We start from the raw sequence: 67,316 nt of genomic DNA, 5'->3' as shown, positions 1-67,316 counted from the left end.
TTACCTCCTCAGCAGTGGTCTCCAGCCAAGCATGGTCACTTTTCCTGTTTTGCAGACTTCACCTTTCTGGGAGAAAAAGTGGGAGTGGGGTGGCCTGTTTTCTAAAAGGTACTTATAAAAGATGCTGCATGTTCTTCATTCAACAAGAATTTATTGTGTGCTCAGCATGTGCCAGGAGCTGTTCTAGTCCTGGGGTCACAGGAAGGAACAGTACAAAGATCCCTGTCTCCTTGGGGCTTATATTCTCGTGAGGAGATGGAGAAGAAAGAAGATGTATAAAATTAAGAGTATGGTGGACATGGTGGTCGTGTTCAAAGGCGAAAAAGTAGAGCAGGGAAAGAGGTAGGTTTGTGGCATGGGGGGAGTTTGGGTGAGGACTAGAGGAGGCCTCAACAAGGAGGTGACATTTGAATAAAAGGTCTGAAAGAAGGGAGGGAGTTAACTTGCTAGATGTCTGGGAAGGAGCTTTCCAGGGCCCTGGGTGGGAGGACACCTGACTCTTGGTGAGGAATGAGGTGGGGGCGAGGTGGAGAGTCCCAGGGATGAGGTCTGGTTGGCAAGGGGTGGGCAGGTGGTGAAGGGTATAGTAAGGCACGTAGTTGGGTGGCAGGGGGGGGACAAACAGTTGGCAAACTGCACCGTTGGAGGGCACAGTCCCCAAAAGACTGCCCTCATTTCAGACACCAGCTGCAGGTTCTGGGTCCCCATGACCATCAGTGGGTTATTTGCTAGAGAGGTTCACAGAATGCAGGAAAGCACTAAGATTATGGTTTTATTATAGAGAAAGGATACACATTCAAAAACCAAGGACGGAAGCACAGGACCCATCTGGGATTGGGAGGGGTCCCAGCGTGAAGCGTCTCATGGTCCTTTCCCAGTGGAGTGGAATCCTGTTACAGACCTCCTGACTATAACCCACAGAGTGTGGCCAAGCAGGGAAGCTTGCCTAAGCCTTTGGTGTCCAGAGTTTTTCTTGGGGCTTAATCACATATGCCCACGTGGCTAACGTTTATTCTCCAGCCCCTCCCGAGGTTCCGGCTAATAGCTTTAGTCTCCAGCCCCTCCAGTTGCCCCATGTCCCAACGCCCTCATCATAAATCACATCATTAGGGACTTCTGTGGTGGCAGTGGTTAAGAATCCGCCTGCCAAAGCAGGGGACGTGGGTTCGAGCCCTGGTCCAGGAAGATCCTACATGCCGCGGAGCAGCTAAGCCCATGCGCCACAACTACTGAGCCTGCGCTCTAGAGCCCGCGTGCCTAGAGCCCGTGCTCCGCAACAAGAGAAGCTACTGCAGTGAGAAGCCCACGCGCCGCGATGAAGAGTAACCCACACTCACCGCAACTAGAGAAAGCCCGCGTGCAGCAACAAAGACCTGACGCAGCCAAAAATAAATAAATAAATACATTAATTTAAAAAAAAATAATAAATCACATCATTAGACTGTCTGATGTTTGAAGGCCCCAGACTAACAAAGACTCTCCTATCAGGCAGGACATTCCAGGGGCCTAGATATCACCTCCCAGTAACTGAGGGCAAAGGCCAGACTTTGGTGGTGGTAAGAAGTGTTGGGATCCTGCATTTGTTTTGCAGGTAGATCCACAGGATTTGCAGTCATAATGATTTTTAGGTTGGCCTCACAGCCTCAGGTTGAGCTTGGCCCTCTTAGGGAAAAGAACACTCGTTCCTGTAGGATGGGGCTTGGGTCGGGACTGGGTGTCTTAAGGGTGTCTTGATGTAAGGGACAGATCAGAGGATTAGATGCCCCGAATTAAGGTCCAGTCCTTGTCTGCTGACCTTTGGCCTGAGGGCTGTGAGGGAAGGCATGCACAGGGCATGTGCTCTGAGACTTCAGTTCCTGAGAAGACACTCTGCAGCCTGCCAGCTGGACCTCAGCTCTCTTCTGCCTGGGATTTGCCTTCCCCTCCTCACGGCCCCCCCCCCTTCTGGCCCACGTCTAATCTGGGCCTCTCCTCTTGCTGAGGCTCCCCACTCCTTCCCTCCTTGGTCCGTTCCCAGGGTCCCAGCTCCAGCCCTCCCTTTCCCCCTCTCCCTCGGCCTCCTGGCCTCCCCTCTGATCCACAGTTTGTATCATGGGGTCGCTACAGTTGGAGCCTCCTCATGATTGTGTGCTTTGCAACTTACTGTGGACTTAACACTTAAAAAAAATTGTGGTAAAATATACATAGCATAAAATGTACCATTTTAACCATTTTCAGGCATACAGTTCAGTGGCGTAAAGTACTTCACAGTGTTGTGCAACCATCGCCACCATCCATCTGCAGAACTTCTTCATCACGCCAAACTGAGACTGTCCATTAAACAATAACTCCCCCCATATTCTTTTTTAAAAATAAAATGAATAAACCAAAAATTAAATGAAGACATTCACATTTCCAGCGGTGCTGAGTAATCCTGGTAATACTCTGACCTCTGTGCTGTGGAGGAACAAGTGAGAACATGAACTTGCAGGCCCTCTGAGATCTGCAAGAACTGTACCATTACGTATTTCTCCCTGGCTGCCCACGTTAAGGACGGAAGGAAATAGAGCCAGATGCAGTCGTAGAAACTATCTAGTCAGCCCTGCAGCTACCCTATGACGAAGGATTTCTCACCCTTATTATCACAGATGAGGAAAGTGGCCAGAATGCCTCACCCCGGGGTAGTCGGAGCTGACAGCAAGACTCACCTGAAATGGGGGCAGAGGGCCAAGGGCAGGTGGCTTCCACAGAAAGGCACCTCTGCTATTCATTCACTCAACAAACAGTTTTTGAGTTACTGCTCTGTTCCTGGTACCATCCTCATTTCCGGATTCAGGGTGAACAAGACCCTGCCTGAATACGGTTTCCGATCTCCAGAGGACCACATGCTTGGCCTCCTAAGCACTGGAGACCACCTCTTAAGGGTTAAGCACACTTGTGTTTAAATGAGATAATCGGTTAAATAAGATTTCATTTTTTTTTTTTCCTTCTTGAGTCATTGTGATACATCTCTGAGGATTGTGGGGACCTTGTTTATAGGGTAAGGGACCTCCGCTCTTGGACACAGCAGTGGAGCTGCCATGTAGACCCAGGCCTTAACCCCGTAGTCAAGCCCCCGTGCCACCAGACTCGGTCTCTCCCCAGGGCCTCTAGCCAGTTACCTGCGGGTCTGGGAGGGAACTGACATTTTCCATTGGTCTCAGTACCAATCAGTGTGCTATGTGTTGGAGCATAAAGGGGACTAAAGGACTGCCACTGTTCTGGGCTTCACCGATTGGAGTGGAAGCAGATGTGCAAATAATCGCAGTTCTGAGGTAAAGGCTGTGGGGCAGCCGTAAACTGGGCCCCGTGGAGTACAAAGTGTTTAACCAAGGAGAGATCAGGGAAAGCCTCTTGGAGCCGTCATTTGAGCTGAGACTGAGGCACGAGCAGGCATTCATGTGATGCACGTAGAGGACAGGGCCACCTGGCTAGAGGGGACATTATGTACGAGTCACTCAGTTGAGACACCACGGTGAGTGTGGTTTTGGACCACGCTGGCTTGGGAGAGTGGTGACAGCCAACCGGAGGCTGAAGCACCAAGGGCTTTAACAGCCATGCTCAAATTAGCTATACTTTGCCTGTTTGTAGATTAGTGCTTCCCACCCTGGTTATGCAGAAACCTCTGGAAAAGTCTCTCCCATTCAACATTCACTGCATTGGAAGCTCCAAGTGAGTGAGCCTAGGAGGCTATTTTTAATTAACTTTCTGAAATGATTCCCACAGCAGTTTGGGAATTACTAGTGCAACGTTTGCCTTGCTTAGTTATGCCCAAGGATGATGATTAGAAAGAAAAGTCCTGGTTTTTCTCCTGAATATTCTGTTTCAGAAGGTCTGGGATAAAACACGAGAGTCTATAAGAAGCTCAGATAAGAATGAGAAAGGAAACCGCTGAGATGTGCTTGGTAGGGAGTGACGCGGTCAGGACTGAGTTCTAGGAAGCTCGCTCTGGCTCGGCTGCCGTGGAAGAAGCTGAGGGTGGTCAGGACTGGACGCCGTTTAGGAGGCTGGTGGAAGCTCTGGAAGAGAGAGGCAGAGGCTGCGGGGTTGCAGAGGAGGGGATGGCTTGGACAGGTGTTTCGAGAGAAGCAGCTCCAGGATTTCATGATAGCCTAGGAGGGATGGACTTGATGTGAGGGGAGAAGGTTGCTGCGTGGTGACTCCTGAGTTTCTAGCTTTAGGAGACTGGAGGAGCAGGCTGGGGCCATGGAGCTAAGCGGGGGAGGCAGGAAGAGAAGCAGCTGTGGGCGGGAAGGTGATCAACTCCATGCACATGTGCTGGGTTTAGGTGCCCTTGGACTTGCAGGTGGAGGTTTCCAGCGGAGGAGGGTCTACAGCTCAGCAGAGCGGTAGAGGTGGGGGCACCTACGGTGGGTGTGAATGAGGTGGTGGTGAGTGTGTGGGGTGAGAAGGGCAGAAGGGGGAGGCTGGAGCCCTGAGAACTGGAAACATTCACAGGACAGTGGAAGAGGGACCCGCGGAGGAGGAGGAAGAGAAGAGAACAGAGCCCTGGGGTGGGGGGATGGGAAGGCAGGAGAAAGAGGCCAGGTCAGGGTCAGAGCAGAGCTGTCCCTGGTGGCCTGCAGTTTGGTGACAAGGAGATCACTGGTGGTCTTCTCCAGAGCCCTTCCAACGGAGGGTGGAGAAACAGATTTTTCTAATGTTAAGGGTGGGAGGTATTGGTAAAAGTTTCGAGATAGTATCTGTCAGAGTTCCTGGTTTTCTTAAGCAGCAAAAGGACCCATTGAAAGGTTGTCCGGACCTGCCAGGAGGAGGCAGGACCAGATTTGGAAAATGGGCAGGAAGTGGGCGCCAAGCAGCAGGAAGTACAATTGTCCTCTAACTGGAACTGCCTGGGAGGCTGCCACTGGGGACGCGCTGCCAGTGCGTGTGCGGTTGGGCACAGAGCCACCGGACGCGGGCGTTGCTGAAGGGCAGAACGTGCTCCACCTGCAGTGGTCCTGAGCCCGGGATTCAGGGGGATCACCTTCTCCTTCTCACAAAGGGCTCCGTCTGGTTGCCAAGTCACCCATGTGGTCCTGCGTCTGCATTGAAGGGCCGCCCTCTTCTAGTTCACATAAGGGTGCTGGTGAGCCTGGGGGCGGGGGGCGCCCTAGCTATAGAAGAGTCAAGGATGCTTTTAAGGTTTCCGGCCTGAGGAGCTAGAAGATTGGATTTGCCACTTATTGAGGTGGGGAAGATGGCCGGAGAAATGGGATTAAAAAGGGAACTGGCAGCTCAGTTTGGGCCCTGATGCTTTTGGGATCTAGCAGACATCTAAATGGAAGTGTCAAGATGTTAGTCAGACATGCTGCTCCGGTGTTCATGGCGTTCTGGGCTGGAGATGGGGATTTGGGAGTCATGCGCACGGCTGGCATTTAAAGCCACGAGATGACAGGAGATGACCAGGGCAGTGAGTGTAGGAAGGGAAGAGAAGAGGACCAAGGACTGAGGGCCAAGCCCTTCAGAGGGGAGAGAGGAGGAGGAGCCAGCAACAGGGGCTGAAAAAGAGGGGCAGTGAGGTAGGTAGGAGAGTGTGGCCTCGGGACAAAGCAAGGAGGAAATGTCAAATGCTTCCGGGGACCAAGTAAGAGGACAGAGCCTTGGCCATGGTGTTGATCAGCGTGAGGTCTTTGGTGACCTTGACAAGAGCAGTTTTGGTTGAGGTTAGGGCAAAAGCCAACTGGAAGGGGTTTAGGAGGATTAGAGGAGGGAGTTTGGAGTCAGTGACTAGACAGTGTAGCTGTTAAGGAAGAGAGAGAAATGAGGCACTAGCTGGAGGAAGAAGAGGGCCAAAGGCTTTTAAAAATTATTATTATATTCATTTCACTATTTAATTTTTTTTAACATCTTTATTGGAGTATAACTGCTTTACAATGGTGTGTTAGTTTCTGCTTTATACCAGAGTGAATCAGTTATACATATACATATATCCCCATATCTCTTCCCTCTTGCATCTCCCTCCGTCCCACCCTCCCTATCCCACCTCTCTAGCTGGTCACAAAGCACCCAGCTGATCTCCCTGTGCTATGTGGCTGCTTCCCACTAGTCATCTATTTTACATTTGGTAGTGTATATATGTCCATGCCACTCTCCCACTTTGCCCCATCTTACCCTTCCCCCTCCCTGTATCCTCAAGTCCGTTCTCTAGTAGGTCTGTGTCTTTATTCCCGTCTTGCCCCTAGGTTCTTCATGACCATTTTTTTTGTTTGTTTCTTAGATTCCATATATATGTGTTAGCATACGATATTTGTTTTTCTCTTTCTGACTTACTTCACTCTGTATGACAGACTCTAGGTCCATCCACCTCACTACAAATAAATCAATTTCATTTCTTTTTATGGCTGAGTAATATTCCATTGTATATATGTGCCACATCTTCTTTATCCATTCATCCGATGATGGACACTTAGGTTGCTTCCATGTCCTGGCTATTGTAAATAGAGCTGCAATGAACATTGTGGTACATGACTCTTTTTGAATTATGGTTCTCTCAGGGTATATGCCCAGTAGTGGGATTGTTGGGTCATATGGTAGTTCTATTTTTAGTTTTTTAAGGAACCTCCATACTGTTCTCCATAGTGGCTGTATCAATTTACATTCCCACCAACAGTGCAAGAGGGTTCCCTTTACTCCACACCCTCTCCAGCATTTATTTATTTACTTATTTATTTATTTTTTTATTTATTTATGGCTGTGTTGGGTCTTCATTTCTGTGCAAGGGCTTTCTCTAGTTGCGGCAAGCGGGGGCCACTCTTCATTCCGGTGCGTGGACCTCTCACTATTGTGGCCTCTCTTGTTGCGGAGCACAGGCTCCAGATGCGCAGGCTCAGTAGTTGTGGCTCACGGGCCTAGTTGCTCCGCGGCATGTGGGATCTTCCCAGACCAGGGCTCGAACCTGTGTCCTCTGCATTAGCAGGCAGATTCTCAACCACTGCGCCACCAGGGAAGCCCCTCCAGCATTTATTGTTTGTAGATTTTTTGATGATGGCCATTCTGACTGGTGTGAGATGATATCTCATTGTAGTTTTGATTTGCATTTCTCTAATGATTAATGATGTTGAGCATTCTTTCATGTGTTTGTTGGCAATCTGTATATCTTCTTTGGAGAAATGTCTATTTAGGTCTTCTGCCCATTTTTGGATTGGGCTGTTTGTTTTTTTGATATTGAGCTGCATGAGCTACTTGTAAATTTTGGAGATTAATCCTTTGTCAGTTGCTTCATTTGCAAATATTTTCTCCCATTCTGAGGGTTGTCTTTTGGTCTTGTTTATGGTTTCCTTTGCTGTGCAAAAGCTTTTAAGTTTCATTAGGTCTCATTTGTTTATTTTTGTTTTTATTTCCATTTCTCTAGGAGGTGGGTCAAAAAGGATCTTGCTGTAATTTGTGTCATAGAGTGTTCTGTTTGTGTTTTCCTCTAAGAGGTTTTTTTTTTTTTTAAAAAAAATATTTATTTATTTATTTATTTATTTATGGCTGTGTTGGGTCTTCGTTTCTGTGCGAGGGCTTTCTCCAGTTGCGGCAAGCGGGGGCCACTCTTCATCGCGGTGCGCGGGCCTCTCACTATCACCGCCTCTCTTGTTGCGGAGCACAGGCTCCAGACGCGCAGGCTCAGCAATTGTGGCTCACGGGCTTAGTCGCTCCGCGGCATGTGGGATCTTCCCAGACCAGGGCTCGAACCCGTGTCCCCTGCATTGGCAGGCAGATTCTCAACCACTGCGCCACCAGGGAAGCCCCTCCTCTAAGAGTTTTATAGTGTCTGGCCTTACATTTAGGTCTTTAATCCATTTTGAGTTTATTCTTGTGTATGGTGTGAGGGAGTGTTCTAATTTCATTCTTTTACATGTAGCTGTCCAGTTTCCCCAGCACCAATTATTGAAGAGGCTGTCTTTTCTCCATTGTATACTCTTGCCTCCTTTATCAAAGATAAGGTGACCATATGTGCTTATTTTTACTTTATCTTTTAATTGAGATATAATTGACATAAAACTTACCAATTTGATATTTTTTGTATATATTGGGCAGTGATCACCACAATTAGTCTAGTTAACATCTCTCATCATACATAGTTAAGAGTTTATTTTTTCTTGATGAGAACTTTTAAGATGTACTTTATTAGCAACTCTCAAATATGCAACACAAAGCTTTTTATTTATTTATTTAAGATGGGTGCAGGGCTTCCCTGGTGGCACAGTGGTTAAGAATCCGCCTGCCAATGCAAGGGACACGGGTTTGAGCCCTGGTCCGGGAAGATCCACATGCCACAGAGCAACTAAGCCCGTGCGCCACAACTACTGAGCTTGCGCTCTACAGCCCGCGAGCCACAACTACTGGGCCCACGTGCCACAACTATTGAAGCCCGCACGCCTAGAGCCCGTGCTCCACAACAAGAGAAGCCACCACAATGAGAAGCCCGCGCACCACAACGAAGAGTAGCCGCTGTTCATGGCAACAAAGACCCAATGCAGCCAAAAATAAATAAATAAATTTATTAAAAAAAAAAAAGATGGGTGCAATCACAGCATATGTGCTTCAGTGGAGAGGGGAAAATGCTGGAGAGAGGAGCCTTGCTGGATGGATGCCTTTGAGGTCCGGAGAGCGGGTGGGATCTAGTGTGGGGATGGGGTGGGGCTGGCCTTTACTGGGAGCTGGTCACAGAGAAGGCGGAGTAGCGAGTTTAGAGTTGGTGGGTAGATGGGGGAGGGGTGGGGTGAGGGGTGGAGTTTGTGGAATTCCACCGCACATTGCTTTTATTTTCTCAGCCAAACAGGAAACACGGTCAATAGCTGAGAGTTCAGACTGGGGCCTCCTAAGTGTTGGAGATTTGAGGAGTAGGAGGAAGTATGAATAAATATCCAGGACACTATTCACAGTGTCTGTTTGGGACTAAGTACATCATCTACTTGTTGGAAATGCAGAATCTCAGGCCCACCCCAGACCTCTTTTTTTTTTTTTTTTTGGCCACACCGTTCGGCTTGTGGCATCTCAGTTCCCTGGCCAGGGATTGAACCCAGGCCACGGCAGTGAAAGCCTGGGATCCTAACCACTACACCATCAGACAACTCCCCCACCCCAGACCTCTTGAATCGGAATCTGAATCTGCATTTTAGTGCCAGATGACTCATGCACACTGGAGTTGGACCAGCCCTGATGGAGTGGAATGGTAGGGCCACCGTCTGAGGGAAATGTAGATGGATTGCCAGGCAGTGTGAACAGTCTGCTTCAGACCTGACTTTGTTCTCTTGGTGCTAACTAAGGAATTTCAGCACTTGGCCTTGAAAACTCCAGGCCCCTTAACATGGTGGCAAAAAAAAAAAAAAGAAAAGAAAAGAAAAGAAAAAAAATCTCAGTATGATAAGGAGAAGATGTTCTTCTGTCTTCTTCTGAAGCAGCAGAAATAAAAGTAGATTCTTTTCTGAATCATAAGACCATCCTTGCAAATGTTATTTCTAACAATGGAGTCTTGTCAAACAATCAGATTTAAGAGGCTGTTGCTTTGTCCTGTGAAAGTAACCTTTAACTTTTAAAAAGCTTGTAATTCTGATTGCTTGTCTTCCTTAATAATGTGTTGCCCTGGCAATAATATTTAAATTCACATCTCTGTTTTGTAAAAGGTATAAATTACCTGTGAGTTTTTTGTGAAGCCAGAAGGGGGGCACTGGCACATGCCTATTCTCCCACGTGCGGGAGGTAAAATAATTGCTGCAGTGACTGCAAGATTTCTTAAACAGAGTTTGAGTCTTAGCTCATTTAAATGAACACAAGGGAGGCAAGGTCACTTGTGAGCACGGAGGGTAGGGAAAGAGGAGAGGAGAACGAGGAGAGAAGGGGAAAGCTGAGAACACCTTTGGGAATAAGGCAAGGGAGCTGACTGAGGACAAGTACCAGGGTGGTTAGATGGCATCATGAGGCCCATTGGCTGAAGTCAGGAACCCTGCATTGATTCTGGTGCCAATCTGCAAGGTGGCAGGACTTTTTTCCCAGCAGTGCTTGACTGCCCCTGTGTAGGACCAGGGAAGATGGATGGCTGGTGGGGTTGGTCTGGGGTGGTGAGTTTGCAGTGGAAGCAAGGGGCTGGGGGATCGTGGATATTTGTGGTGTGGATGAAATAGGGCACGGTTCAAGGAAAAGCCATGGCAGGGGAGAGGGTTGAAGGACTGGGAGAAAAAGGACAGGGCCTGGCGGGGGCGGGGAGCAGGAGTGAGGACGTTGGAGGTTAAGCTCTGGAAGAGGGGGCAGCTGAGGACTGGGTGTGGATGACGTGGAGTGGAGAGTGAGGTCCCTGGGGCTGAAGAGAGCATGCCAGCAGCACTGATAAGTTGAGTGAGTCACCCAGGTAGGGTAGCAGTCAGGGTTAAGAGGAGGAGAGCATGGGTTTGAAGATCATCTGGGGGATGGACTCCTTGCTCTATCCAGATGAAACATCTTAACCTCAGTTTCCTCATTTGTGATATAGTCTGAACTGTTTTTACACAACACTTCTGACACCACGCGCGTGTGTTTGTGTGTGTTTATGTGTTGTTTTTTCCCCCCTCACTCCAACCAATTCTCTGGACACTAACTGGGGGTCCTACAATTCAATTCAACTCTGACACTATCTACCAGGAGTTAGCACAGACACCACGAGTTAAGGGCTTGTTCCCCCAAGACTTGTCCCCATTTGAGGTGCCAGTTGCAAGTCCCAGGTTGTCACGGGTACTATAAATTCAGAGTGTTCCCACAACTCCCTCCTCAGGTCCAGTTATTCTTTAGGACAACTAGAGACAACCAGGACCACTCAACTCAGGAAAGTGCTTTACTTAGTACTACTAGTTTATTAGAAAGGATACAACTCAGGAACAGCCAAACAGAAGAGATGCACGGGGCAAGGTATGGGGGAGGGAAGGTGTGCGGAGCTTCTATGCCCTCCCTGTGCGAGTCACCCTCCCAGCACCTTGCTGTGTACACCGACCTGGAAGCTCTCTGAACTCTGCTGTTCAGTGGCTTTTACCGAGGTTCCATTGCACAGGCGTGATTGAAGACGTCATTGCCCATTAGTGATCAACTCAGTCTCCCCGGAGGTCAGTGGTGGGGCTGAAAATTCCAACCCTCTATTCACATAGTGGATTCTTCTGGTAACCAGCCCCCATCCTGAAGCTATCTAGCCCCCCCCCCCCACCACACACACACACAGAGTGCCCTCATTAGCACAAACTCAGGTAAGGTTGAAACGGGCTCATTGTGAATAACCAAAGACACTCCTCTCACCTCTATCGCTCAGGAAATTCCAAGGGTTTTAGAAGCTCTGTGTCAGGAACTGGGGACAAAGACCACATACATATTCCTCATTATGTCACAGACAGGGGTGGGGGTGGGGACGACACGGGACAATAACATCCATCTCGAGGGATTTTTAAGATTCAATAAGAGGGACTTCCCTGGTGGTCCAGTGGTTAAGAATCCGCCTTCCAATGCCAGGGATGCAGGTTCGATCCCTGGTTGGGGAACTAAGATCCCACGTGTCGCGGAGCAACTAAGCCTGTGTGCCACAACAAAGACCCAGGGCAGCAAAAAAAAAAAAAAAAAAAAAAAAAAGATTCAAAAAGAGAGTTTGTTCACATGTCAGAGGGGAAGAATGCTAATAGGAGTCAGAGAAACCTATGGGCTTCCTGTCTGGTTCCCAGTTGTCTAAGGCAAGATATAATAATAAGCAGAAATATAATATACTAATGATCATTTATTGTCTACTATGTCACAGACAATGTGTCCAGTACTTTACTGATCCTGAGGGGCTGTGGTGTAACGTGTGTCCCCCCGCTGCCCCGCACCCCCCCTCCCCCGCCCCCCCCCCCCCCCCCCCCCCCCCCCCCGCCACTTGGCTGGGCAGAGGCAGAGGAGCATGAGAAAGGGAAAGTGAAATGCTTTTACCCACTGCAGGCGGTGGGGAGAAAGCCAGTGCTTCCTGAGTGTTTCATATGCGACAGGCCCAGCATGACTATATGTCTTTTACAGATGAGGAAACTGGGGATTGGAATAATAAAGCGATTTGTCCAAGTTCACAAACTCTGGCTCCCAAACTCTTGCCTTGTAATTTCCTGAGTGATGGGGGTGCTAAGAGCATCTTTTGTTCTAGTATTTGGTTTTCGATCCTGGTTCCTGACACAGAGCTCCTAAATCCCTTAGAGCTTCCTGGGTGATAAGGAGGAGTGTCTTTTGTTCTATTGAGGGGACTCTAGACAAGTCCTGGATGGCTCTAGGAAGGGGCCTGCTCATCAGAAAGACCAAGCCGTGATTAGATGCTTGGAACTTTCAGCCCCACGCCTCATCCTCCAGGGAGGGGAGGGGGGCTAGAGATTGAGTTAATTAACAATTGATCACACCTACATGGTGAAGCCTCCATAAAAATCCCTAAAATTTGGGGTTTGTAGAGCTTCTGGGTTGGTGAACACATCCATGTGCTGGGAGGGTGGTGCATCCCAACTCCACAGATACAAATGCTCCCACACTTGGGACCCTCTGGATCTCGCCCTTTGTAACTCTTCATCTGGCTGTTCATCTGTATCCTTTATCATATCCTTTATTATATAACTGGTAAATGTAAGTGTTTCCCTGAGTTCTGTGAACAGCACAGCAAATTATGAAACCTGAAGTGGGGTCATGGAACCTCCGATTTATAGCCAAAGCAGAGAGAAGTGTGGGTAACCTTGGGACCCACTACTTGGGACTGGCGTCTGAAGCGTGGGCTGTCTTGTGGGACTGAGTCCTTAACTTGTAGGATCTGATGTAAATTTCAGTTAGACATTTTCGGAATTGAATTGTAGGACACCCCCGGCTCATGCTGGAGAATTGGTTGGTGTGGGAAAAAACCCCCCCACATATTTAGTGTCAGAAGGTTTGTGAGTAGAGTGTAAAGGAAACAGAACTTTTTCCTTTTTAGGGTGAGAATACTCCAAGCAGAGGAGTAAACACATGGAATGAGCTTGAGGCCTGTGTGAGGACCAGGAGAATTTCAGAGGCTGGGAGTAGGGTCTGTGGGGTGAGGTGTCACAGACAGAAGCGGCTAAAGAAGGAAGCAGGTCTTAATGTGAAGGTTGTTGGAGGCTAAGGAGCTTGCTTTTTAATCTCAAGCTGTTGGGACTTCCCTGGTGGCACAGCGGTTAAGAATCTGCCTGCCAATGGAGGGGACATGGGTTCGAGCTCTGGTCCGGGAAGATCCCACATGCCGCGGAGCAACTAAGCCCATGCACCACAACTACTGAGTCTGCGCTCTAGAGCCTGTGAGCCACAACTGCTGAGCCCGTGTGCCACAACTACTGAAGCCCACATGCCTAGAGCCCGTGCTCCGCAACAAGAGAAGCCACCACATGAAAAGCACACACAACGCAACGAAGAGTAGCCCCCGCTGGCTGCAACTAGAGAAAGCCCAAGCCCATGCGCAGCAACGAAGACCCAACGAAGCCAAAAAAAAAAGAAATCTCAAGCTGTTATTGGCTAGCTGTTTGACAGTGTCAGATCTGTGTGTTGGCAAAAGCCCTTTGGCTGAAGCATGGCGAATGGATGGGGGTGGGACTGATTTAGGCAGGGGTGGGCAAACTGTGGCCAGTGGGTCTGTATCCCCTGTGAGCTAAGAATGGATTTTGCATTTTTTTTTTTTTTTACGTATTTCATTTTCTGTTAGCTTTTTTTTTTATTTTTTTCTATTTTTATTTTTATTTTTTATTTTATTTATTTATTTTTTTTTACAATTTTTATTTATTTATTTATTTATTTATTTATTTATGGCTGTGTTGGGTCTTCGTTTCTGTGCGCGGGCTTTCTCCAGTTGCGGCAAGCGGGGGCCACTCTTCATCGCGGTGCGCGGGCCTCTCACTATCGCCGCCTCTCTTGTTGCGGAGCACAGGCTCCAGATGCGCAGGCTCAGTAATTGTGGCTCACGGGCCCAGTTGCTCCGCGGCATGTGGGATCCTCCCAGACCAGGGCTTGAACCCGTGTCCCCCGCATTGGCAGGCAGATTCTCAACCACTGCGCCACCAGGGCCCCGGATTTTGCATTTTTAAATAGCTGAAAAGCAATTCAAAAGGAGAGTAATATTTTGTATCATAGGAAAACTATATGAAATTCAAATCTCAGTGAAATTCAAATCAAGTTTTACTGGAACACAGCCATGTTCATTTACTTATGTGTTGTTCATGGCTGCTTTTGACCCTAATGGCAGAGTTGTGACAGAGACTGTATAATATACAAGTACCTAAAAAAATATCCTTCATTTTGCCTCTTGGCTCACAGAGCCTCAAATACTTACTATCTGGCCTTTTATGGAAAAAATTTGCTCACCCCTGAATTAAGTGATTATTAGCATTTCAGGCAAGAGGCATGCGTTAGGACAGTGACAGAGGGGAGAGGGCGGATGGAGAAAACTGAATGAATTTGGGAAATATTCAGATTTCTGGGTTGAGCGCTGCATGAATGGTGGTGCTAGTCAGGCCAGAAATACCAAGATGAATAGTGGAACTGGGGGGCAGGGGAAGTACAGGGGCCAGGAGGGAAGAGTGAGAACAGTTTTCAGACCTACTTTGTGTGAGAGTCTGATTCGTGGAGTTACACAGTTTGTGTGTGTCACCAAAGATGCTAAGAACAAAGGCATCACCTCAAACTCTTTAGAGACTGGAGGCTGGTGTGGGGCACCTGGCATTCAAAAGGCTTTTGTGCTATGAAGGTGAGCAGGGGACTTCCCTGGTGGTGCAGTGGTTAAGAATCCGCCTGCCAGGGCTTCCCTGGTGGCGCAGTGGTTGAGAGTCTGCCTGCCAATGCAGGGGATGCGGGTTCGAGCCCTGGTCTGGGAAGATTCCACATGCCGCGGAGCAACTAGGCCCGTGAGCCACAACTGCTGAGCCTGCGCGTCTGGAGCCTGTGCTCCGCAACAAGAGAGGCCACGATAGTGAGAGGCCCGCGTACCGCGATGAAGAGTGGCCCCCACTTGCCGCAACTAGAGAAAGCCCTCGCACAGAAACGAGGACCCAGCACAGCCAAAAATAAATAAATTAATTAATTAAAAACAAAAAAAAAGAGAAAGATCCAACATGTAGTCAGATTTGGCTCTTCCCTGTAAAAAAAAAAAAAAAAAAAAAAGAATCTGACTGCCAGTGCAGGGGACATGGGTTCAAGCCCTGGTCCGGGAAGATCCCACATGCCACGGAGCAACTAAGCCCGTGCACCACAACTACAGAGCCTGAGCTCTAGAGCCCATGAGCCACAACTACTGAGCCCGCACGCCACAACTACTGAAGTCCACGTGCCTAGAGCCCATGCTCCACAGCAAGAGAAGCCACCGCAATGAGAAGCCTGTGCACTGCAACGAAGAGTAGCCCCCGCTCTCCACAACTAGAGAAAACCCGTGCGTAGCAACGAAGACCCAATGCAGCCAAAAATAATTAAAAAAAAAAAAAAAAAAAGGTGAGCAGCTACCTGGGAGAATTTACAATTTGATCAGCACCAGTTCTGGGAGAGGCCCAGGAGAATATGGCATTGTCCGTAGATGCCAGTCTTCCCTCATCCATCTCCTAGTTGTCTGGTGAGGTTGGCATACTGGACAGAGGTAGGGCCTGCCTCAGAGTAGTATCAGCCAAGTGAGCTGATCCTTCGGGGACCTAGGGTTCCTGCTGAGGTGTGGAGGTAGGAGCTGAGGTGGCCAAGACGATCTACTCTATCATTTGTCCTGTTGTCCTTCCTATTCTCTGGGAAGCAGTCCAGGCCGGTTCTAAGTGCCTCCTTTCTTGGCAGGGCTATTCCTTTGATTGCCTGCAGATGGCGCTAAAGCGACACGATGGGAATGGAGGGGTGGGGGCCGGCGGGAGGAGAAATACTCCTAACTCGCCCGCTTCTCTAGGTCTGCTCCAACCCGGTAGCGGGAGGAGGTGGCATTCACAAAACCACCCTATTCTTTCCCTACTGCCTGCTCTGGCACAAAACGCCCTTGTTTCTGGGGCAGAGAAGTATTCCCTCAAGGCGGGAGGGGGTGCAGTGTTTGGGGTGGACGATGCCATGTCCAGCCATCCTCTCCTGTCGGGCTCCAGCCATCTCCTCCAACTTCTGGCCGCTGGCTCTGCAGGAATCTTGCTTCAGAGGCTTTCAGGGCACAGACCCCATCTCTGGGAAGCCTTCTGGGATTGCACACTCTCCCCCACCCCTATTCCTTTCTCCAAGCCCTGTTTCTTCTCCCTGGGCTGGGGCGATGGGACTCTGGACTCTTTTAGAAACCCATGCTGGAGAAGAAGGGAAAGGTGTGGGCCTGAAAATGGACTTGGTGTCTGGCCTTCACCTGCGAGCAGCCTGGTCCTATGGTAAAAGCCACTGAGGTGCTTTTCCTACAGTCTGTCTCATCCTCTTAAGGCTCCTGGAGGGCTCCTTCCCCTTTCAGGGCTGAAGACCCTGAAAGTAAGAGACATGCTTGAGGGGAGGGGGCACGGGCCTGTGCCTGGGACAAGGGACACATGTGACCTGCTAGCCCCATTCCTCACCCGAATACCAGCTTTGACCGCCCCCTCCCCCCCCCAACTCCTGGCCTCCAGTAGAGGTCAAGCCAGTCTGATTCCAACACCCCCGTTCTCCCAATACTGCTTGGCTTCCTCAGTCTCCCCTGCAACCCCTCACCCACGTCCCAGGACCAATGCCTTCAACACAGGGCAGGGCATTGAACACGAAAGGGGGCTCAGGGCTCAGCGGTGGCCAGGGAGGGACCCTCTCAAGGTCTTGATCTGACAACCCAGGAAGCTGTGCTGTGGGACAGGGGGATGGGCTTTGTATCCTACAGTCATTCTCCACAGGGCTGTGCACCTGGCAGCCCTGGGCTGGGCTGTCCTGTCCACCTCTTGAGTGGCTTGCCCCTGCCCATAGCTTCGGAAACTTCCTTTTCAAAGGGTTCTGGGAGTCCTGACAGCTGTGTGTGGGGTGAATCTTCACTCTCTCTCTCTATAAGGGTTTAGCCCCACCTGGGACCTCATTCCTCTAGGCCAGAATTTCTCAAACTTTAGCCTGCATCACAATCACCTGGATGGCTTGCTGAAACAGATGGCTCGGATCCACCCCTAGAGTTTCTGATTCAGTAAATCTGGGGTGACCCTGAGAACTTATACGTCTAATAAGTTCCCAGGTGATACTGATGCTACCGGACAGGAGTGCTGTGCACTGAAGGATTAACTCAGCAGGTCTGGGTTGTCCAGAGGCCGCACATTCCAAAGAAAGGTTTGGCCCTTGCCTGGCTCCTGGGAGACAGCCCCTAAACCCTTGGAATATCTTGCCTGATAAGAGTGTCTTTGCTTATCTGGGGGCCATGGGCCTCTCGGTATCAGTTTAGCCTCTGGTAAGGTCAGCTATGTGAGTGGTCAGGAACCTCCATTAAACACTGGACACCAAGACTTGGCCCAGCTTTGCTGCTTGGCAATACTTCATGCAGCTGGAAACTGTGTTTCCTGGTTGGTGACTCACTGTTGCTGGGAGAATTAAGTGCTGTCTCCATAACTCCACTGGGAGAGGACAGTAGAAGCTCGCAGCTGCTCTCTCCTGGACTCTGCCTGTGCACCTTCATCCTTCGCTGACTCTAATTTGCATCTTTCACTGTAGTAAAATATAACCACTCAGCAACTTTGCTTCCGGGAGACAGCTCTGCCCACTACAGCCCTACTCACCTGAGCCGGGGACCCTAGGTGCTGGGCCCACAGGTTTCAGTAGATCCAGCCATTCTGTGCTGCCCCTCCTGAGACCACTCTCAGGGCAGTGGCCCATTTCTTATGGTGCTTGGACTCTCCCTGCCCCCTCCTGCCCTGGCTTAAGACCAGGTCCTCGAGGGAATTCCCTGGTGGTCCAGTGGTTAGGACTCCTCGCTTCCACTGCAGGGGGCATGAGTTCCATCCCCGGGGGGAACTAAGATCCCGCAAGCTTCGAGGTGCGGCCAAATTAAAAAAAAAAAAAAAAAAAGAGCCAACACAGGGAAGAAGGCCCCTTAGCGCCCACTGGTTATGTGCCTTTATTCACAGACTCAGCACTTGCTGAGGTCAGGAGGAAAGAACATTTGGGACCAGGCTGGGCCTGGAGATAAGGGTGGCTGGGAGGCCATGCATGGGTCGGATTGGGGAGCTCACAGGAGAGAACCTGTTGGCTGGGCCAGGCCGGTTGGGATGGGGCCGGAGGCAGGCAGCATGCGGGAGGCCTGGCTAGATCTGATGGAACAGATCTATCCAGGTGGCGTCTGTGAGCCAGGGAGGGCGGGACTGAGGGTTTCTCTGGGGCAGGGGGTATAGGTGTGGGGCTGGACAGCAGGCACCCCTGCCCCTCACTCCCAGGGAAACGACATAGTGGGACAGTGGGGACACCTGGCGCCTGGTCCTGCTGCTGCCTCGGGACTTGGACGGGGTGACTAACCATGCTGGTCCCCGCTGGTGTCATTGTCCTGCTGATGCTTGGACATTTGCCTTGGGGGTGACCCACCTAGGGACACTCTGGGGACATGTGTAGGGAGGCTGGATAATCCCAGAGAGTGTGCCTAGGGCCCAGCAGAGTGAGCTGTGCCTGGGGAGGGAGGGGGTCCCCGGGGAGGGCGGGGGATGCTCCCTTTGGGCCCAGCTTCTGACTCGGTGGTTGGTGTCAGTTCCCTGCTGGCAGGGGGTGCCGCCTCCCACTCAATCCAGGCCAGCCCCTGGGCCAAGGATGACTGCACGGTTAAACCTCCTTTCTCCTGGCCGGCACTGCTGGTCCAGGACAGACTTCCTGTCTAAACACAAACAAGGAAGCCAAAGCCCGGATCCTCCTCCTGGGCCTTCTTCCTGGTGAACAGCCCATTCCCACCCCGCAGGGAACAGAAAAACCAGTTCCCCGGGTGCCCCTCCCTGCCTGGGAACAGCAAAATTTGGAAAGTTGGCAGGGTCTCCCTGGGCTGTGCAGGAAGGTGACCTAGGGGCCTGGGAAAGCCGGTGGGGCCTGAGCAGGGCCCTGGGTCTGAGGTCACAGCGCCTGCCCGCTTTCCACCGGGGCCTGGGGTGGAGGGACACAGGCGAGGGGCCATCAGCATTGGCGGGAGGGGGTGCGGTGCACAGAGCCGGGGCGCTTGGGGATCTTGCGCCAGCGACGCTTGTCCCAGCGGCAGAGCAGCAGCAGGCGGAAGGTGTCCCGGAAGGCTTTGTTGCAGAGCGCATAGCACATGGGGTTGATGGTGCTGTTGACGTAGCACAGCCAGTAGCCCAGCTCCCACAGGGTCTCGGGAACACAGTCCTTGCAGAAAGTGGACACCAGCACCATGATGTTGTACGGTGTCCAGGTGAGGATGAAGGCCAGCAGGATGGCGCTCAGGGTCCGAGCCGCCTTCTTCTCCTTGACCAGCGAGAAGGTCTTCCGCTTGGCCAGCTGCTCCTTCCCGCGGGGCTTCTGGCCCTTGCCCGCTCGCTCACGCCCCTTCCGGGTCGGCCTCTTGACCGTATTCGGGGAGCTCCGGGGCGGCTGCTTGGCGGGGGCCTGCGCCTCGGGGTCCACCATGGGCATCTTGATCACCACCTCGGAGCCGGGCTCCTCACCCTCCGAGGACGTGAGGGACTCCATGGAGCCTTCGTCGTCCTCCTCCTCCTCCTTCCAGCTGTAGGCCTGGAGTAGCCGGGGCGCTCGGCAGCAGCGGCAGCAGCGCCCTGGAGGGGTCTCCGGGGAGCCCTCAGCCCCTGGCTGGGACCTCTCTGAGCTGCTGCTGCTGCCGCCCCCCTTCCCCGGCGTCTCGGAGCCCTGCAGGGCCGCCAGCTCCCGGGCCCGGTTCTCTGTCTCCCGGTAGATGCGCCAGTAGAGCGTGCACATGACCGTGACAGGGAGGTAGAAGGCAGCCATGGCTGTGCCAAAGGTGATGATGGGCTGGGAGAGGAACTGGATGTAGCACTGCCCGGCCAGCACCGTCCGCTCCCCTACCAGGTACTGCCAGAAGAGGATGGCTGGGGCCCAGAGGACGAAAGAAACCAGCCAGGCCAGGCCAATCATCAGGGCCGCCCGGCGGGGTGTGCGCTTGGCGCGGTAGCTCAGCGGCCGGGTCACGGAGAAGTAGCGGTCAAAGCTGATGAGCAGCAGGTTCATGACCGAGGCGTTGCTGGCCACGTAGTCCAGGGCCAGCCAGAGGTCGCAGGCCAGCGTGCCCAGAGCCCAGTGGCCCATGAGCAGATACGTGGTGTAGAGGTTCATGGAGAAGGTGCCAATGATGAGGTCGGCACAGGCCAGGCTCAGCAGGAAGTAGTTGTTGACCGTCTTGAGCTCCGTGTTGACCTTGAAGGAGATGAGTACCAGCAGGTTGCCCGTCACCGTGGCCAGTGACAGGAGGCCTGTGGTGATCCCAATGAAGGCCACTTGCCAGGGACCCTTTCCCGGTGCCAGGACGGTGATGTTGGGGCTGACGGCGGGTGGGGCTGAGGTATTCATGGTGGCTGGGTGGGGTCGATGGGGGGCAGCCCCTTCCTCTAGTCACAGTACAGGCCTTCCTTGGGGGCGGTCATCACCTGAAAAGAGAGGACACGGGCTTGGGTTGGGCTGCTGGACGTCTCCCAGAGTCCAGAGTGGAAGGTGCTGGGAGCAAAGCCTCTGCCCTCTCAGAGCTGCAGGCCAGACAGCGTCACACCCCCCTTACTGGTGCCCACACCCCGTCACTTATAATGCACTTTCCCAGGCTTTAATGGATTTACCAGCAGCACGGGGCGGGGGGCGGGGATGGCTTTGGAATCCAGAGATCTGAGCCCTCATTCCCACTTCACCATTCAGACCCCGAGCCTCAATTTTCTCATCGGGAAATTGCTACTAATGCTTGTCTTGCTCATGTGGCAGGAGTGGGGGAGACTCGCTTTGTATACGGGACTGCCAAATTTTCAAAGCGTTTCACTCAATTTTATTAAAGCTCTCATTTACTGAGTAGTTACTACATGCCAGACACAGTGTTAAGCACTTAACTGAATTACCTAATTTAATTGTTGAACATTTGTAGGAGGAAGGTCTCTCATGGACCCCATTTCACTGAGGCAACCGTGGCTCTGAGCAGCTCCAAGACCTGCCCGTGGCGACACAGGTGGTGAGTGTGATCAGAGCCCACTTCCCTCGCTCACTCTCGGAGCACGTGAAGATCCGCTGGGATTCTTCCATCAAATAAGGAGAGATGGGAAGGCAGGGGAGGGCTCCAGAGAAGACAGGGGAAAGAGATGGGAGCAGAGGGGTGCTGTGTGTGTGCACCTGCGTGTGTGTGCTTGTGCGCGGTTTGGGGCTGGATCGGACCCTCTGTGAGGGCAGCAGGGGATGTTGTGCTGGGCCCGGACACTTGCCAGTGGCTGACAATCCGGAGTAAAAGCAGGCAGCAGGGGCGAGGGCCTCAGCTCCCAGATAAGCGGGGGTCTGGCCCCAGACGAGGCATGGGAGGACTCCTCCACCTCCCCACTCGGCTCCTGGGCCCCAGCTGAGTGGAGGGCAGCAAGGGGAACCAGAAGATGCCCCAGACTTTTCCTGAAGCTGGAGTCCAGCTCAGGCACTAAGGGTGGGAAGAGAGAAAAGCCACAGCTCTTAGTGACTACTGGCCGGGCAGGGGCCTCCACCGCTCAGCCATGGCCTTGCTGCTGTATGTTTTGGCTGCTTCCTTCCTGTTCTGGGCTTCAGGCATCCTTCTGTTTGTTGAAGAGACTGGGGTCTCCTCCTACCTGCAGCTGTGGCTTCAGGGGCTGTATTGTTGCAAAAATTCCAAGGGAGAGACGTTGGGCAGGGACCCAGCAAACCCTGGTGTTTCTTGGGACCTGGTCTGTGACAGAGAGACTAGAGTCTGTGAGGGGGTCGCTGCATGATGGATGCCTCGGTGGTGTATGACCTGGGGTGTACTGTCAGTGCGTGTGACAGCGACTCTCAGCATGAGTTCGGAGTGTGACAGAACAAGCAAGAAAAGCCGTGGCTGTCAGTGCTTGTGTGTCTGGGACAATTTGCACGTGAGGGGGCACAGGTGACATCCCGGTTGAAGGACCCAGACTCTGGAGTCAGACTGTCCGCATTTGAATCCACGCTACACCACGTACTGGGTGTATGGTCTCCGCTAGCGATGTAACCGCTGTGTGCCTCGGCTTCCTCAACTGACAAACGGGGATAATGTTAGTCCCTAGCTAATACATGGAGGAATTATCGCGAGGCTTAAAGAGTCAATAGATATAAAGTACTTAGAACAGCCCTGGTCCGTGGTAAACACTAAGTTCCCATTGACTCTCAGCACGGGTAGTAACAAGGGCTCCCTCCTACCTAGAAGTGTCTGCTTCTTTGATTAAAAATTTCTAATACTATGGGGAATTCCCTGGCGGTCCAGTGGTTAGGGCTCTGAACTTCCACTGCAGGGAGCATGGGTTTGATCTCCGGTCGGGGAACTAAGATCCTGCATGCCGAGTGGCACGGCCAAAAGAAAAAAAAATTCTAATACTGGGACAACAGTAACTAATAATAACAGTCATTGCTGTTATTTAGCGTCCCTGAGGGCCAGTCGCTGCTCAGAGTACTTATGTGCCCTATCTCACTTAACCTTAATGGGGAACCTATGACCTAGGGGTTGTTTTTCTCTCCATCTTACAGATGAAGAAACTGAGGCTGAGAAAAGCACGAGAATATGCACGAGATCACACAGCTAAGGTAGGAACCAGGATTGGAGCCCAAGCAGTACGTTCCAATGAAACTTTATTTATAAAAACTGATGGTTGGCCTGGGGGCCATAGTTTGCCAATTTGAACTAAGAAATATTACATTAAAATATGATTTATCTTGCTTACTGAGTTTTGTTGCATCCTCCTCCGTTAACCAAAGTCAGGCGCTGGGCGGGAGGCTGAGATCAGACTGCGGGCACTGGGGCTTTTCCCTGTGAGGCCGCTGGTGGAAACCACCCTTGACAAGGTGACCCTGAACAACTCTTGTCCCTTTGATCTTCTGGACTCAGTGCTGTTTGTGCCCATTGCAGAAATCAAGCAACTGAGGCCCAGAGAAAAAAGGGAAGAAGGCGTTGTGTAGCCCAAGGTCTCCCGACTCCTAGACTGGGTGCTGCCTCACCCCCCCCCCCCCAACCCCTGGGTGCCCTGGAGCAGCTCTGTAGCCCCCAGCGGCTCCCTGGGCCAAGATGTGCAAAGGCTGGGTCAGAAGAGGAGCTTGAGGGCGTGAGAGGCTGTACCCTCCACAGCTGTAGGGGCCTCCCGTCTGTCTGGGCACGTTGCGGCCAAGCATTCTGCCATTGTACTTGGTCCTTACGCCACAGCAGGCCTAGGACTAGGGCGGGGGGAGTGAGGCACTTGCCTTGGGTGCAAAATTTAAGGAGATGCCCCAAACTCAGTCAATCAAGAAAATAACATTTTAATGCAATATTTAAAGAATAGAAATCAATGCAAAACATCCATCATGAACACAATTTTAAACCACGACAGGATCCAGCCCCGCACTTGCACAAACACCCCTATCACCCATGCCTCGCACTAATCCTGGCCCTGGTTCTGACAAAACTTGATTTACAAAAGCAGACCGCCTGTGCGCTGTAGTTTGCTATTTGATTTTTAAAAATATTACATTAGGGCTTCCCTGGTGGCGCAGTGGTTGAGAATCTGCCTGCTAATGCAGGGGACACGGGTTCGAGCCCTGTTCTGGGAAGATCGCACATGCCGCAGAGCAACTGGGCCCGTGAGCCACAACTACTGAGCCTGCGCATCTGGAGCCTGTGCTCCGCAACAAGAGAGGCCGCGACAGTGAGAGGCCTGCGCACCGCGATGAAGAGTGGCCCCCGCTTGCCGCAACTAGAGGAAGCCCTCGCACAGAAACGAAGACCCAACACAGCCAAATAAATAAATAAATAAATAAATAATAATTAAAGGTGCTATTAAAAAAATATTACATTACAATATTATTTATCTTGACTAGTGAGGTATTTTTGTGAGCCCCCCACCTTGAAATTTTGCTCCAAGGCGAGTACCTCACTTGCCTCACCCTAATTCCTGCGTTGCGGACCACAGCCCTAGGTTTGAATCTCCAAGCTGTCCCTTCCTAGCTGTGTGATCATCGGCAACGACGTAACCTTTCCTTCCCTGCAGCATTGCATCCCTGAGCTGATGGGGATAATAGTATCCAAAGTGCCTGGCACTGAAATGACACTCAGTCAAAGGCCTCTGTTATTAGTCCCATCTCCTCATTCCGACCCACTGCTCAGCGAACCCTCACCTGCCCCTTCCCCTCCAGACCCCAGGCACAGCCCCTCTCTGGTCCCCAGACTGCTCATTTGTACAGTGGAGGAGTTGGACCGGGCTGACATCTGGGGAGATTTTACAGGCTCCCGAAACCAAGATCTCAAGATGGCTCGAGAGCACCAAGATCTCAAAATAGCTTGAAAAATAGCCAAGAATACCCTCATCTGTGAAGTGGAACCATGTCCCAGAGGTGAGGTTGCAGAGGCTGAAGGCTCACTTAGCTTCTCTCAGCCCGGGACCTGCAGGCTCCAATGCCTGCGCTCTTTCCGCTTGGTGGACCCTCTCTGCCCCACCTATGGGCTCCCATCGGGGACAGCTCGGGGAAGGAGAAGGGCAGAAGTTCTGGGGAACTGGACCCTGGTTCTTGCCACCCCCTGGACCTTCTGAGCCCCTGGGATTCAGCCCAAGAACAGGGCTGTCAATGACTCTGCCCTTCCTCCACCATCAGAAGTGGGGGTCCTCCCCCAAATCCCTCTTGGACAGTAATTTGCTCCAGAGAAGGTTCCTGCTCTGGTCCTTGCTGTGTGACCTTGGGCGAGTCTCCTTAACTCCTTATTGGGGGCAATCCTCTGCCTCTTCAAGGCTACTGAAGGGTCAGCGAGTTGATGGCTGAGAAGGAACATGGCTTCCAGTGATTGCGGCTGATTCCCCTGCGGGGACGAGCTCTGGGCTGAAAGTCAGGGTGCCAGGGTTCAGCCGCAGCTCCAGAATTTCTACAAAGGAGGGGCTTAGGGTTAGCCGTCTGGTTGAAAGGGGGGCTGGAAGCTGTATTTGCATAGCATATTCTGTGAAAACATCCATGGGGTTGGGGGAGTTGGTAAATGAGGATTGCAGGGCCTGGGGGGGAGACTCCTCAAGGAAGTCCTTGCACTGCCTCTGCTTCAAGCCCTGTCTCTGCTCTTGTCTTGCTGTGTGACCTTGGGCAAGTGACTGTCCCGACCTGGTCACCCTCCTGTAGGATGAGTGTTTGTATGTGAGGGTGTGTGCATTGCTGAGTGAGAATAAGAAATGATAAGGGTGAGTCTTTGTGAGGATGGGTTGGGACTCATCCTCTGAGGGTGTCTGGGGTACAGGAAGGTGGAAAGGAAGCAGGAGGTGCTTTTCTGCCCAGGGCTGTGGCTTCCTGATGAAGGTTGTTGGGAGCTTTTAATAATATTATTAATATTATCACAGCAACTAATATTTACAGACTGCTTACTATAACCAGACATGGCTCTAAGCATTACATACATGATTTAATTGACCTGTTACAAACCCTTGGGAAGTAGGTTCTATTATCTTCAACTTGCAAAAGGGTCAATGAGGCTTTCAGATCTTAAGGACCTGCGAGCTCATCAGTGATGCAGTCAGGATTTGGACCCAGGTAGTCTGCCTCTGGGGCTAACCTCTTGGGCCCCTACTCTAAACTGCTGTGGGGATTGGGGGGTGCTCAATGGCCTCCTTGCCCACTTTGACCAGCTAGATTGGCCAAACCCTAATTTGAATCAGCCAATAGGGAGGAATCAGTCCTTCCTTTAGAATCTGGCTTGTGTGTGTGTATGTGTGTGACAGTGTCTGTCATCTCTCTGGGTGATGTATGATCACAGTGCTATGGGAAGGGGGTGGTCCAGCTGTAGCTCTTTGCTTGGCACACATCAGTGGCTCAGTAAATATCTGTGGAATAAACCCATGAATGTGTACACGGAATCCTCCTGATTGACTTCAGGACTTCAGGCATGAGGATGGGCCTGCGGTGGCGGGGGTGAGGGGATGGCAGTTTGAACTGGCTCCAGAGTGTGGTCTCTGCTCTGTCCAGTTCCTGTATTCCTGCACCTGCCAGGTCCCTGTCCCCTCGGTGAGGCCCTACCTGGCTTGAGAGCAAAATACCCAAGAACATCCTTATCTGTAAAATGGACCAAGGAAACCCTGCCTCACCTGCTGCAGGGAAGTCGAGTGAGGTAACAGGACAGACGCGGGCGTGGGATGGCGCCTGTCAGTGTTGGGGAGGAAAACATCAGCCTGGGCTCAAAGAGTTAAGGGATGAGGTCAGAGCCTCTAGCAGAGCAGGCCAGATTGTTGACCGCCAGCGTCCTGGACCAATCCCCGGGGGCCGGGCATCTGGTTGGTGAGAGGAAGGGGGAGGGGAGAGATTGCTGGGGAGAGGGATTCCTGAACACTAGGGCTTCCTGAATCTTACCACTGGCCAAGGAGAGCAGAAGGGGAGGCAGAGAATGAGGGGGTGCTGGGCAAGAGATTCAGGAGCGGGGAGTGAAGCCATCTTGTGATTCTGGACGTGGAAGTCGGCAGAACCCTGGCTGGAGAGAACGGACGATATTGGGGAGAAGGAGGTACGAGGTGAGGGCTGTGGGGCTGGGCACCTGGGACCTCACAAATGCATCGAGGGCGCTCCTCTGTCCAGGCCTCCTGACCCGTCCCTTCTGCTGGGGCCTTAACCCAGAAGACAGCCTGTCAGAGGTGGCTCTCTCCCCTGGGGTTAATTTTTCTCTGAAGGTAGCACCATTAAAGGTGCATAAAACTTCCACCTCTGATGTCTGGCCTTGGAAAGGAAGGGGTGAACTGATACAATTTATCACCTTTTCAGGCTCAACAGTCACCACTGGGAGTGCCAACTAGCCCTGCGGAGGGCAGCAGCCATCAGTTAAATTTTCATAAACGCAGGGCTGAACCGGAAGAGGAGCGTCAGCCTTAGAATCAGTGCCACATACTCTCACTGTTGATGGACCTTAACCAGTTGCCCAACTTTAGCCAGACCATGTCAGAGCCTGGCAGTTAGCAGGCTGGGCCCTAGACCTCACTCTGTCAGGTGGCATCAGAAGTGCCCTGCCCCTCGTCTACACTCCGCATGCCCCCTGCTCATCACTCCTTGCGCTCCCCTCCCCATTTCCTTTCTTGTCTCTCCCTCCCTCCCTCCCTCCTCCATCTTTCTAGGCATCACCATGGCATCACAGCAGAACGGAAACCTAGGGAGATATTCACCCACCTCTCCCCCGCCCGCCCAGGAGCCCAAGCTCCCGTTCACAGAGCTCGCTGCTTCCCCCACCCTGTCATCCTGCTCAGGGAGGTAGGAGTTCAGTGCTGTGCTGAGGGTGAGGAGAATGGGGTCCAAGCCCCAGCTGCACCCCTAAATATCCCTTCTGTGACCATGAGCATGTCCCTTCCCCTTCCTCAGCCTCAGTCTCTGAATCTGTACAATGGGGAGGTTCCTTTTTAGTCTGACATGACCTCTACCTACTCCCTTCTTGACACTCTGACTCCTCTTTGCACTTGGGAATCTAGTTCTCAGACCTCCAGGCCCCAGCCGAAGAGCCAAGAGTCACACCTTCTGCAGCCCCATTTCGTCATTTCCTCCCCTGCCTTCTGTAATGCAGTGGCGATCACGGCTTGCCTAGTGGCTGAGGTCAAGGGGCAGAGAACTAACTCGTACCTGACAGCTCAGTGAGCAGCTGATTTCTCAGGGGCAGGAGACTGTCCGGCTGCTTCCGGCCAGTTGGGCAGGAGGCCCTGGGTCAGTCCGCAGGTATGTTTTGTGGGAAGCAGTGAACCCCTGTCCACTGGCACTGATAACCCCCAAGCAGCATTTGTCAGAGTGACCCAATGAATGCCGCCCAACCCCTCCCCAGCTGCCAGCTCAGGAGCTGGCACTCTGCAAGAATCAGAGCTCCTGGCCTCCAGCCCATCCCCACGTTGTGCTCTGGGGGTCCTAGGATGGGTACCTGGCATGGGTGCCCATTAGTAACTATGCATTACCTGGACTTAGGGTTGAGACCTGCCCTGCGGGAGCCCAAGGTGCTGTGGACACAGGGAGGGCCCTCTGGGTGGCTGCACACATCGGGACCACGTCCCCTGGCTGGCATGGCCACCCATGTGCCCATATCCCCCAAGAGCCCGGGAGCTCTTGACCTGGTCTCCTGCTGGCTTCTGGCCTGGCACCCACCTTGGTATCCTGCTTGTCCATCGGGCCAGCAGCCTGGTTCAGTCCATCTTGGAGGGGTTGAAGGTGGATGGGGGTGGTGGGATTCAGGGTTCCCTGAGGGAGGAGAGGAGGAGGTACTGGGACTGGCACCCCTGTTTTGGGGGGGGGTCAACCTCCCACAGCATCCTGGTGGCAAGGGCTACCCCCTGGCCCCCTGCCCTCCTCACTCTGTCCCTGGGATTTGGAGACTCTGCCTGCTGTGTGGCAACCTAATCCCTTCTGGGCTCCAGGTCCAGTTTCCTAAGGGGGTGTCCATCTCCTTTTCCAGCTGAATCCCAGAAAAACATTAGGTGTATCCACTCGAAGCCAGGAGATGGGGTACTTGGAGCAGCCAGTGTCCAAAGCTACAGAGCCCCCTGGGCCTCTAGACCCCTCCCTGGCCCCCTCCTCTGTCTGGGGTCCATCCCCATTTCCTTCTGGTTCTGGTCCCTGCCTTGCTCAAGGACCCTGCTTCTCCTGCCCCCACCTCGGTGGAGCCCCTCCCAAATGTACTCACCATGGGGCTGGAGAGAAGTCTGAAGGTTCCTCAGCTCCACTGCCTGTCCGGGGGCCGACGGTGTCTCCAGGGACCCAAACACCTGGCTCCTGGGGGGAGCTGCGCCCTGTGCTGGCAGCCGGAGAGGCACAGCTAGTGATTGGCATGTCCCACCCCCTGGCACGCCAGCCTGGGGTGGGGGGGAGGGAGGAAGAGAAAGAGAGGGAGGGAGAAAAGAGAGGAAAGGAAGGGAGGGGGAGCTGGAGGGAAGCCTCAGGCAGTGTCCGGGGTTGGACTGGGTCCTGGAGCGTGGCCCCCTTCTCCACTAGGGCACCAAATTCGAGTCCTGAGAGGGAGGGTGTAGGACATGAGGAAGATGAGCCCAGGAAGGCTGAAAGTCCAGAACGGGAGAGAAGGCAGATACAGGGAGACAAACACCCACACCCAACGCACACAGACTCAGCGACACACACACACCCTCACAAAGGCACACTGTTTCCGGGGCTCCTTCCCCCACCCAACCTTAGAGACCCCAGGCAGCGTGCACCATGCCCCGCCATACACACCCCGGCATTCACATGCCTGTTTCCCTCCACATACGCCCTGCCCCCTGCACATGCCCACGCACCCACCCACCCAGCCCCACACCCTGCTCTTCCTCCCTGCTGCGAAGGAGCTAGATTCCTTCTGTTTGGAAATGACACATTGGGCCTCACGTGAGAGGCTCCAACTTGGAACAGACCCAGAGGGCTGGCTCACCCGCCCCGCCCGGGGCTGAACGGCTGAGCCCGCGTGCTGGGCGGTGCGCTGTTTTCTGTCCCTGCCACACAGCTGGGTGTGAGGGCACACGGGTGTCGGGTTTGCGGGGACAAGTGGGGGGCCGTATGCCTGCTCCACACGTTGCTGAGTGCCCCGCACATGTGTGTCCCTGAGTCGCATGTCAGCATGCAGCCGGTGTAAATGCAGGTGTCGCCCTGTGGGTCTGGAGCCAGGACGCGTGTGTGTCTGTATTCGGTGTGTGTCTGAGTGTTGCCCAACTGTGGAACTTGCTAATTTTGACAAGGGAGGCAGCCTCTACCACCCTGCCTGTTCCACCCCCAGCTTCCACTTGGAAGACAGACAGACAGGCAGACAGACAGCTCTCCTCCCAGCTTGTCAAACTCTGTCTCCCTGACTCCCACTCGGGGCTCACAGGTGTGCACCTGGGAAGTGATAAGCCTGCCCTTCCTCTCCACATCCCTTAGCGCAACGGCTTGGCCAGCACCCCTCTCCCCCAGGCCGGTTTGGATTTCTGTGCTGAGTTTCCTCAGAGATAGAACCCCTGGGGGCCTTTAGCCATAGAGACCTGGGTCCTGCCCCACCCTCACCTGGCCCTTGAGACCTCCTGGGGAGCTGACCGTGGAGCAGACATGGGGAGGCTGCCGCTGGGCTGCCGGGCCTTTGCTTCACTGGGCCATGCTGAAGCCCTGGGACGGAGGGTAGGAAGGACCAAGATCAACTGTGATCCCCATTACGTAGACAAGAAAACCGAAGAGCAGAGGCGTGTTGAAAACGTGGTTGGCAAGTGTCTGCACTCAGGTCCCTGGCTCTGAGCCCACGGCTCTGGAGTGGGTCAGGCGGTTGGGACCTGCCCCACCACTTGCCCCCTGTCCTTTCCCCCACCCAGCACCCCCTCTCAATCCTGATGCCTGAGGGTAACCTGGGGCTTCCTCAGGCTGGAGCCCAGTTGCCAAGGGAGTCCGGTGGAGCAGAAACTGGAGTCCCTGGGGCGTGGCCAGCGGCCATCATGCCAGTGGTGGGCACACGTGGCAGGTACATGTGGGGGCATCTCTGCTTCTCGAAGCCAGCTGAGGCTAGAGCAAGCGCCCAGTACCCCTCCCTTCTGAAGTCCAGGAGACGCTGCCGCTTAGAGAGGAATCTGAGCAACCCCCTCCCACCCCGGAGTCAGCTGGCGGGTCAGGGGTGGGTCAGAGCTCGCCCAGTCCCTCCCCGCGGGCGCGGACTCCCGCTGCTCCTGCTGGGTTGTGCTCGGTTTGCGGCTGCGGCTTGCGCGCGCGGTGGGGCTGCGTGTACTTGTGCGCGTACACGTGGCTGAGTGTGTGGGTGTTAGGCCTCCACGCTCAACATCCATTTCCGAGTCTGAATCAGGCTCTCTCCTTGCCCCCTCCCCCCAGTCTCCTTGGTCTCCCTTCTCTTCTCCCACCGCCTCTGCACACGTCCCTTTAGAAATAAAAACACTTATTTTGTAGGCGGGAGAAGAGGGTGTCCAGCTTTCCCTTGCCTCCTCCTGAGCGCCCCTCTTGTCCCAAGAGGTTTGTTTGCGCCTTAAGTCCGTGCAGCCGCGGAGGCAGGGGGATGACGCCCCCCGCCCCACCCCCGATTGCATGGCTGTTCTAGGCCTAGGCTTGGCTAGGTCCCCTTACCAGATGGGGAAACTGAGGCAGGAAGGGAGAAGGGAGGTAGGGCCGGGAGAAGCTCTCCCACCCGGCTCTCTCACCGCCCCCGCACCCGCGCCGGATTTAGCCGCAGGGAGGCTGGGAACATTGTCTTTATTTTAAGCCACCGAGTGCGGCACGAACGCGGCTGCTCCCGACAAAGGGCTCGGCTAAGCAGCGGCAGGCGGCGCACGTGGGGGTCCAGCCGCGCCCCCGCGCGCCCCCCAGCCGCCCTCGCGCGGCCCGGCCTGACCCCAGCCAGTTCTCTTTTCTCTCCGGCCGCGTGGGACCCCGGTTGGTACAGGACCCCTGGGCATCGGCTCCTGTCGGCTGCTGTGTTTGGTCGCTGGGCGGAGGGGTCACTCCTCCAGGCCACCGAGGGAACACGGGGTCGCCCCGCGTGGCTGGGCCCCTCGCTCAGCTTCCTCGCGTGGGGGAAGAGAGCAGCTGCCTTGGGTGCGAATCCAGGTTTGCCTCTTCCCAGTGGAACCGCGCAGAGCAAGTTGGTGCCCCTCTCTACGACTGTTTTATCAGTGACGGCACTTAGAACTACTTTCCTGACAGCGCTGTTTGATCGTTAGTTGCAGGTTAAACTTGGCACTGGCGTTTGCTACAAGTGAAAACCATTATCATCGTTATTTATAACTCGTATTGAGCACTTACTACGTGCCAGGCGCTGCTAAGGGCTCTTAATTCATTACCTAGTTTGTTTCTCACAACAGCTCTCTGAGGGAGGTTCTATTATTATTCCCATTTTACAGATGAGTAGATGTATAAGCGGCGCGCATCCCCCGGGGGTTTCGTGTGGGGTGCGGTCAGTGTGCCTGGGGGCATCCTGGGGCTGGGGTCAGGGTGCGAGCGTGGAGGCTGCAGTTTCAGGAATGCCAGAAACCTGTGACAGCATTTTTAAAAGGTCGGGGATCCTGTCTGAATGCCGCGCGGGGATGGGGAAAGGAAGTGAGCGCGCTCGTGCTGCGCGCTCGCAGCCCCTCAGTTTAACCCTCACCCTCGGCTTGGACCCCCTTTAGAACCTCAAACCCAGATAAACTTGCCACTTCTCAGTGCTGCTTCCTCCGTTCTGGGAGAAGGAGGCGGGAGTGGGCTATCCTCCTGGCCCCCACCAGACCTATGAAGCTGAGCTGGTAGGTCCTCAGTGCCCTCTGGAATGGGCCTGGGTTGGTGGTCTCACCCGCGGTGGGAAGTGACCTCCATTCCCACCCCAGGAGGGAGGCAGCCGGTTGTCCTCAGGGCACCCTTCCTTGATCCGCCCCCATCCCGCCCCCCACCCCCCAGCCCCCATCGCTTTAGGCCCTCAGTCTCGTTACCCCCTCGGTCTCACCTTCCCGACGGCGGGGATTCCGGGAGGGACTAATTCCCAGATTTAAAAGGAGAAACTAAAATCCAGGGCGGGGCTGCGGATAGAGCAGGCCTAAAAGGGGCTCCCGCAGTCCCTGCTGCCCGAAGGCCGGGACGAAAGTGGCCACAACAAAGGCATCATCTTGGACAGGAAATCGGGGTTTTCCGAGTCTAGTTCCGAAGTTAAGCCTCTTAGAAACAATCTCCCCTTCACCTACAGGGCGCTTCACCTCCCCGGCCTGGCTCTGTGCTGGGAGCCTCCGGGCACGTGGAGAGCCCTCAAGAGCCCGGCTCCACCAGCCCCGAAGCCTCGAGGTCAGTTTCCGAAGAAAGGATGGGTTCGGGCGGCCCGGAGAGGGGCTCCTCGCGCGGCCTGAACCTGCGGGGCGCTGCGTAGTCCTTATGGCGGGTGGGGCTGAGTTAACAGGACGCCCGGGGTCGGACGGTGGTGGTGATTGCTGCGAACCGAGGCAAAGCATCCTGGACGAATCTCTGGATCCCGGCCGGACTGGGCCGCGGGGAGGAACTGTGTTCCCACAGGCCGCCTGTCCTATGAGGACAGGACCTCGGCGTCCAGGTCACTTGCTGCCGCCTAGGAGTTGGACGCACTGTGGACGTGCGGCCCAGAAGGAGGGAAGGCGCACTTTTCCTCGCACTGTGGAGGCCCGTGCTTCTCGCTCAAATCTCTATGGCCAAAAACAGCTCGAAAAATCTGATTAACAGAGTCGACTTTGCTACGCTTGGTCAGTGGACATTGGGCACCCATGTTTCCCGCCACATGGTATAGGGGCCCCGGCCCCGGCCGACATGAGGCCCCGGACGACATGAGGCTGCTAGAGAGAAATCGTATGGAGCTTTGGGCGGAAACTTCAGGCGGGATCCCGGCCCTGAGGTCCGGATGCCCAAGGCTTCTCCCAAACTCTCTGTAGCTGAGTCCGCGCGCCCAGGGAGTGACCGGGGGAGGCAGACCGATTTCGGGGTGCCCTGCCCCCGACCCAGCTAAATTTGCTTCTTTTCCTGGTAACATCCCTCCCTCCGACTCCCGTGGGCGTGTACGCTTTGTCTTCGAGTTCCCCACCGAGGCGGAGACCGAAGCTCGGAGCCCACGAAGGCGAGGAGTGGGACGGAGCCAGGCGAGTGGAGCCTAAGCCGGCTCACTCTCCCACCAACCTCTCGGCGAGAGCCTAGCCCCCGCGCGGGCGCAGCACGTCCGTCGGTGGGCAGGGGGTTGCCTCTCACCCTTCCCGCCTGCCGCATCGCGGACCACCCAGGCTCGGCTCGGGGTCCTCCCCTCCGTGCCGGCTGCCCGGGACGCGCCAGCGGTACCCACCACGCTCCGCACCTCCCGCCGCGCCCCCTAGCGGCCCGCCCAGCTCCGTGCCCGGGAACGGGGCAGCGAGAGGCCGGGGTGCCAGGGCCTGGCGTGTGCCTGGTGCCCAGCGCCCATTTTCCTTCGCAGGGAGAGGAATGATAGTACATATTCATCCTTCATGGCCTACAGTGCGGGCCTTTCGTTGGCAGGGGTGGGTAAAGGATGGTGCAGACCCAGCTCTAGGAAGAAATAGGAGCTGGCTGTCCTTCCTTGCAGCGCTTGCTACTGGCTACCGCGTTCGTAAAGGCTTTCATGAACTTTCTTTTTTTTTTTTTTTTTTTTTAAAGGATTTTCTTATTTATTTATTTATTTATTTATTTTTGGCTGTGTTGGGTCTTCGGTTCGTGCGAGGGCTTTCTCCAGTTGCGGCAAGCGGGGGCCACTCTTCATCGCGGTGCGGGGACCGCTCTTCATCGCGGTGCGCGGGCCCCTCTCTATCGCGGCCCCTCCCGTCGCGGGGCACAGGCTCCAGACGCGCAGGCTCAGCAATTGTGGCTCACGGGCCCAGCCGCTCCGCGGCATGTGGGATCTTCCCAGACCAGGGCTCGAACCCGTGTCCCCTGCATTAGCAGGCAGATTCTCAACCACTGCGCCACCAGGGAAGCCCTGAACTTTCTCATTTAATCCTCCTAACAACTCCATGCTATAGGCGCAGTTATGATCTCCATTTGACAGTTAGAAAACTGAGGCCCAGAGAGGTTAGGTTAACTCATTCTGCCCTCCTGACACCTCCAGAGTTTGCAGGTTTTGCAGTCTAACTAGATGAGAACTCTCTAGGCCATTTATAAGGCAGAGGAGGATTGCCGGAACTTGCTAAGCCGGTGTCTCTCCCAGTCATTCATTCTGTCGTCCCATTTATTTAACAAAACACATAGCCCCAACTGTGTGTGGGCACCGTTCTCAGTGTTTTACATGTTTTCACTAATTTAATTTTCATAGCAACCCGAGGAAGTAGGTAGAATTATTATCCCCATTTTATAGATGAGGAAACTGAGGCACTGAGAGGTTCTGTAATCTGTCAAGGTCAAATGGTTAGTAAGTCCCAGAGCTAGGCAGTTGATTCCCAATCACTGCTTTTGCCCCTATCTTAAAGATCCCCCAAATGTCAATGTCGGTGTACCCACATCTCTCCTTTCCTCCTCACCCATATCCCTGGACTGTGGGGCAACCAGGCTTTCTGCCAGGGTCTAACACGACCCTGGTTCCATGGCCCCCCTTCCCCGCCCCCTTGGTGCCTCCTGCCAGCCCCAGCGCCAAAGGGGGTCTGACCAAGGCAGGGATTGATGAGTTTGAGTGGACCTCGGAGGCCGCCTGTTTACTCCACCGGCTGGCACACGCTGTGATTAACGGTGCACAATCGAGTTAGGGGCCGTAGCTCCAGGGCTGAGGCCAGGGCGGGGGAGGGGCCTGCTGGCTGGAGCTGCCTTTCCCTCGGACACATCAGTGGTTTGCTTGAAGCTGGAGTCCCCTGGGGAGATGGAGAAGGGGATGTGCCCAGCCCGCAGGGGTGGGGAGCACACAGCCCTCAGCGGTGGGGGACCAAACTTCCCCACCCTTCTTGCCCTTCTTTCCCTTCCCACAGAGGACCAGAGGCTCAGAAAGGGAGGGATCGGGTGCATATCAGAGGAAGGAAGCCCTTGTCTGAAGGGAGACCTCCCAACAGAAAATGGCGGCAGTGCAGGGAGGGAGGTAGGAAGCCAGGCTGGGTCTGGGTTTTGGATGGTGGGAAGCAGCCTTGCTTGGGCCTCAAGCTGCCTCACTTCTGGGGTGAGTATTTATCTCTGTGTTTTTCTCCCAGGGATGTGAACCTCTTCCTTGAGCACATGCTCAGCCTGCTCTAGCTTTCCTGCCGCCAACAGCCAGTGGGCTGACTCTGCAAACCACCTGGGGTGGGGGGAAGACAGGGATAAAAGCCCACTCCAGTTCAGCCCTCCTCCTGGGGATCTTTTGCTCCCTTGCCCTACATTCCAGGGATAGGCCTCCAGAGCTGTCAACCAGTAGTCCCTGTTTAAAAACCACACAGTGCAGCCTATAACACATCCTACTTCCTCCAGATTGATAATGCAGCCCCATCCTGAGGGAACAGTCTGGAATCTATGCCCAGCACTGTGTTCAACACTGGGGAGGGAACAGGAGAAACCAGAACCCAGAAGCCGTGGGGTTGGTGAATGAGCTGAGGAGATAAAATGATCCTGAGAAAGGTACCAGGGCAGACCAGAGTCCATGAACTTCCTAAGAATAGGAAAAAAGGTGAAGAAAGGTAGAGGGATGGTCAGTGGGAGCTGGCCCTAGTGGGGCGAGTGTAGGCCTGGCTGGGGTGGATGATCTGGTTCCAGAGTTGTCAGGGCACCGGACTGAGTCAAGTTGGGGGCCCAGTCTAGACCCTGTGGGAGAGAAATAGTCATGGCCCCTCTCCCAGCCTCAGTCTACCCATCCATAAATGGAACTGAGGGCAAAGGCAAAGAGAGACTTGATGCACTAGATGGTCCCAGAGCACTTTCCCAGCTCTGATGTTCTTTGAAAATGGGACACCTGGGGTTGTACTCAGCTCTGCCTCTCCTGGTCATGAAACGTTGGGCACATTACTCTCCTTCTCTGAGCTTTGGTTTCCTGGAAGTAAAATGGGAGGCTAGTCTACTGTTCCTCAAAGTCTATGTTGCAGGACATTAGTAGGTGTAAGTTATAAGAAAAAAGACTTCCGTGATAAAATAGAAAATTAATTAGGCTTTCTTTACTGTAGGAACCTATCAGAACCTTTAAATGACAAATGCACACTAAAAATCTCTGAGAGGCAGAGAGAACATACAGTTTTCCAAACTTATTTCACTACAGAACCATTTTTCTGTAGAGCATATTTTAGGACCGGCATCTGAGGAACATTCTTGACTCACTGTGGGCTAGCTTATCTAGAAACCCTCCAGCTCCAGTATGTGATCATTTTAGGCATTCCCTCCATCGTTCAGTGCCCTGGACTCCTGCCCCTTTGAGGACTTGTTTCCTTGCCCCAGCCTTTCCTGGACACTTCCATCTCTGGGCCCTTGCTCTACTCACCTTAGTGTGTCCTTCTTTGTGCGTGACCTTCTGTGACTTTCCCTGGCTCAGCCCTGGAGAGCTCAAACTCCATCCAGCTGCCCCTTCTCTGATCTTTTCTGGTCGCCAGAGGCCTGAGGGGTGCTGTCTGGGCCATCCTGGCAGGGTTCAATGTGATGGCTTCCCATAGCCCCAAGTTGTGTTTTCCTGGTTCCCAATCCCATGCCCCAGCCTCAAGTTTCCCCCACCCAGCCTCCAGTTTCCCCCACCCAGCCTCCAGCCTCTAGTCCTCAGTCAAGAAACCTTATTCCCCAGCCCCCTATGAGGCCTCTGGCCCCAAGTCTCCTGGTTCCCAGCCCCAGACCCCTGCACCTTGAACCTCAGCTCCTGGCCCTAGTCCCACTTCCCACCCATGGCTCCCAGCCTTCCTCTCTAAAGCCATGTCTGAGATTTTGGGTTCTAGGGAGTTGAGGCAGCACTTTCTCTCTCCCTAGCTGCATCTCTTGAGTCTTTGGGCCCGAGCCAGGGTCAAAGGAGAGCCAGGGCCCAGAGGAGAGGCAGGATGGGAGGTGAACCCTACAAGTATTTAAAGTAATTACACTTCTCGCCCCATCATAAGCCTGGTTCAAGATGAGGGAACACCTTGGAGGCAAAAATATAGATTATGAACCAGAACATTCTAGTGAGGCAAGTGGCAAGGGGTGGGGGGATGGTGGGAAGGTCAATGCAGAGGGATGAGGGTGGTAAGCCTAACTCAGCAGGTGGTCCTGGGATGAGACTGGGGATAAGGACCAGTCACAGGGTGTAAAGATCCATTTTCCAGGTGTGGGAGCTGATTCCCTGTGACTTGCGGTAGGCTATATAACCATTCACTGACTAGTGACTAACCCAAAATTGTCTCCTTGTATTGAGATCTCAATTTGCAGTTTCCAAAGTGCTTTCTCTTCATCACTTCCTCCTTCTAGAAATAGTTTCTGTACAGAGCCTCTGAGGACCCCCCATTTTTTCTCCTGCTACATCCCTGGCTGTTGTTCCTCAATCTCCTTTGCTGATCTTCCTCATCCTCCCACTCTCTAAACTGTGGAGTATCTGGGCTCAGTCCTTGGACCTTCACACGCACTTCACAGGTGACTTATGCCACCCACACATTGATAACTTACACATTTATGTCTCCAGCCCAGCCTCTCCTCTGAACACCAGACTCGTATATCCAATATTTCCTCATCTGTAAAATGGGGATAATAATAGCTCAACGTCACAGGGTTGTTACGAGGATTAAATGAGTTAAGACATGTAAAGCGTTGGAAGAGTGCCTGCCTCCAATTAGTACTACGGCTGGAGCTATGATTATTGTTATTGCTGTCATTATTGCTGGCTGCCAGCTCCACTTGGATATCTAGAATCATCTCAGACATGACTCATCCCTAACCCAAAACTGCTCTATCTTCAGCCTTGCTTATCTCAGTAGACGGCAACCCTGTCCTTCCAGGAGCTCAGGCCTCAAACCTTGCAGTCATTCTTGACTTTACTCTTTCTCTCACATCCGGAATCTAATTCATTAGAAAATCCTGTTGTCTCTTCCTTAAATATATCCAGGGTGCAGCCACTGTGGTCTCTGCCAGTGTCATCTCTCACCTGGATAATTGCCTCCACACTGGTCTTCCTGCTTCTACCCTGACTCACTGTACAGTCTGTCCTCAACGTAGCATTCAGAAGGTTCCCTTTGACATATAAGTCAAGTCATATCCCTCCACCATTTAAGATGCTCTATCAACTTATCTTTTTCAGAGTAAAGCTCCAGGCCTTATAAGTACCTGCAAGGCCCCTGTGTGATCAGCCTCTTCTCCCTCCTTGATCTAATTTCCTTCCACTGCTTCCTTGCTACTCTGCTCCAGCCACATGGGTCTTGTTATTCCCAGAACATGCCAAGCACTTTCCTTACTAGACGACTTTGCACTACTGTTACCTTTGCCTGGTAATAGTAAACAAACCATCACGTTTCTGCAAGATAAAGATGATAAGGAGATCATACAAAGGGCTAGGGCTTGGGGCAGTGGGCACAGAGAGAGGAACCCACAGACCTTGGCAGGGGCCAGATCATCAATGTCCCTGAATGTCTCCCGAGCAGTGGGCAGCCAAGGAAGGTGGCGTGTGCAGGGCAGGGCTGGATTCCCCTCAGGTGCAAAATCTCAGGGGTGCCAAAAAACTCAGTAATCAAGATGTGTAATATTTTAACGTAATATTTAAAAGAATCAAAATTAATGCAAATGAATCTACGATGAACAAAATGTCAAACTTAAAAAAAAATTTTATTATTTATTTATTTATTTTTGGCTGCGTTGGGTCTTTGTTGCTGCATGAGGGCTTTCTCTAGTTGCGGTGAGCGGGGGCTACTCTTTGTTGCAATGCACGGGCTTCTCATTGCGGTGGCTTCTCTTGTTGCGGAGCCCGGGCTCTAGGCGCGCGGGCTTCAGTAGTTGTGGCACGCAGGCTCAGTAGTTGTGGCTCACGGGCTCTAGAGCGCAGGCTCAGTAGTTGTGGGCTTAGTTGTTCCGCGGCATGTGGGATCTTCCCGGACCAGGGCTCGAACCCGTGTCCCCTGCATTGGCAGGTGGATTCTTAACCACTGAGCCACCAGGGAAGTCCCAAAATGTCAAACTTTTAAGGGAAGACAGGGGCAGGGCGAGGCAGGAGAGGTGAGTCCAAGTGCCTTTCATCCTAGTCCCGGCCCTGGACTCAGAATCCTTCTGGGAGGATGAACTGGACATGGATACCACTGGGAAGGTCCAGGGAGAAAAAGAGGTGCAGAGACCTGGCCCAGGGACTGGACAGGACTTTTCTGGCTTGTAAAATGCGGGTAGCAGGTCTTGTCCCGCAGGAACCCAGGAGGATTAGTGAGATAATGGAGAGAAACTCTGCGTTGGTGGTGGTGCAGGTTGGGCTGGGAGGCAGGTAAAGGTCAGAGAGGGGTGGGGCATGGCGCAGGGGCGGGGCTGCGTGGGGGAAGGGGCACTCACCTGGCTCACTCAGGTGAGGACGGTCCCAACCAGTCATCCGGCCAGGAAGGGAGGAGTGCAGCAGGTGAAGGAGCTGAGAGGTGGGACCAGGTGATGAGGCCTTGCAATCGAACCTGGGGCCAGGTCTCAGGGGCAGCGCCAAGGCCGAGAGGCGGGGCCAGGGTCGGAGACACAGCTGAGGCTCTGAAAGCTGGGTTGGTAGAAGGAGGGGGCGGGGCCAGAAGCCGGGGGCGGGGCCAGAAGCCGGGGGCGGGGCAGGGCCAAGGCTAAGGGTCTCTAGAGTCAGAGACCAGGACCAGTGGGATTCCGGAGGGTACCTGCGGTTTCGATGCGTGGTTGCACATTTGCGCCAGCAGCTTCAGAGCCAGGTACAGGTCGCACGGGCCCTCCTCCGGCCCTCCCTGGGGCTGGGGCAATAAGTGCCTGTCTGTGGATGCGGCAGGAGGCAGGCTTCCTGGGCCAGTGCAGAATCCCATTAGCTCAGGAAGGAGCCAGAGCAGGCCTTGGGTAGGCAGCTGAGCCTGGATGAACTGTTAGCTTTCCGGGCTGGGCAGCCACAGCTTGCGTCCACCCGCCCCTGCCTCTCTGCAGCCGCTGCCAGAGCCCCTCATCGCCTCCACCCCCAGCCCAGAACAGGTACAAGGACCAGGAATCCTGGGTTCTCTTCTGGACTGCAGATCATGCCATCCTCCATCCCTCTTTCACGTGGTCTTCCCAGTGCCATCAGTACTGGTTCCCGCCATCCCAGGAGAGGCAGGCAGAGGTTGAGGAGGAGGAAGGGCCTGAGGGATGGAGGGATGAGACCAGATCTCAGTGACTCCTCTTGCTGTGTTTTGCCTTCTTGGGCCTCATCAGTGCCAACCCAAGGCTCACTGGAGGCAGAGAAGAAGAGGAGAAGAGCCTGGAGTCCAGCAGGAGAGCCTGGATTAGTTGGGAGGCTGAACTTCCTGGACAAGAGCCCAAGTGTAAGTGGCACACTGCTCCAGCAGCCAGGATCCGGCCTGGAGGCCTGAGACTAGCCTGCTTCAGCATTCTTCTCCCCTTTCTTCTTTTCTCCTTTGTTTCTAGATGTTAGCATCTGCCTCAGGGAGGGGAAGAGTTTCACAGCCTCCTGATTGGCTGCGTTCATTTTAGTCCCTTCTCTGCTTCCAGGAAAGACTGAATAGGGAGGTGGGGGGAGCAAGATGCATAAAGGTTTTCAGTGTAACTAAAAGAAAGCCGTGAAGGGAGCAGAGAAAACTGGCGAGAAACGTGGGAGCACGGTGTGTGTGTGTGTGTGTGTGTGTGTGTGTGTGTGTACACACACATGAATTCTGCTGTCAACTGAGTTCAAGTGTAGGCTCCGTTATTTCTTAGCTGTGTCTCACGACCTTCCTCAGCCTAAGGATAATAATACTACTTAGCTTGTAGCTTATCAAGCATTTTGGCACATATAATGACATTATAGTGTCATAGAATAGTTTTCCTGCCCTAAAAATCCCCCGTGTCCCTCCTATTCATCCTTCTTCCCTCCCTCTGAGCCTCGAGCAACCACTGATGTTTTTACTGTCTTCATAGATTTCACATTTTTGATGCTACTGTAAATGGTATTCTTTTTAAAATTTCAAATTCCCGTTGTTTATTGCTAGTATATAGAAATACAATTCTTTTTTTTAAAAAATGAATTTATTTATTTATTTATTTATGTTTGGCTGCGTTGGATCTTCGTTGCTGCGCGCAGGCTTTTCTCTAGTTGTGGTGAGCGGGGGCTACTCTTCATTTCGGTGTGCGGGCTTCTCTTTGCGGTGGCTTCTCTCTCTTTATTTTTTTAAAATAAATTTATTTATTTTATTTATTTATTTTTGGCTGCGTTGGGTCTTCGTTGCTGCATGCGGGTTTTCTCTAGTTGCGTTCAGCGCGGGCTACTCTCCGTTGTGGTGTGCGGACTTCTCATTGCGGTGGCTTCTCTTGTTGCGGAGCACGGGCTCTAGGTGCACGGGCTTCAGTAGTTGTGGCACGTGAGCTCAGAAGTTGTGGCTCGCGGGCTGTAGAGAGCAGGCTCAGTAGTTGTGGCGCATGGGCTTAGTTGCTCCGCGGCGTGTGGGATCTTCCAGGGCCAGGGCTCGAACCCGTGTCCCCTGCATTGGCAGGCGGATTCTTAACCACTGGGCCACCAGGTTCTGCGCCACCAGAAATACAATTCTTTAAAAATATTGATCTGGTAGCCCACAACCTTGCTAAATTTGTTTTCATTGTGGTAGCATTTGTATAGATTCCATTGGATTTTCTACATAGATGATCGCTGCATGAGTTTTTGGACAGAGGGTTAGCTGAAGTGGAGTGGCCTCTGTGGGAACAGTGGGAGAAGTTGTGCATAGCTACTTTTAATGAAATGATAGGGTGGGTCTGGCTAGGAGTCGGGGGCCCAGGGGAAATACTCTCTGGAACCACAGGTCCAGTGGAGGTCCCTCCCGTCTTCCCCTGGCTGCCATTTCTCCATTCCTCCACTTGGTGTGGACATACAGGAGATGCAGGGGCTCTGTCCACTCTCTGCCCCTTCTCAGTTCTCAGGAGGACTGGAGTGGGACCATCTGCTGTTCTGCTGCTTGTGCCCCGATTTCTCTTTCCACCTACGGGGGAAGGAGAAGCAGGACGTGGGAGTAGAGATGGGGGATCCTTTTTAGGTGTTTGTGCTCAGCTGTCCCATTTTATGTCCAAATCTCCCACTGTTTCCAAGAGTCCCAGAAAGGATTCTAGGGGACTCAGCCTATCTGTGAGAACAGGACCAGGAGCCAAAGGAAGCAGGAGGCCTGGATTCTGGCTTTGGCTCCACCAGAATCCAGCTGAATGACCCCAGGTAAGTCCCTGCTCTCCCCTGGGTCTGGCCTTTTTTTGTTAAATGGGGCTGGATCAAGGATTTGTGAGGGCCTGATAGCTCTGAGTGTAGGGAGGGTCGGGGAGGGTGTAGCGTACCTTCTCTCCAGGTCCTGCAGTGTGTTGGGCAGTGGCAGCCCCAGAGTCTCTGGCAGGAGAACAGTGATGGGGCAGGCAGCCACAAGGACCGCACCATAGATGAAGAGAGGCAGGGAAGGGTAGAGCTCGGAGGTCATGCCCACCAGTGGGCTCAGAATGCTGCCTATGTTGGCCAAGGTGGTTGTCACACTCGGACCTCTCTGCCTGTGGAGAGGAAGAGCACCTTGGTAAGGCCGGTGAGGCTTGTGGGTGCCCTAACTCTGCCTGCCAATGGTGTTTTCTCTTTTCACATTCCGTACAGGGCCAAATGCTTGCACTTACCTTGGCTACAAGGAAAGTTGGAAGCAAATGGTTTCAGAACCAGGAAGCCTGGGTTCCAGTTCCAGTTTGAACCTGCTGTATAACAGAACAAGTCCCCAACCAACCTCTCCCCCAAGCTCCACATGCTATATCTAACTTCCTACTTAACATCTTAATTTGGATGTCCAAAAGGCCCCTCAAATTTATATGGCCAAGAACTTTTCGTTTCTACCTCCAAGTCTGCTCTTTGCTCAGATTTCCCCATCCTGGCACAGGGCACTTCTAACTACCCAGTTGCTCAAGCTCAAGTATCTGTAATTATCCCCGATACCTCCTGTTCCCTTATTTTCCCACATCCAAAATATGAATTTGGTTGGCTCTTCTTCCAGAACACATTCAGAATCAGTTCCTCTTCTCCATCTCTACAACCACTACCCACCAGTTCATGCGAAGCCATTTTCACCTGTATTTTTTTTTTAAAGATTTTTTTTGGATGTGGACCATATTTTAAAAAAATTATTTATTTTATTTTTGTTTATTTTTGGCTGCGTTGGGTCTTTGCTGCTGGGCGTGGGCTTTCTCTAGTTGCGGCGAGCAGGAGCTATTCTTCGTTGCAGTGCACGGGCTTCTCATTGCAGTGGCTTCTCTTGTCGTGGAGCACGGGCTCTAGGCGCGCGGGCTTCAGTAGTTGTGGCTCGTGGGCTCCAGAGCCCAGGCTCAGTAGTTGTCGCGCACGGGCTTAGTTGCTCCGTGGCACGTGGGATCTTCCCAGACCAGGGCTCGAACCCGTGTCCCCTGCGTTGGCAGGCGGATTCTTAACCACTGTCCCACCAGGGACGCCCGGATGTGGACCATTTTTAAAGTCTTTTATTGAATTTGTTACAATATTGTTTCTGGTTTATGTTTTGTTTTGTTTTTGGCCACGAGACATGTGGGATCTTAGCTCCCCGACTAGGGATCGAACCCGCACTCCCTGCATTGGAAGGTGAAGTCTTAACCATTGGACTGCCAGGGAAGTCCCCATTTTCACCTCTTGACAGTACTATTGCAGTAGCCTCCTGACTGGTTTTCCCATTTTCACTCTTGGCCCTTCTATCCCCAGCCTATTCTCCATGAGGAATCCAAAGTGATCTTTAAAACTGTAACTCAGATATTTTCACCCTCTGCTTAAAACCATCCTGTGATATCTCATCATGCTAGAATAAAATCTGACCTCCTTCTAAATCCCTACATGATTGCTCCCTGCCTACCAAGTTCTTATCTTGTGCCCTATCCCTTTGTTTCCTCATTTATTCCTTAGTGTTTGCCTTTGATCTTTACCAAGGAGACCTACCCTGATCATCTTATCTAAAGCTACCCAGTCACTCTCTTTTTCTACTTTTTTTTTGGACCTCAGAGGCATAAGGTTGAGTTACTCATAACCCTCAGTTCATGACCCTCACCCTCTATTATCATTTGTCCTTGAAAGGCTCCCTTATTCCCCCCCCTTAATTGTTTACTCCTTTTATTATCGCTACCCACTCCTAATCCCCTCCTTGCCAAAGTCAACCATTCTATTGCGTTTGATGTGCATTTTTTTTTTAAGGTTTATTTATTTATTTGGCTGTGTTGGGTCTTCGCTGCTGCATGCGGGCTTTCTCTAGTTATGGCGAGCGGGGTCTACTCTTGGTTGCGGTGTGCGGGCTTCTCATTGCGGTGGCTTCTCTTGTTGCGGAGCACGGGCTCTAGGCACGTGGGCTTCAGTAGTTGTGGCACATGGGTTCAGCAGTTGTGGCACACGGGCTTAGTTGCTCCAAGGCACGTGGGATCTTCCCAGACCAGGGCTCAAACCTGTGTCCCCTGCACTGGCAGGCAGATTCTTAATCATTGCTCCACCAGGGAAGTCCCTGAATTTTTTATTTGTATATGTTCTTGTAAAATGTATATTGTTTTGTGTGCAAATACTTTAACTCACCTAAATGGTAGAGGTAATAGATCATTCTGTTTCTCATTTCACTCAGCACTCTGTTTCCTGACCAGGGATTGAACCCGGACCTGGCAGTGAAAGCGCCGAGTCCTAACCACTGGACCGCCAGGGAATTCCCCTCTGTCTTTTAAATTTGTCCATTGTGTCCTTCAATAAGCAGAAGTCCTTTTTGATATAATGAAATTGATATAGCTGCCATGTTTCTCTCTTCCTCTTCCTCCCTCTCCCTTTCCTTCCCCCTCCTTTCCCCGCTCCCCGCTCCCCTCCATCTCCATCTGCGTCTGCATCTCCATCTCTGTCTATCTCCAAGCCCTCTCTTCAATTCTGTTTGTCTCTTCTTGCACCAAGAAAGCCATAGACATGCCATGGCTTTGTTGTATGTCTTAATAGATAGTAGAGTGAGACTCTCTTCTTTGCTTTTCTGTTTCAGAATTGACTAGCAACTGTGGTCTTTTTTCTTCCATATAAATTTTAGAGTAAGTTTTTGGAGTTCCTAAAAAATGATCTAATTGAAATCCTGATTAGATTCTGTTGAATTTCTATAAATTTCTAAAAGTTAACTTGGAGAGGATGGACATCTTTATTATGTCATTCTAAACAAGAGTGTAGAATGTCTCTCCACCTACTAAGATAATCTTTGTGATCTTAAAAATGTTTCAGAAATTTTCTCCATGGAAGTCTTGGATGTCGTCTGTTAATTTCCTGATAATATCTAGCTTTTGGTGTTATTCTGAATGGTGTCTTCATTTTCAAAGATTTTCTATGTTATTTTCTGGGTTATTTCTCTAGATTATTGCTTCTAGGTTATTGCTATTGACATTTTGGTAATTTGATTTTGTATCCAGCATCCTGCTGAACTCTTTTATTAGTTTTAATTGCTTATTGATTTTATTGGTTTATCTAGGTAAATGATCATATACTCTCTAAATAATGATGTTTTAAACGCTTGTCTTTTAAATTGCTTATTTCTTTCCCTGTAGAGCAGTGTTGTCCAGGACCCCCAGTACTGTGTTAAACAGTTGATTCTAAGGTCAAAGAGAATGCACTTGACTTTCTTCATTATGTATAGTGTTTGCTCAGGTGCTCTGCCTACCTCTCTGGGCTCCCAATTTCCCTTAGATGGTTGGCCTAGTTTTCCCTTACTCTTATTCCAGCTCTTTGGTGGATATTTAAAAATACTTTAAGGATATTTAAAAATACTTTATACTTTTTGGGGGTTATTGTCAATGTTATTTTTTTATTTTAATGGAAATAGAAGTCCTTTTTTTCTAATAGATTTCCAGAAGTTCTTTATAAATGCTGCATACAAATCCTTGTAAATACCTTCTTTTTCTCTTTTCACCTTGTTTATAGTGAAACAAATGACCAGGATTAAAAAAAAATCCAACGTAGAAAACTTTATCAATGTTCCTTTTTTGGTTAGCCTTTTTTTTTATGTCTTCAGAAATCCTCCCCTCTTCAGCAGAAATTAATTTTTCTTTAAGGTTGAAATATGATTGCATTTTATTTATTTCCCACATGGGTTAGTAGATGTCCTGGTACTATTTGTTAAATAGGCCACGTTTTATCCTATCATCTGCAGTGCTTCCTCTGCAAGTTTTTCCTATGTGTGGGTCTGTTTTGGAGCTTGCTATTCTTTTCCATTGAACAATTTGTTCTTTCCTGCTCCAGCATCCACTATCTTAATTACTACAATTTTATAATAAGAGTTTATAATATGCCTTGATTTCTGGTAGGGCAAGTCCTTCCCCTCTGTCCTTTTTAAAAAAGTACCTTGATTATACTTGGTCCACAGCACTTTTATATACATTTTAGAATTTGCTTGCTAGTTTCTTGAAAATATCTATCGGGATGTTGATCAGAATTGCATTGAATTTATAAATCAATCTTGGAATCACAAACATTTTAATATCATCTTATGTCAATTATGAGTTGACATATTATGAGATTTCCTCTCCATGCACATAATACATTTATTTACATTTTCTTTAATACCTTTTAATATAATTTAAAAATTTTCTTGAAAAAACTAATTTTTAGAAGAGTAGAGAATGCAATTGATCTTTTGTTTATTGACCTTGTATCTAGCCACCTTGCCAAAATTTACTATTTCTAATAATTTTAGATTTTTATATAGATTTTTAAAATTAATTTTTATTGGAGTATAGTTGATTTACAATGTTGTGTTAGTTTCTGCTGTACAGCAAAGTGAATCAGCAAAGTTATACATATATCCACGCTTTTTTAGATTTTTTTCCCACATAGGTCATTACAGAGTATTGAGTAGAGTTCCCTGTGCTATACCGTAGGTTCTTATTAGTTATCTATTTTATATACAGACAGTTATATCCTCTATAAATAATAATAGTTTTGATTTTTCCTTTCCAGTCCTATTTCTGTTATTTGTTTTTCTTATCCTAGGCACTGACCACACTCTCCAGGATAACGTTGAATAGAGGAGGAGACAGCAGGCACATTGGTCTTATTCCCAAGTTTAAAGAGAATGCTTCTAGGGCTTCCCTGGTGGTGCAGTGGTTAAGAAACTGCCTGTCAATGCAGGGGACACGGGTTCGAGCCTTGGCCCTGGAAGATCCCACATGCCGTGGAGCAACTAAGCCCGTGCGCCACAACTACTGAGCCTGCGCTCTAGAGCCTGCGAGCCACAACTACTGAGCCCGTGTGCCACAACTACTGAAGCCCATGCGCCCTAGAGCCCGTGCTCTGCAACAAGAGAAGCCACCGCAATGAGAAGCCCGTGCACCGCAACGAAGAGTAACCCCCATTCGCTGCAACTAGAGGAAGCCCGCACGCAGCAACGAAGACCCAACGCAGCCAAAAATAAATAAAATAAGTTAAAAAAAATACTAAAAAAAAAAAAAAAGGCAATGCTTCTAATGTTTCGCCATCAAGAAATAATATTTGCTGTGGATTTTTGGTAGATGTTCCATATCAACTTAAATTTCCTTCTATTGTTGTTTTACTAAGACTATTTTTAATGGATGTTAATTTTTATTAAAGACTTTGCTTTTATTGGGATGATAATCTATTAATGTGGTGATATTAATATATATATATATATTTTAATGGGATTTATTTATTTATTTATTTATGGCTGTGTTGGGTCTTCGTTTCTGTGCGAGGGCCTTCTCTAGTTGCGGCAAGCGGGGGCCACTCCTCATCACGGTGCACAGGCCTCTCACTATCGCAGCCTCTCTTGTTGGGGAGCACAGGCTCCAGATGCGCAGGCTCAGTAATTGTGGCTCACAGGCCCAGTTGCTCTGCGGCATGTGGGATCCTCCCAGACCAGGGCTCGAACCCGTGTCCCCTGCATTGGCAGGCAGATTCTCAACAACTGTGCCAACAGGGAAGCCCAATATATTTTCTTTTTTTTAAAATTTATTTATTTATTTATTTTGGGGTGTGTTGGGTCTTTGTTTCTGTGCGAGGGCTTTCTCTAGTTGCGGCGAGCGGGGGCTACTCTTCATCGCGGTGCACGGGCCTCTCACTGTCGCGGCCTCTCATGTTGCAGAGCACAGGCTCCAGACGCGCAGGCTCAGTAGCTGTGGCTCACGGGCCTAGTTGCTCCGCGGCATGCGGGATCTTCCCGGACCAGGGCTCAAACCCGTGTCCCCTGCATTGGCAGGTGGATTCTCAACCACTGTGCCACCAGGGAAGCCCAATATATTTTCTAATGTAAAACCACCCTTGCTTTCCTGAGATCAGCTCTCCTTAGTCATAATGTGTTATCTTTTTTTATACACCACTGGATTCATTTTTCTAATATTTTGTTTAGGATTTTTGTATCTGTTAATGGGTAATATTGACCTGTAATTTTATTTCACAACTATCCTCCTTTGGTTTCAGTATCACCTGACCTCACAGAATGTATTTGACATAATTTCCCTTTTTCTCTTTTTTGGGAAAGCATTTGTATAACATTGGAAGATTTGTTCCTTAAAAGTGTGGTGGAACTCACCTGTATTAATATCTGGGTCTGGTGTTTTCTTTGAGGCAAGATTTTAAAGTTTACTCTGCAGAATTTTTATTTATTCTAGAATTAGTTTTCCTATATTATTTTTTTAGGAATTTGTCAATTTCATCTAAATTTAAAATTTATCGGGACTTCCTTGGTGGTCCAGTGGTAAAGAATCCGCTTTCCAATGCAGGGGATGCGGGTTCCATCCTTGGTTGGGAAACTAGAATCCCACATGCCATGGGGCAGCTAAGCCCACACGCCTCAACTACTGAGCTAACGCGCCTCAGTGAGGGAGCCCGCATGCTGCAAACTGCAGAGCCCACATGCTCTGGAGCCCATGTGCCACAACCAGAGAGAGAAAACCCACATGCCACAACTAGAGAGAAACCTGAGCCACAATGAGGACCCGATGCAGCCAAAAAAAAAAAAAAAAACATTATCAGTATAGACTGGTTTATAATTTTTTGCATCTTTAATTACTTAATTAAAAATTTGCATCTTAATTACTCTAGATCTATTGTTCAGTTTTTTTTAAATTCCTAATATTTATTCGTGTCCAGTTTTTAGTTTTTTTATTATTATTACCAGGCATTTGTCCATTTCACTGATACTTTCAAAGATTGACTTTTTGTTTTGTTGACCCTCTTTTTTATACATTTGTTTTCTATTTAATCTGTTTCTGGTATTATTATTATTGTGTTTTATAGATAAGATGACTGAGCATTTGGACTAGTTACCTTTTATACTAGAGCCATGTTCTTTTTTTTTTCTTGGCCATGCCCTGCAGCTTGTGGGATCTTATTTCCCCAACCAGGGATTGAACCTGGGCCCCAGCAGTGAAAGCGCCGAGTCCTAACCACTGGACCACTGGGGAATTCTGAGCCATATTCTTAACCATTGTACTTTTTTTGGTCTTAAAGTCTATTTCGGCTTCTATATCTACCTAACTTTCTTCTGGTTAATATTTGTCTAGTATAACCTTTTCTATTTCTCCACATTTAAGATTTTCATGGTCTAACATTTTAAATGGGTCTCTTGTAAACTTCATGAACTAGACTTAAATAAAATCAACTTGGACAATCTCTGCCTCTTAACTGGTAGGTTTAATCTATTTATATTTATTGTAGTGACATATATTTTGAGTTATTGATACCATCTTACTTTTTGTCTTTAATTTGTCCTAATTTCTGTATGTTTTTTTTCTCCTTTGTTGCCTTAAAAAATAATTGATTGACATTTGTGCCCTTTCTGTCTGGAAACCTTCTGGCTCTAGGACCTCATTGTTCCATTCCAGGACTCCTCCCCAACACCCCCACTCACTGCATTACTATGGGGTACAGCTCTACTGTGTACATTAAGAGGCAGTTCATGGGTCCAGTCAAACAGCCTTTTCCTAACAGTGCCATCGCGATGCGGAGGAATACCTGATCTGGAACAAAAAGAGGTAATGATAAGGTGTTGGGAAAGGTTTGGAGGAGGCTTGGTTTTTTCATACCCTTCCAGGTAGTTGGCTTGGGCCAGATTGGGAACTGGACTTGGGAAAGGACCAGGACAGGAGCAGAAATGGGTCACATACTCACCAGGGGTATCATTGCACAGGTAAGAATGAAGTTCCCTGACAGCAGCAAGGAGCCCATTTGGGTATGCTTGCAGCCAAGTGATTTGGTGGTCAGAAAGCCCAGGAAATAAAATGGTAGGTCCACAGTTGTGAAGAGCACCTGGGTCAGGTAGATGTTAATCCCAAAACTTTGCAGACCCATGATCAAGCCGTAGAAGCTGAAAAGGAGTACAAACCTGGGGCAGAAACAGAGGGGATATGATTTGGGTAATAGCCATGCCACGTCTATATAGCAATTGCAGTAGGCAAACTGCTGTCACATTTGTTCTTTCCTTTAGGCCTTATATCAATCCTGTGAGTGGGATTTTTATATTTTGAATGTGGATAAGAAAGTCTTTCTTTAATTCTAAAAAACAGAATGTTAGCTATCATACATTTAAAAATTACCTAGGAGAAAACAATGTTTTTACCTTGCAATAGGTCCTTTTCCCCTCCTTCCAATTCCCTGCCCTAAGGGACCTGCTTTTGATAGGCGCATACTTTGATTAGTTGATTGCATTGGGAGAGGGTGTTTTGGAGAGACCCCTCCTCATGGGGAGGCTTAAGTAACAATTGATGAATTATAAGAAAGAAGGATTCATTAATGCCAGGAGTTTTGCTTTGCTGAGTGATATATGCAGATTTACAGCCAGAGATGAATTCTTAGGAGGAGATTTTAGCAGTTATGTGGAGGAAGTATCAGGAGAGAGAAAGAGGAGAAGAATAAGTGACTGTTAGCCAAGAATGGATTTGAGGGACAACAGAAATGCCTATTAAGTGTTTTGGCTGTGTGGTATGTGATATAAGCATCTCTTCTATCCCCCAAGGAGTCTTCATAAAATCAACAATGTTCAGTGACACTTTTTAGGGCAGCTTTGCTCCTTAGAGATGTGCCGAAGTACAGTGTCCTGTCTCAAGGTTGGTAAAGGGCACAGTGAGAAGCTGTCCATAGAAGACAATCTTATATGAGCTACACTGTAATTAAGAATTAAACAGAATATTATTGGCACCAGAATAGACAGATAAGTCAATGGAACTGAATAGTCCAGAAACAGTATAAGATAAGGGTGCCAGCCAGGAAAGGTTGGGCTACTCATTAATGGGTTTGGGACAATTAACTAATCTAAGAAAAAATATAGAAGCCTACTCCCTTCCATATGTTCAACTAAATTTCAGATGGATTATAGTAAAATATAAAAGCCCAAACAAATACGAACATGTTTGAAGAAAATTTAGGTGAATAGTTTTATACTCAGGAGGAGGGTAACCTAAATGAATTTTAAAAAATAGATGGATGTGATTATATAAAGCAATAAAATATTTCATTTTTAAAAAGTGATAAATTTAAAGGACAGACTTGAGAATGCAGATGCAAAAATACTGATCTTATATGGTAACAGTATCTTTTTTTAAAAACATCTTTATCGGAGTATAATTGCTTTACAATGGTGTGTTAGTTTCTGCTTTATAACAAAGTGAATCAGCTATACATATACATATATCCCCATATCTCCTCCCTCTTGCGTCTCCCTATCCCGCCCCTCTAGGTGGTCACAAAGAACCGAGCTGATCTCCCTGTGCTATGCGGCTGCTTCCCACTAGCTATCTATTTTACATTTGGTAGTGTATATATGTCCATGCCACTCTCTCACTTCGTCCCAACTTACCCTTCCCACTCCCCGTGTCCTCAAGTCCATTCTCTACGTCTGTGTCTTTATTCCTGTCCTGCCCCTAGGTTCTTCAGAACCATTTTTTTTTTTAAAGATTCCATATATATGTGTTAGCATACGGTATTTGTTTATCTCTTTCTGACTTAACAGTATCTTTAATGTAAAAGAGGGTTCTTAACAAGTCAACAAAAAGAAAAAATGGGCAAGTGATGTGAACAGGAAGTTTACAAGAAAGAGAAATTATAAACAGATCAAAATTATATGAAGAAAGTATTCAACTTCCTCCAGAATAAAATAAATGTGAATTAAAACAGCAAGATAGGGGACTTCCCTGGTGGCACAGTGGTTAAAAATCTGCCTGCCAGTGCAGGGGACACGGGTTCGATTCCTGGTCCAGGAAGATCCCACATGCCACAGAGCAATGAAGCCCATGCGCCACAACTACTGAGCCTGCTCTCTAGAGCCCACGAGCCACAGCTACTGAGCCCGTGTGCCACAACTACTGAAGCCCGCATGCCTAGAGCCTGTGCTCTGCAACAAGAGAAGCCACCGCAATGAGAAGCCCACGCACCACAACCAAGAGTAGCCCCTGCTCGCCACAACTAGAGAAAGCCCGCGCGCAGCAAGGAAGACACAATGCAGCCAAAAATAAAAAAAAATAAAAAATAAAACAGCAAGATACTAATGAGGACCTGCAAAAAATATATATATATAATATAAAAAAATGATGTTGAAGATGAATAGTTATCGATATTTTTAAAACCTATTGTTGAGTGAATAAAAGGCACATAACAAGTTGAAAAAAAAAAAAAACCCAGCAAGATACTTTTTCTGTTTCTCAGAGCAAGTCTTTGGTGTTGATGAGGGTATCTTATACAATTTTTTAAAACGTTGCTGTAGAGTATGCGGCAATATCTGTGAAAAGCCTTACATCGTTTCATACCTTTGGCCCAGTAAGCCCATTATTATTATTATTATTTTGGCTGAGCCGTGTATGGGATCTTAGTTCCCCGACCAGGGATCAAACCTGTGTCCCCTGCAGTGGAAGTGTGGAGTCTTAATCCCTGGCCTGCCAGGGACGTCCCTCAGTAAGTACACTTTTGAGGTTTATCCCAAGGGATATAAGACAGATGCATAGGGCTGCATGCATATGGATACTTGTTTATGATTGGGAAGAGCTGGAAAGAACTTATGTGTCCACTACTGGCAGTATTAAAATAAATTAGAAAATTATGGAATACTATGTAGTCTTTAAAAATGGAGTTCTGATTGGGGGTGGGGACAAATTTATTATAATAATAAAGGGAGAGAGGCTTCCCTGGTGGCGCAGTGGTTGAGAATCTGCCTGCCAATGCAGGGGACATGGGTTCGAGCCCTGGTCTGGGAAGATCCCACATGCCGCGGAGCAACTAGGCCCGTGAGCCACAATTACTGAGCCTGCGCGTCTGGAGCCTGTGCTCTGCAACAAGAGAGGCCGCGACAGTGAGAGGCCCGCGCACCACGATGAAGAGTGGCCCCCACTTGCCACAACTAGAGAAAGCCCTGGCACAGAAACGAAGACCTAACACAGCCATAAAAAAAAAAAAATAATAATAATAATAAAGGGAGAAACTTCCAAGAAAGTTAATACGTCCAACAGAAGTTCGTAAGAGAGTCTGTATGAGGTCTTACATGTTTGGCAACATTTTTTGAGTGATGTTTTGTTGTTAGAAAGGGAAGACAAATTTTTATTCAGTACAATTGGACAAACATAATCATCTCCGTCAACAATGGCCACAAAAACCTGGGGCACAAAATGCTTGGAGACGTGTAAATGACAAAGAGGAAGTGACAATGTTTTTTAACATACGGGTGTGTGTGTGTGTGTGTGTGTGTCTCGGGAGGAGAAAAGAAAAATGAGAAGGAGGTGGAGTTGGGAGGTGTTTGTGTGGAGGACAGGAATAAAATAATATGGTGGAGCACTTGAGTGGTGGATAAAAGGAATACACTCAACTTATGTGCCCCGGAATTTCTAGCGTCTGCCTGTTATTTCTGCTGCTGTCATGGCAGCAACTGGCACAAAAGAATCACACGCCTGTGATGCCCCACCTCTCCTATCTCTCAGTACCATTGCATGGAGACAACCTGGACTGGAAACAGGTAGAATCATTGTCCTGACGCCGTTCATAAGTTGGCTTGAGTTGCTAGTCACTGTGACAACCTCCTGCCTTCAAAGCTCTCCCAGCCCCTTGCCATAGCCAAAGAGAATGGAGCCCGCTTGGAGGGAGTGAATCAGTGAGAACACAGGGTCAATCGTGTAGGTCTACATTTATCAATATTTATCAGTATGGAAAGAAGTTTGTGAAATATTAAGGACAGAAAGATTCTAGAACCGTAGGAGGAGTATGATTGAATTTTTGTAACTACGTGTAATGTAAATTACTGTGTGTTTGTGTGCCTTCAGAGCACCTGTGTCCTTTTCCACTGGCTGTGGGGCCTCCCTCAGCCTCCCACCTACACAGCCTGTCCTGTTTTCTCAGTCTGCTTATCTGCCCATCAGTTTGTCTGCCTCCTACCTGAGTGCAGATGGACCTACCACAGTGGCATGATACAGAGGAAGAGCTGGCGGATGGCAGGGGAGCGCAGCAGCTGCAGCGTCGAGGGCCAGGCTCGGCTCATGGTCAGGCCCTTCTGCAGACTCATTCGGAGCAGCTGCTTGGATAGATGGGGCTCAGGGCTTGGGTTCCCCTGGGGACCCCTCCCTCCACTCTCTGCCTGGGAAGCACCAGGTGTCCTGGCTTCTAGGATGAGGGTGGGGGCAGGCAGAGCTCTAGTGGGGTATCACAGAGGGTCCTGGGGGGTCTCACCTCCACATTCAGCTTGGCACCCTCTTTCTGTTTACCTTTGATCTGGGCCACTCTCTGCAGGGCCTTCAGGGTGAGGTCCAGGTTCCCCAAGGAGGAATGCCAGAGGGCAGACTCAATGAAGAACCTGTGGGTGGGGGGTAGGGATGGGCATGACTTCAGCCTTGGTTGACAGGGTTGTGGCTTTCTGAGAAAAGCACAGACCAGAGCAGGAAGACATTTGGGAGGGGTGAAAATAATTCTGGGCTGGGGGCTAGGAGCCCTGGGTTCTACTTCAAGGATTACCACTGTCTTCTTGGGAGACCTCGGATAAGTCTGGCTCCTTTCTGGCCATGGTCTTCCCACTTATCAATCTGGGCATTGGTTCTTTTTGCTTTGCTTGCTCCCCTGCCCCATGTCCCTGGCTGTCTCATCCTTGGTGCCCTGGGCAATCTAACAGCTGCTTGTAAGGCTGCCCACCTGTGCCCTTCAGGTAGATGCTGAGATGGGAGGTAGGGAATAATTGGGTGAGGGCTGGCATCTAGGGGACCTGGTGTTGGGAGGATCCTTGGGTTGCTGCTGTCCAGGGTCCTGATGCATCCCAGCATACCTCTGTGGAGAGAGCCACGCGCCTTCATCAGAATCATAGAGGGTGTGTTGGAAACAATCCGGATACCAGAGCCCCACTTAAGGCCTGTTGGATATCTGGAAGGTAAGCTAGAAACCTGATTTTTAACAAGCTCCCAAGCTTTGGGAACTACTGCTCTGGGGTGTGGTTGCTTCTTTGACTCTTGGTCGATGGTGACTCCTGTTAGGAGACAGCCTTTTGTGATTTTTTAAAAAAAATTGAGGTGTAATCAACATACAACAGTATAATAGTTTTAGGTGTATAACATAATGATTCTATATTTGTATACATTGTGAAATGATCACCACAATAAGTCTACTTAAAATACACCACCATATATAGTTACAACAATTTTTTTGTGTGTGTGAAGGGAACACTTAAGATCTACTCTCTTAGTGACTTTCATATATGCAATACAGTAATTGTCACCATGCTGTACATTATATTCCCATGACTTATTTAGCTTATAACTGGAATTTGGACTTTTTGACCCCTTTCATTCATTTTGCCCCCCCCCTTACTCCCTGCATCTAGCAACTACCAATCTGTTCTCTGTATCTATGAGCTTGGTTTATGTGATTTTTATTTCTGGGAAACCTATGCAAGGTTTATGATTTTGCAAAATGCATATGATTGTGGCTTATATTTTATGAATAATAAAGCTGATTTTGTGTCTTTGATCTGCTATGACATTTATAATATTTTCAGATATTATTCTTTAGAAAATTGCCTCCTATTATTCATCCCATGATCTTTTTATGGTCTTGGCCTGGAAGATAGTCAAGGTTAGGGTATTAACACTGAGTTGCAGCTACTAATTTAACCCTCACCATAACCCCTATTTTATAGATGGAAAAACCAAGTCTAAGAGAGTTTGTATAACCTCCTCATGGGCACACAGTTATGGCTGATCTGAGACTTGTCTCTAGCTGTTATTGATTCCTAGGTCTTTTTTTTTTTATTAGCACCTTTAATTATTATTTATTTATTTATTTGGCTGTGTGGGGTCTTCGTTTCTGTGCGAGGGCTTCCTCTAGTTGCGGCAAGCGGGGGCCACTCTTCATCGCGGTGCGCGGGCCTCTCACTATCGTGGCCTCTCTTGTTGCGGAGCACAGGCTCCAGATGCGCAGGCTCAGTAGTTGTGGCTCATGGGCCTAGTTGCTCCGCGGCATGTGGGATCTTCCCAGACGAGGGCTTGAACCCATGTCCCCTGCATTAGCAGGCAGATTCTCAACCACTGCGCCACCAGGGAAGCCCGATTCCTAGGTCTTTGTTTCTGTGACACTCACATGTCACATACAAGGCAGAGTGGTGGGAGGTGACTTCTTCAGGATGTCAGAAAATCTGGATTCTTGTCCTGCTTTTGCCACTTATTAGCTATGTGAATGTACTTTTTAAAAAAGTAAACATTAGATATTTACTTTATACAATTATAAAGGTAATGAATTATCATTAAAGTTCAAATAATATAGTAATGAAAAGTGAAAAGTTCTCTTCTTTTCAATTCCACTCCTCAGAATTAACAACACAATTTTCTTGGGTTCCTTCTAGGCAGTTTGGGCAAGTTATCCAACATCCCTGAACCTAAGTGTCCTCATTGGTAAAATGCAGTTAATAGTACCATTCATGCTGGCTTCACAAGGGTATTGTGAGGAGGAACTGAAATGAGGCAAGACATGGAAAGGGCTGATGGACGGTTGTGTGATTCCTACAGACTTTCCAGACATGGTCAGGCTTGGGTGGATCAGTCCTGTGTCCCTCTCTGGATTCTCAGGGATGCCAGTCTCCCCTCTGTGTCCAGCCTAGAGGGCTTATGCCTTTGCTCCTTGATCCAGCTTTGTTCACCACTGACCTGTCTGCCATGATCCCCAACATCAAATTTCTGACCAGTACTCCTGCCATGATGATGGACTGACTCAGCTGTGGCAAGGTCTTGTGTGTGCACACGAGGTCCCACTGTGAGGAAGGAAGAACTGGGGTCAAGGAGGGCTGGGCCAGCCCCACAGCAGCCCATTCCCTCTCTCCTGGTGGGCTGAGGGTCTTGGATTAGGACAAGCACATAAGGAGGGCTTGCCTCCCTAAGTCACACAATCTTTCTCATCTTCTGGTGAGAGTGATTCAAGTTATTTCAAAACATGTAAGAGGTATCTTTTGGGATGACTGCTCAGACTACTCGCCCTTTTCTGAGCACTAACCCCTCACCCTCTTTCAGGGCTCTTTAACCTGTCCCTCCTTGGGTGCAGCTGAAGAAAACTGACCCTGGAGCTGGACAGAGCTAATAAGGTTTTTTTTTTTTTTTAATATTTATTTATTTAGCTGTGCCGGGTCTTAGTTGTGGCATGTGGGGTCTAGTTCCCTGACCAGGGATTGAACCCAGGCCCCCAGCATTGGGAGCACTGAGCCTTAGCCACTGGACCACCAGGGAAGTCCCCAGGTTCTTTTTCTTACAAATTTGGAAAAGCGACTCAGAGAAGCAAGCTTTGTAAGGACACCCAAAGTTGGGGTGGGAGGACCAAGTTTGGAATGACGCGGAAGTGGAGCTGAGAAATCATGAGACAGAGAGAGAGTGGGAGAAGGAGAGGGAGAGGGAGAAAAAGATGAAGGAGGGTGAGAAGGAGGGAGGGGGGAAGGGGAGGGAAGGAGGGGCATAGGGGAAAAGAATGCAGTAATTTAGTCAGAGGGAAGTTGGGGTGAGAGCTTAGTGCCAGAGAGGTAAAGATAGAGAGTGCAGCTCCCCTGGTTCTCCTCAACCACCTGGTCCCAGTCTTTCATAAGGCTGGGCTCAAGTTCTTTTTTTTTTTTTAAAATTATTTATTTATTTATTTATTTATGGCTGTGTTGGGTCTTCGTTTCTATGCGAGGGCTTTCTCCAGTTGCGGAGACCAGGTGCCACTCTTCATCGCGGTGCGCGGGCCTCTCACCACCGCGGCCTCTCTTGTTGCGGAGCACAGGCTCCAGACGCGCAGGCTCAGTAATTGTGGCTCGCGGGCCCAGTTGCTCCGCGGCATGTGGGATCCTCCCAGATCAGGGCTCGAACCCGTGTCCCCCGCATTGGCGGGCAGATTCTCAACCACTGCGCCACCAGGGAAGCCCTGGGCTCAAGTTCTTGACCTTGGGTTCTGTGAAATACCTTTGCATCCTTCCATTAACTTTCCATAAGCAAATTTGAGAGGGTTGTAGTTATTTGCAATCCTGAATAAGTGGCAATTGGATACCTCAAATAATAGTTTAAATTTTGTTGCTCTTTTTAATGAATATAAGAAAAAAAATTCTCCTTTTAAAAGTACTTCCTTTCTAGGTGGAGTAAAACAGCTCTACAGCCTGCAGGAAAATCATACTAAAATCAAAAGTCACACTGACGGATGTGACTTAAAGGATGTGACTTAAATCAAAATGACAAATAGGTGTGGTATTTCCTTTACATAAAAGCTAATTTTTGTATACTTTTGAGTGGACTTTAAAGCTCATTTCTTTTGTTAACAGAAGAAAAAGGAAAGGGGGCAGGGATGATCAGGACGTTTAGGGAATGCTCCCTAAGATGTGTTAATATATATGCAAATGAATTCATCCTTCAAGTGTAATTACTTGATAATCTTGATTTGATTGGAGAGAAATCCTTGTTTGTGAATTTCATTATTACTGTGAGACTTTTAATACCCTGTGCACACACCATCTGATGTAAAATTTGGGTGGTTGGCATTTGAACATTTTCTCCAAAGAACAATGGACTTTATTGCTGTTTTATTCAAATAACTGCTATTCTGTAGTTCTCTGTGTTATCTGATATAATTTTTATTTTAAAAAGATTTTGGGGCTGTGTCAGACTGGGAATTCATTTTTAACAGTACTTTAATGGAAACTTGTGAATAAAATACTACTGTGGAGATGCATGTGGGACACACTGTAGGGAGGAGTTAGGGATATGATAGACCAGAACTGAGGAATGGAAAGATGAGAAGCAAGAGGATGTAGGAAAGAGGTAAGAAGTCAGAGGAGTGCTGGAGGAGGGATGGATTGGGAGTCTGGGATTGGCAGATGCAAACTATTGTATATAGGACAGATAAACAACAAGGTCCTACTGTGTAGCACAGGGAACTATATTCAATATCCTGTGATAAACCATAATGGAAAAGAATATGAAAAATAATATACACAAGTGTAACTGAATCACTCTGCTGTACAGCAGAAATTAACACAACATTGTAAATCAACTATACATCAATAAAATTAAAAAAAAATAGGTTTATCGATTTTAGAGAAAACGGAAAAATAAAATAAGAATTTGTTTAAAAAAAAAAGAACCAAGGCGTGCAAAGAGAACAAAATCTGTATGCAGTCTGGTGATGAAATCTGGGTGTAGTCCAGAATAGAAATTGATAAATGAGTATAGAATATGTTCTCAGAAAGAATTTTTCTGCCTCTGTTCTGCCCTAAAGTGCTTGTCATCTGTAAAAGCAACAATTGGATGGGGCTTACATCACCTTAGGTTTAGCACTGGCTTTTACTATATATATTCTCTTCATGTGCACCTGAGACTCTTGAGGCTCGTATATTTGTGTGCTCCTGGGCCTCATGTATATAGAATTACTTTATCAGTAACAGGAACCAAAGGCTAGGAATAGGCAGTGGTGGATTTGAGGGAGACTCAGAGAATTGCTGCCTAGGAAAGCTCTGCACTGCTAACTTGATAAAGGCTGTGATAAATGACAGATGCTGTGAGACTGGCCTCAGGGGAAAGAAAAAGAGAAAAAGAGAAAACGAATGACAGTGGCACCAGGAAATAGAGCAGTGAAATGGTAACTGTTGTTCATCTGCAGAACAGAAGTGAACGGGAGACTCAGGCCAGTCATTCATAACAACTCACACCCTCCCTGCCCTACAGTCATTGGACCCAGGGGTGGACACCTGACCCAGGACAGCAAATAAGTCTTTCCTAGAATTTTTCAAAGTTGAAGCGGAGAGACAGTTATTAGGAGTGAGCCCAGAATGGTCAGTGGCCACGTTGTGAAGGATCCGTGGCAGAGTCACATGCCCAGCATGCAAAGAAAAGTGAAGATGAGAGCCAGCAAGGGTCCTGCTCGCATGGCCCTGGTTCCCATTGCTCCTAGAGCAAGCTCTGTCTCTGCTCATCTTGTGGTTTGGTTATGGGAGCCTTTATACACTCTTTTCATTCTCAGATTAGCTTGAGTTGAATTGCAGCCACTTGCAAACAAGAGTCCTGACTAACATGGTTCAGATAGAAGCTGCTAGTTATTACTTAGGATACCTTAATTCAGAAGAAAATAAGACGAGCTCAGAGTTTTTATTAGAACCCAGAGATAACATCTTTTTCTTATTATATTTCTTTATTTTTTGCTTTGCATTTAGAGTGCAGAAGTATCCCTTTGGGATACTGGGCCAATTGGGAGTGCTTTCCAAGGGGCAGGCTGGGACTTGTCTTTCTCAGGTGACCTGTGCCATTGTGCCGACCAGATACAGCCCTGTGGCCTGGGTGGAGTATCTTCACTGCGACTAAGCTTCTTGCTGAAGCAACCCCTGATAACTTGCGAGCCGTTTCATTTGCTTCACAACACAGAAGGCCCAGCTTCACGTTAGGTTATGCATGTAAGCTGCCTATTATCCTAATGAAGTGGTCTCTGGTGCAGCCTTTGGCATTATTGGCCCAAGGAAGAAGTATCCTGGTTGTGTTTATGAAATAGGCCTTTTAGTGCCCTATGTCCATGTGTGGTGGTGGATAATGGTCCCATTCACAGTACCTGTTGGAAGAGGATTGGATTATTCTTGGCATCTCCCCACAACTCAGGAAAACTGTGTGCATCTGGCTTTGTCAGTCATTGAAACCAAAAATGATGAGATTACTACCAAGTCTCCATTTAGAAGGAAAGCTCAGGTGCACACTTACCCAGATTCTTTGCTCCAGAGGGCAAGAAATCTGAGCTTTGGATCAAACTGCCTGCTGTTTTGAACAGAAGAACAACAGCTAGGTTGATAGTTCCCGGAGTATTGTCGAACTTGGAAAGCAGAGTGTAGAGTTTCAAGAAGGGAAGTGGAAAAGCAGAATTGGAAGCCTCGATAACATACAAGTTAAAGTGGGTGGAGGGGAATGTCTCAGAATTTGGGTTGAGGCTGGAGAATAATGAAGAAGGTCCTTCCCCAACTCTGCAGGGAGGGGATGGCGTATGATGCCTGCATGCCCAGAGGGAGGAGGACTAGCCATCCTTTGTCACCTTCTGCTTCTGCATCTTGGGTCTGTCTAGTGGGAAGTATGGCTTAACTTTTATCACTTTCAGACAGATGCTGCATCAGGCAAGTTTGGGGGCTCTGCTCGACCACAGCCTCTTCTCAAGGCATCTTTTCTGCAGAGCCCTGACTAAAGGGCAAGGGGCCACGTAATCCCACTATATTGTCCTTTGGCATGATGATTAGATGAGGTATGGACACCTGAGCCACTTGCCGGGTTGGGGGTGGGGCTGCTCATCAGTGTGTTGGGCTGAGCCAATTGAAGCCTTTTCTGAGAATTTGAATTAAGATTCACAGAAATGTTCTGGTTGGTGGTAGGCCCTAAATCTGAGGGGTAATGGATCAGAGCTGGGACCAGTGGTTGTCTTGCAGATGGGCACACAGACGAAATGGGTTGAGGAGAGAGTTACAGAGTAAGTGTATAGGGATGTCTCTGGTGCTCCGATCCCTGGTTCCAGTTTCCATGAGGCCTGGACACACTTTGTTTCCTGCCCTTGGATTCCCTGAAATCCCTTTTCGCATGAGCTGACTTGAGAGAGCTTCTCTTCCTTGCAACCAAAAGATCATTGACTAGAACAGATGTTAAGAGCACGATCCATGTGACAGCTACAAAGTGCAGAATTCAGCCGGATGAACCACTTAGCAGGCCAGGGAGACTCTACAGTCGACTGTGTGTGCGTTTCGGGGGAGGGGTGTTAAATCACTAGAGATGAAAGGACCCTCCCATAACCCTGTTCTCTTTCCCATCTTAGTTCCTTGGCTGCTCTCCATCTCCTGGCCCCAGCTGCCGAGAGCTATTTCTAGATGAAGTCAGGAAATTGTTTTTGTCTCTAGGACTCTGAGCCCAGAATCCCCAGCTCAGGAATACCCTCTTTGCCCTCCACTATCTGCCTGCCTCCTGTCTAACTTCCTCTGTACCACCGCCCCTACCCTGTGGAATTGCAACCTCTCAGGGAAACCAAAGTAGAATATCAAACTCCAGTAATAGTATCTCTCTCTCTGGTGGAGGTGGAGGGGCAGGGAGCAGCTTTCTGCAAGGAGTTCCATAACCTCCTCTACCAGGAAGACCTCAGCTCCAACGCCTGTTCTCTTACCTGCATTTAGGCAGAGCTCTTCATAGCTCCAGGGTCTTCAGACAAACTCAGGTCAGGTTCACACAGTGTGTGTGTGTGTGTGTGTGTGTGTGTGTGTGTGTGTGTGTGTGTGACGGGGGGGATGGTAAGATGGGGACACAGGGGTTGGAAGGAGGAGGTCCAGGTCTCCTCACGTCAGTCACGATGGTGGAAGGGAAGGTGCTATTGTCATAGATCCAGCCGTGGGTGCAGGGCTCTGTGGCCCCCGTGCTGTTGGTCTCTGTGTCATTGGGAAAGGGTGGTCCCTGCTGAGGGGGAGGTGAAGTGGAGGCAGGACTCGGGCCGCCCCTGCCCGTCCCGGGGCAGCCAGGCGTCCAGCTCCCCGTCCTTGCTGAGGTTGGTGTCGGCAGGCGGGCGGCAGTGGTGGGTGGGGACAGCGGCGGTGAAGTTCTGCAGGGTGTTGTGCAAAAATGTTAGGAGCAGGGGCAGAATCAACAGAGTGCTCTGGATCTGCTGGCAGTGGCCGATGTCCCCCAACCTGCAGCAGGAAGTCATTGAAGGCCATGGGGCAGGATCTCGCAGGGGCACTGGAGCTGAGGCCTCTCCCTCCCACAACCTGTTTCCTGTCTTTCGGTGCAGGGGGAGGAGACAGACTGCCCTTTGCCTCCTCAGCTCATCAGTTCCTGGCTCTGCTGTGGCCCTAAGTCACCTGAACTAAACACTAGTGTTTATAACTTCTTTCGAGGCACCAAGTTAAACTGTGACTTGAAAGTGAGATGTTCAAGTATTAAGACTCATCGGGTCAGTGATTTGTTCAAGGGGATCTAAAGGGCAGGTAAAGTTGGATGGGGTGGAACAAACCACCTTCTTGTGAAGGAGGGATATGCGTGACGCCCCAAAGTTTGGTGGTTTGAATCTCCCCACCCCAGGCCAGAGCAAGCGACCTCCTTCTTGGAGGAGATAGGAAAGAGCAGAGGGAGGTCCAAGCTGGTTTGAGCACAAAGCCCCAACTGAATTCCCTTTTCTCAAGGCCACTTGGGCCAGATGGAGTTGGGTAAAGGCTCTGAAAAGCTCACACAGAAATGCCATTGTGCTGTGGTTGTCAGCAGCCCCCAACCTGTGAGCACTGCCTCTGTGTTAATCCCAGAACCCGGGCCTTCGGCTAAGCCACAGCTTAACCTCCACTCAAAGAGTGAACCCTGGGAATTCTCTGGTGGTCCAGTGTTTAGGACTCGGCACTTTCACTGTCAGGGGCCAGGTTCAATCCCTGGTGTGGGGAACTAAGATCCAACAAGCATGACATGCGGCCAAAAAAAAAAAAAAAAAAAAGTGAACCCTCCTCAGAGGTAAATATCAGCAGGGCCTCTTTTCTCATTATAATACAATCCACTCCCAATTTTTCTCTTTCCCTCAATTGTAACAGCTAAAACCAAGGAAATGTCCACCACCGTCTATCCCATTAGCTGGTTAACCATCCACAAAACTGGGGAAAAAAAAATCTTTATTGAGATTTAGTATATGCAATAAAATGCATCAATTTGGGGGGCTCATTTTGACAAGTTTTGACAAATTTATACACCCATGCAACCACTATATAGAACATTTTTATCACCTCCAAATTTCCTGGTACCATACTCCAGATAGCTCTACCTAGTCCTAGGCAATAGATTTGTCTTTTCTAGAGTTCAAATGAATGTCATACAGTGTATACTCTTTTGCGTCTGGCTTCTTTTATTGAGCCAAATGTTTCTGAGATCCATCCATGTTGTAGTGTACCAATAGTTCATTCTTTTTGTTGCTGAGTAGTATTTCAGTATATGGACATACCACAATTTGTTTATTCATTCACCTGTTGATGAACATTTGTGTTGTTTCCAGCTTTGGGCTGCTGCAAATAAAGCTGCTTTGATCATTTGCGTACAATGTGTGGACGTAACGTTTTAATTTCTCTTGGGTAAATGTCTAGAGGTAGAATTGCTGGGTCATATGGTAAGTGTATATTTAAGTTCATCAGAAGCTGTCAAATTGTTTTCCAAAGAGTTTCCAAATTATATATTTCCATTTGCAATGTGTGAAATTTCCAGTTATTTTATGTTCTTTCCAACCCTTTGTATGGTCCATCTTTTGAATTTTAGCCATTTTTAGTAGGATGTGTAGTAATATCTCATGGTCTAGTTTGCATTTCTGCATGACTAATGATGGTGAACTTCTTTTCATTTGCTTATTGGCCATTCCATTTATTTCCTGTGGTAAAGCGCATGTTCAGGGACTTCCCTGGTCGCACAGTTGTTGAGAATCTGCCTGCCAATGCAGGGGACATGGGTTTGATCCCTGGTCCAGGAAGATCTCACATGCCACAGAGCAACTAAGCCCGTGCACCACAACTCCTGAGCTTGCACTCTAGAGCCCACGAGCCACAGCTACTGGGCCCGTATGCCACAATGGGCCTGCATGCCTAGAGCCCATGCTCCGCAACAAGAGAAGCCACTGCAATGAGAAGCCCCTGCTAGACACAACTAGAGAAAGCCTGTGCACAGCTACGAAGACCCAATGCAGCCAAAGGTAAATAAATAAAATTTAAAAAATTAAAAAAACATAAAGCGCACGTTCAAATTTTTTTTTTTGCCCATTTTTGAATTGGAGTACTTGACTACATTTTATTGTGTTGTGGAGTTCTTTATATACACTACAGATTTGTGAAACTATGTTTGCATAGCTCTCTCCTCTCCAGAAGTTTGTCCTGCAAATTCTAGCTGCCTTGGCCACTCTTAACTTTTTTGTCCTCCTCAACTCAATGAGATTGCCAGGCTTTCTTTGGATTCCACTTCTCTACACTAAAGTCTGGAAACTGCTTCCAGGAAGAAAGCCTGGGTGATGATAGGTAGGTCTCACATCATTTGTTTCTATTATCAAAGAAATTACAATTCTGCATGGCCTGTTGTTCAAAGGCTGACTATGGTTTCCCACATTTCCTTCAGTTTTCTAGTTGTAGTTGTTTACAGCGGGAGAGTTACTTTGGACCTTGTTATTCCCTCATGCATGGCATAATTTCTTTTCCATTCTTAATGATTTTAAAACAACAATGCTCCTAGTGTAATTGGAAGTGGACTTTATCCCTCCCTAAGGGGAGATGCTAGGTAGGGAGTGTTGGAGAAACCTCCATTCTTCTGGCTTCTTGTTTCTTTGTGGAATAAGGAATGAGTTATCTGATTGGTGAGTTTGGGAGAAGAAACAGGGCATGTATGAGTTCTTTCCTTCTTTCTCTCTTTTGGGGTATCCTTGCCTTCAGAGAGCATGTATTTTGCTCACTTTTGACCACACAGAAAGGTATTTGACAGCTGGGTCTATCTCTCAATAGTTTCCATACTTTGGTGCAGAAAAGATGGGTGTTTTGATAGTTTATTTCATCCAGCTCAAAGTTCAGTATTTCTGAGTAACGTTGTCTTCTTTAATTCTGTTGCTCTCCTGTCTTCATGGTATGTAGAGAAATCAGAAAATATTGTTTTTTATTTCTTCAGTTGTTCCTGTTTATAGAAATGTATTTGGCAAGAAGTCATGAGGACTATAATAATGTGTCAGTTGTCAGGACTTCCGCTTCCAGTCAAGAAGGAGCAGCACAGACTAGATTTACTCTCCTGTCTCAAACTAACAAAAAGCCTATCAAATTATATACAACAGCTGTTTTTAGACATTGGGCAACAGGAAGCACAGGACAGTTACTCCCTACGAGAAAGAAAACCAATAAAATGAATCTTATGAATCAACTTACTGACTAGAGAAAATTTCAGGTCTGTAGAACAGTGGGTGTGGGGAGGAACCTAGTTGAGGCCTGAAGTCTCCTGGAGCTAAGGGAATGGATTTGGGAATTTGGGATATCTTGTCAGAAATCATACAAGCCAGCAGATAAAGGAGAAATATCTTTAAAGAACTGAAAAGGAGAAAAACTATCAAGTTAAAATTCTATACCCAGCCAGAATATCTTTCTAAACCATAGAGAATCAAGACTTTTTCAGGCATATACAAGTTGAAAGAATTCAGAAATGTTAAATGAAATTAAATTTGTACTTAAAAACCATCTTGCAAGGAAAATTCCAGGCACATATGACTTCACTGGCTAATTCTGTGAAACATTTAAGGAAGAGATAGTGCCAAATTCTACACAGACACCTACAGAAATTTCAAGAGTAGA

General features: G+C 49.6%; 1 protein-coding gene across 1 annotated transcript; it reads right to left on the bottom strand.

Moving 5' to 3' along the window:
* Positions 1-18,986: 18,986 nt before the first annotated feature.
* Positions 18,987-28,267, bottom strand: CHRM1 (cholinergic receptor muscarinic 1). The gene is made up of 2 exons (XM_057553332.1): positions 28,180-28,267; positions 18,987-20,513 (listed from the first exon to the last, which is right to left on the bottom strand). Exon 2 carries the CDS (start codon positions 20,434-20,436, stop codon positions 19,054-19,056), a length of 1,383 nt encoding a protein of 460 aa, XP_057409315.1. The 5' UTR covers positions 20,437-20,513; positions 28,180-28,267; the 3' UTR covers positions 18,987-19,053.
* Positions 28,268-67,316: the final 39,049 nt, after the last annotated feature.

Source organism: Balaenoptera acutorostrata, chromosome 9 (genome assembly GCF_949987535.1).
Source record: "Balaenoptera acutorostrata chromosome 9, mBalAcu1.1, whole genome shotgun sequence".
In the NCBI taxonomy this organism is placed as follows: Eukaryota; Metazoa; Chordata; class Mammalia; order Artiodactyla; family Balaenopteridae; genus Balaenoptera; species Balaenoptera acutorostrata.
This window is presented reverse-complemented; position numbering and strand designations above follow the sequence as displayed.

Excerpts from the sequence above, each read along its gene's own strand:
- CHRM1 (XM_057553332.1), bottom strand. The coding sequence starts at position 20,436 with ATGAATACCTCAGCCCCACCCGCCGTCAGCCCCAACATCACCGTCCTG.